At 38.8% G+C, this 72089-nt stretch overlaps 1 long non-coding RNA gene across 1 annotated transcript; it reads right to left on the bottom strand.

Annotated features, from left to right (window-relative positions):
- Positions 1-25601: 25601 nt before the first annotated feature.
- LOC121071536 lies at positions 25602-35222 on the bottom strand. Its single transcript, XR_005820677.1, has 4 exons — positions 34974-35222; positions 31921-32101; positions 27620-27791; positions 25602-27277 (listed from the first exon to the last, which is right to left on the bottom strand). It is a non-coding gene; the product is annotated as an uncharacterized LOC121071536 (long non-coding RNA).
- Positions 35223-72089: the final 36867 nt, after the last annotated feature.

Here is a 72089-nt window from a genome sequence, read left to right as displayed (position 1 = left end):
GGCCCATGGGAGGGATGCTGAAGGTGAATGAAAGGTCACAAAGCTTTAGGCAGCACGGTACCAGGAATGAGCTGGGGACCACGTCTGTCCCCTCAAAAAGTTTATTGGCACAGGGGTAGGGTCACTGCATGGAGCCAGGGCTCTTCTAGGAGCTGCTGTTAGTGGCACCTGTGCTTCTACGGGGGCAACTCGCCTTACTGTTTGCCACCAGCCAACTTCTAACTCTCCTTTTAAGCCCCAAATATCTGCCTTGCTTTCCTCATCTGCAGGTCAGCATTTTCTTAGTGAACATCGGAAGGTAAGACTTTGTGCTATTGGACACAGAACCAAAAGTGTGAAGGAGCTCTGATCCTCAGTGGCACTTAATTCAGTAACAGTACTTAATTCTTAAACTTACTTAATTCACTAACCAGTATTCCACAAATGAATGTTTAGTGACTGTACTTCTTGATGGAGGTGGTGCTTTAAAGTCTGGCAAGGGGCTTGGATGAGATATTTCTCAAACACTTGGCTTGAAATAGACTTGGTTGTGCTTATATTAAAGAAAAAGTGGGGAAAATAGATAATACAATGAAAAGAGATTTGGTTGCAGCTATAAATACTACCATATGTCTTATTTTTCTGTTCTGTCCTGGATCAGATCTATCCAATTTGTTGAGTAAATTATGGAGAGATTTGGAGCAATGCTAAGTCCATCACAACCATCCAGAGGTTTATAAACTCTGTAGGCTTCCTGGCAGACTTTGCAGAGCTGGGCAGAACTGTGTAAATGTTGCAGAAACTGGAAAATCACACAACTACAGTGATTCATACAGCTTGTGGCTTCCCTGGTTGGAGGCTAAGACCCAGTGTCTTCTCTACATCTGTGGTGTATACATGCTTCACCGGAGAGTAGAAACCGAGAGTGGAGAGAACTTATACATTCCTTAGCTATTTTGATAAGATAGTTCAAAATACTTTTTCTTGACAAAATTGTGTAAAAATGAAGCATTTCAATGATATTTTGCTTAAGTTTTCCAAACTTCTGTAGCTTCAGAGATTGGGAATTGTTATAAAATTGGACTTTAAAAACTCTTTGGCAACTTTCCATATGAAGTGTTTCAGTGTTTGATAACAAACTCAGGCCAATGATTCACAGACGTCTTCATACCACAGGGCATGTTTGAAAGCCCTCTGAAATCTGTAGAAAGGATCTCACTGATTTCATCAGATTTTGCATTGTGCTCTTGCTAAATAGTAAAATTAACTCAGAATATAACCTGCTTGCTGAAAAAAGAGATGCCTTTTTTATTTCCCTAGGCACAGAACGGTGATATGATTTTATTCTGTTATACTACTGAGAGAGTGATACACTCACTGAAAGATGAATTCTGATCTCCTAAAGTAGCATTAAGCCAGGATGTCTCTCACATTTTCAGACTGATGTGTGGGGAAGTACTTTCTGCTTCATAGGAAATGTTAGCATGATGGCATTGAAATTTGGAGTGAATATAATTCCTGCTGTACCAAGGCCCTTACGAAAATAAGATTGTTTATCTTTTGAGGGTGTCCTGGCAAACCAAGGCTTAAATATGAGAAATAAATGCTCTTCAGTTTTATGAGAGCACCGTGCCTCTGAGCTTTGCATTTTTTTGTATAACCCAGGATAGTGTGAAAAGAACTAGTAACAGGGAGGTAAGCTTTCATAGCATTATATCAGAGAACAAATGCACTCAGCTTTTAATAAAGGGCAAGGACGTTCTGTTGACTCTTTAGTTTGTTTTATTATAGGGATGCCATTCATGCTTCTATAATTAAACTTGTTTCAGCGCCTCCATTAGAAACTCTTTTTTTTTTTTTTCCTGCTGAAGCAAATGCTGGCATGCTCCATCTGTTTCTGTGTCCTGGAGTGCCTTGTTTTCATTTTTATTTTTTGTTTTGTTTTGTTTTCCAGGGGAGAATCTTGATTGGGGTTTCTTTCTTCATTTTGGAGGAATTTAGGCTTAACTCTAAGCATTAAAACTGTGAAAACTGCTTGTTGTCTCCTAAACTCTGCCTGGTTCTGAGGAATTTTAGCGGAATCTTTGGGGGTGTCACCATACAACATTCTTCTTCTAATTCATGTACTAAAAGGTGAGTGTTTTTGATAGGATCTTTGGTTTGCAATTAGAAAACTGAGCATCTGTTCTTAGTTCTGCCAGAGTCTGTCTTGGTGCTCTTTGGCCCTGTAGAGCTCTTCAGGTGTTTCTTCAGTGACTTCTTTCTGTGCCTTGATGTTGTGCCTCTGAGCTCTGGTGGTACCTGCTGGGGGGACTGAAGACGTCCCCAGAGCTGTATCAGAACAAGTGGAATAGGTGGTGTGCCTACTCCACAACCACCATAGCTCTTGGTCTGGCGTACTCATGTAAAGCAGTGTGTGAGGCTCCATAAAACAGTGGGAAAAGATGAAGAATAGACACTTTACCTGGTAAGGACAGTAGGCAGTTGGGAATCATAACTTCTTTGGCTCTTGGCATGGATCACCAGAGCTTGTCAGGCAGTGCCCTTAGTGTACTAGCCTGTAAAATGCTGTTTGCGACATTTCTTTTTGGCACATTTCTTTTTGTTCATCCTCTCTCCCTAGATGTCTTTTTGTTTAAGGCAGAAACTTGGAGTATGCACACGTGTGAATGAGTGGAGAAGGGATGTCTTTGGTTTCCTTGTGTCTCTTACCAAGGTAAAAGAAAACTGTCAAGCTTGGAGAGACTACATCCATTTTACGAGTTGTTTACCTGAGCCACAAACGTTTAGCATGGAAGTCTGGCCCTAAGGCTTTTCAGGTATGTAAACCTTGTTCTTAACTATATAAACACTTTTGAGCTCCTTTTCCCAAGCCTGAAAATTAGTCCGTGGACTACACCAATATATTTTCCTTGTGTCACTCCCCTGCGTCTTGAAGGCTTGTATGCCTGGTGTACAGATGCAGGCAGGCACTCCATGTGCGTTGGGGAGGATCAATACACAGACAGTGCCTATTCGGGCATGCACACCCACCTTGGGTCCATGTCCAGGAGTCAAATTGTACTGTTACATTACTGTGTTCAGAAGTGTGTGTTTAATATTTTTAAAATGAGAGAAGAGCAAGGAATAAGATGCAGAGACTGATGCTTCATTTGTATGGTTCCCAGAGCTTTTACCTACTCAAACATGTTTAGAAAAAGAAGTCTTCAGAGTCATCCTAATATGCCATTTTATCATAAAACTAGGATATTTTAAGAAATTTTTCTTGCATTTGATGGTTTGGAGGAATGACAATACACGGTGTTACTGTGCTGTTAAAACTTACATTGAATAAATGTCTTTACCAAAAAACATATTTCAACTTCTGCTGCAGAAACAAACCACAATGAACCTTTTGTATAGCAGCGCTTTGTGATACCATATTTTAGATATGATTAAAATTCCAGATTATTTTACTTGTACTGAGTAAGCAGACTGTGCCACTAACAGTCTAGGCTACTTTTCTCTCTAGCATGTTTTTCATCATTTCATCAGATGCTATTTTTATAGATTTCGCTCTTCAATAAAAGTCCTTGCTTTCACTAATATAACATTAATTTGTGATTGATCTTTTCTGAGGTGGAGGCATAAGGTCGAAGCATATATTGGCATCCTGATGGCTCGAGCTGGTCACTGCCAGCTCTTGATCAGCAGCCAACTTTTCAATTAGGAGGTGAGAGCGAGTGATCTGTGCTGTTTTTGCCATTTATCTCATCTCTAAGGAAAGACACATTTTGCCTTTCTGAAAACAGCTCGGAAGACTCTGCAGTTCGAGTGCATTTTGATCAGTGGCTGATCTCCGCCTCACATCTGAAAAGTTCACTGGGGTTCTCAGCACCATTCAAAATGCTTGGAGGTGAAGGTATGAAACACAGAAAATGATCAGAGTAGTAATGATGATAATACCAGAAAAAGATAGACTGGTGAAGCAGCTAAGATATTATAATCCAAAAAAATGTTATGGGTAATTTTCTTCTCATAACCTGAGGACAAAAACTTTATTACTCTTTAAACTCCAATATTGCACCAATTAAATTCCAGCTTAAGAACTAAGGTTTCCAGTCCACTTTTCATTTGAAAATGTATCTCTTATTCTTGTTCCCAGACGTCCCATAAGAACAACTTTTTATTCTTCTGTTTTTTCATCTTCATATTTCCTATAATTAAAAAGCATGAAGGAATATTAAATTACAGAAACTTTGGCAGTGTGCCTTCAGTTTTGCAAAAATGCATTCTCGAAATAATGCTATTTTCTCATACAAGAAATAATATATATTAAAAAAAAGAAAGAAAAGAAACTTCAAGCTCTTTTTCTTTTTTCCTGCTGCATTTAACTTTTCTACCTCACAGCTCAGATTGCTTTTTTTAATCAAAGCAGTAATGGAAGAACAGTCCTTACACTCAAATGCAATCACATTTAATCATATTTAATATCCTTATTTCTCAGCTGATCAGACTCTAAAAATTTGATTGCTTTAGTTTGATTTAAAACTTAAGGTAAGTCAAACCCAATGAAGAAGTGTATTTTTGTTGTTAGTGTGTTCCAATTATATGGTTTCTTAAGTTGTTTTTGAGCTTTTGTCTACTGCATTGTGGAATAGAAATTTCTGAAAAATATCTGCCCATACATCACCCTCTCAGTGGAGATGGACATATATCAAAATGGTATAATTTTAGCCAAATATAAATATATATATATATATTTGCATAATAAAAAATGAATTGATTTGATGATTCATTAGTCTTTCTCCTACAAGAGCCAGTATCTGATTTGATGAGAATGTATTGTATTGTTGAATTATGCTTTTCTGTTGCTTTCCCTGGAGTTGTTTCCCAGTGATGTTCAGTGGGACCATATTCTGAGTTCTTTTACTCCCTGATAAATCCAAAGTAATTCCAGTTAACACTGAAGTCTCCCATCTCTGTCTGTAGTCGTCATTTTCAGGCTGTAAACAAAGGGCTGTAGCTGTAGTGATGACACTTACTTATCAGGTCTTTTGACTACATTAAAGCCCATTATAATTGCTGTAATTACCTCCTAAATTCCAGAATATAATCTCTTTATAACATACAAAATGCGTGCTTCCTGCTTGTATTAATGTAAAGGAACTGTGTGTTCAACATGTCAGAATTTCTTCTGATGAACAGTGTGTGGGTTCCTTTATTCTCAAACTGGATTATGCACTTTATATGGGAACACAGTAGTTAAAAGTCCAAAGCATGACTAGCACGGATGATGATGGTGAAATGTGCCCAAAGACTAAATACTTTAAGAACAAAACTTCAGAGGCCCGTTTGCTCAGTGGTGAGCTGGCTGTAGGTAAACATTTCCCTGAAATCTCCCGTGTTCATATATTACTTGCAGCCTTACCTCCATGAGAGTGTATGGAACAATTATGCTTTCCATATAGACTGAGACTGCAGAATATGCTAGTACTTGATCTTCCCAGTCCAGCCACATACATAAAATTTGCTAAGCCACAGAACTGAATGAAACTAATGAAATGTTCCATTCTGTTTTAATTTGATGCATGTGTTCTGAGTGGATGAGAAGGAACAGAGAAGGAAAGGGCAGGCTTGTGCCAAAGTTCAGGGTCGAGTCACTAAGGAGTCTTAGTGAAATCTCAGAGACCGATCTTTGGGTTTCTGGAGCTGTTTGACCATGAGGGTTTGACAGGCATATGTAAACTGTAGGAAAGTTCCTTTAGAGATATAGCTTCACAGCAATGAGAGGTAGTCAAAATGCCTGCATGTTGTCTGTGTTGGCATCATGGATCAGGGTCTTGTATGGAAAGTTGATAATTTCATTAATTTACCATGAAGGAGAATTTATAAAATGATGGACACTGCTGGGTAATCTGGTATGCCTCAGACTTAACTTTGTTAATGTGGTCTTGAAACTATATAGCTTTATGGTTACTTTCTCAAATGCAGACCTGTCTTCTGGAGATCAGCTATTACCTTCTGTGAAATTCATTACACATGCACCATCAATAAACAACAAAAAAGAGGAAGTGTAGCTCCAGTTGGCAGGGTATATCATCTTTATAATGTATTCCTGGTTGCTGCTGGTATATGTCTACCCAGTCATATCACAGCAACTGTGAGACCAGGAAGAAAATGTACAGTGCAAGAGAGGAGAAATGTACTGTTAGCTTGTAACGTGGCTGTCCTGTACTGACTTTCCTTAAGTCCCCTCTGTTCATAGTTTGGCAATTTGGGGGGCATTACAGATAGTGTAATTTTAAAAAAATGTTTTAGGGGAAAAACAATACTAATACATAACCTCATGTCTTGGTTATGTTCCAGTTGGCTAGCGGTACTCTGCCTTCCATTGTTCAGCCTGTTGTTTCACTCTGATCTGGTGTTTGAATTCGTTTTAGTAGCCAAAATTATTGTGCTAGGCTGCTGCATAGTTACTGTATTTCTCTCAAGAGGTGGATGAGTTTTGAAGGTAATGTGAAATGATTCTCTCATAGCTTGCAATGTAGTTTGGGACAGAAGGCCCTGCATTGATATAAGATGATGATTTAAGGTTTGGCAGACATTGTGTAACAGTTACCATGCATTTTTCCTCCAAATTCTCCTAATTCAACTTAATAGGCAAATCATGTTTTCTCTCTGCTTTCCTGATCATCCTCCATTAACCTGCAGTCTTTGATAAATATGCATTGCCTCATAATATTGCATAAACATTTTTTAGATGGCAAATAGAGAGTAAACAAAACCCAAGTTAAAATGATATTAAAGACTTTGATGGCTTATTAATCATTTATACAAAGCTTATTAATCAAATGGATACTTTAAAACAAAATGCTTCCAAAATCAGAAAACAGAGGCGATGCTGGCCTTACCTCTCTTTGGATGTGAAAGCTGGTGGGAGTCAGTTCTCCATCATGCTTAATTCACTTTTAAAAGTTCAGATTCCAAGAACAGGACTATATCCCAGTACTGACTCACTGGCTCTGTCTAGACATGGATCTTTGACTCAAGGGTTTTGCCTGTTCTTGGCGTAAAAGGTTACTCTGCACAAAAGCCTGTCTGTCTCCTGCATCACAGTTTTCTTCCATTTTCTTTGCTCCATCATTTACTGCTAAGTGAACGGTTTTCCCATCCCTCTGTTCAAAGCCCAGTGAATAGATGTGTGCTGTTTACTTAGCTTTGTGTGACCAGGAACTAATAGATTTGGAAAACATAACCAACCTCCTCCCTCTCAGATTAGCTCTCCTCTGCTAGAGGCTTCAGCACTCCAAGTGAGAGCATAGAATACTCATGACAGCTGAGGAAATGCCAGGCTGGGATGCAAAAATGAGCTCTGGAGGCTGGGGAGAAGCAGGAACCACTGACAGTAGGACTACCAGTGGAGAAAACTACAAAACTGAATGGAAATCTTTGGAGAAAGGTGGAAATAAGCAGTCAGGAGTGTAAGGAGAATAAATTGGTAGACCTTCTGCAATTAATCTTAAAAGGTAATTTGGCTACCAGCTGTGAACCAGTGTTTGCTAGTCTGGTTATTGTTTTGCTTCTGATCTTCTGTAGCTAGAAGTTCTGATTCAAAAGTGCTGAGAAGTTGGGTCAACATGGTAAAGGAGTTGGGCCCCCTCAAGATATGTAGACACAGTGTAATTCTTCTGAGATCCTAAATCAGAGCTATAGTAAGAAGTCAGCTCTCTTACTCAACTTGTTCTGATTAATATATTCTTAAAGTTATGGGGGAAATTCTGGGTCACTTGAAGTCAATAGCAAATTTATGTTGAATTTTTACGGGCCAAGATTTTGCTTGTAATTTAAATGAGAAAGAACATCTTTTGGCACATTCTAAACTTGTCATGCTGGAGCATAATTTCTTCCTAAGTGTTCAACTTGCCTGGTTGAACGTGAGTTAAAGGATACACAGCCTGGTCCACATTTAACATGTTAGCTGGACCATATTAAAATTCACCCTTTAATTCCTAGTCTAGACAAAGTCACACTACATAAGAGAGGGGAGAAGCTGTCTACAGTCTGGGTGATTAATGGGCTGAAAGCAGATGTGAGATATAAAAGAGTTTGTAAGCCTTCTTTACTACCTGGAGGTAAAGTTTGGCTGTCACAGGCAAGAGAAAAGGGATAAATTTCAAAGGAGGCTGAAACTGCAGCCAAAATGCATTAAATGATTACACGGTCAGGACTTACTTTGATCACACCTCAAAAGTAAAACAAACACAAGCATAAAGCAGAAAGTTTTTTTTTTCTTTTCTTCCTTTTTCCCCCAAAATAGCTCACAAGGATGAATTCATTAAAGAAGAACAAGCACTCTAGGGCAGTGGTACCAAACATGACTTGGTGTTTTAAATCCCTCATCCCCACTGTAAAGGTGAATGGGACTCTGTTTAGGGCACTGGTGTAACCCTGCAGTTTCACGTCATCCCCATGGAGAGAAGGGGGTTGCTGTCAACCTTTGCATACATGTAACGTATCTGGAAGCAAGTGGGGTCTAGCTAGTGCACTTTGTGCAGTCCTATGCATGTAACCTAACACAGAAGTCATCAAATAGCTGGAGATCGGCACCAGTGGAAAAAAGAGCCAGTGTACCAAAAACAGAACATGAAATAATACCAACTTGTGTGGAGAATGTCTGTGGATTGCAGAACTGCAGAACTGGTGTTGTCACTTCCATTTTAGACAGAGAACTAGAGAAGGGAGGTATGAAATGGCTTATCCCAGCTATCCAGGCTGTGAAAGGTAAAAATCCCAGATCTCTGTTTCAATCTAGTGCTGTCTTATGAACACCTACTGGGAAAGAAAGAGGGCAAGTATATTCATATATGTTCTGGTTTGGACTCAGAGAAGCAGGCAGCTTGATGAACACAGTATGTTCACTCTGTGTGACTGGAGTTTAGTCAAGATGATTTTGTGATTCAGGAAGGCAAAACAGCGTGGCAGCTTGTCTAAGTAGTTTAATTCTTCAGACCAGAGAATGGCCTGTCCAGAAACCAGGTCAGATCTGAACTTCACTTCAGTTTTAAAATTGTGCCGTGCATACATTTCTATATGAAGTAGTCAAACTTCCTGGGTATATAGTTTAGAACTGATGTTTTTGTTCAAGCCCACATCTGATAATATTTGGCACTTTACAATTCCAAACCTTTGAAGGTGTTAAGTAACTCTATAACACAATTTTGAGACACACAAAAGACTGCAGTTCCACTTCTCTGCCACGTTTTCCTGAGTGTGTGGGAAAGAATCCAATTAAAGCTCAGAGGCAGCATCACTGTCTTTTCTGATAGCCTGCATATGAGAGATTGAGGGCTTGAATTTGTAGTGTTCTGTCTTGTGTAATTTTACACACCTACCTGTAAATTGAACAAATGTCTACCGAGAGAGAATGTGGGATATCCAGGTTGTTTTATGCTTTTCTCATGTACAGTTTTGGAGCCTCAATTTACTGAAGTTCAGAAAGGTGGGGTGATGTATTTGCTCTTTCTAAAATTCTTTGAGAGTTAAGTCTGCAAAGATTTTTTTTTTTTTTTTTTAAGATGCCCAATATTACGTATGTCTGGTTTATAATTTATAGTAGGTATCCTCAGGTGACAGCATGGGTACAGAGGTCCTCTGAAATCTTAGAAAAAGTATAAACAAGTCTATGCCAGTGATTTCCTGGAAAGCTGGAAAAGTGGTGGTTAAGATTATTATTTATTTATTTGGTTGTTTCTAATATTGCTTGCAAAAGCTCTAACAAAAAAATGCACCAGCAAAATAAATTTTATCTGGATATTTCACTGAACATACAACAGTTTTTCTGCTGCAGACTAGGTCTACAAACACATTTCAAGCAATTCCAAGCAATTCCAACAGCTGTAAGTATATCTAGTTTGAAAAAGATTGCTCTGATAATGTTAACAAATAAACATAAATCAAACAGAACCTGGAAAAAGAACAAACACTTTCTTTTTTTTGTTACTTAAAAATTCTGATAACAAAAGTAACAGTAGAGAATGGCTTCAGTAAACAATACAAACATTACTTTTTTTTTTTTTTTTTTTCATTTTTACATTTTAAGTCTTACTTTACACTATTTTTTAGAGGAAAAATACCATATAGTTAGTATCACACTTTTACAAGTGCCTTGTGCAACTTTGATGGTAATAACTAATACAACAGCCTCAGTTCCTCTGTCAAGGGAAAGGGTGAAGTCTTCATTTACTTCTACTGTAATAGATTAAACTGGAGAATCCATTTCAGTCAGGGAAGAGTGGATGTTGGTGAAGTTATGAGCTTACTGCACCTTTTAAAATGAAATATTTAAACAAGTGGAACCTTACATTGTTGATGCATTAAGCTGACATAGGATGTAAATCAAACAACACCTAAATGTCCTTTAACAAAGTCAATTACATTATATAAGCATAACAGAGATGGAACTCCTTTATCCCATGCATCTGCCATTTTTTTTCTATTGAGATAAAAACCTTTCCATAGATGAGGAATATCATTTATAACTGCTCAGCATTGTGCTATAAACTTAAAAGAAATTAAACAAAAATGTATTCTTTATTAATGTTATTGAAAAATGGTGTTCCACAGTATAAACATCTACTGGAAACATCTACTCAGTTCCTGAAATCATCTCTATTAGATTATGTAGATACCATCTATGAAAATACTTCTAAACTTAATCTGTCAAGACTTCAAAGAGTCTATAAGTAAATACTTAGATTTGCATTAGATTTTTGACTTTGAAATCCATTATTGTAAGTTTCTTGCTGACTTTGATGTGCTGCCTTTACACCTCCTCTCTGAGAAAGGAGGTGTAAAGGCAGCACATTAGCTTATAGATGTTCACAGACTGTTTTTCGGATAAGGCCATTTAAATCTCTTTTGAAGGTCAATCCCAGCTCTTATCATTCGAGAAGTAATAATAACAGAGAGAGTCTGCCTAGAGTAAGGACTGCTTTAAAACACAAAATAGCAGGGGTGGAATGAACTTACTTAACTCTTGACCTAGCACAATATCAACATTCTAGTGTTTTGCTGTGACAATGCCCTGCTAAGGCATACTGTGAAATTTCAATATAGATGTATGGAATTAAATGATTAGGGAGAACAAGAGGTTGTAGCTGTTTACAGCTGGCTTATTTTTTCTTTTCCTTTGATTTCTTTGTTTGGTACAATTAATAATGTATTGATGAACCATTAAAATACTGCTTGAAACACGCAGTAAGGCAGCCCATGTTCAAACACAGGACAAGAATTTCCTTTGTGCATGTGCCAACATTTTCAAACCTGGCTGGTTAAAGTTAGACTTTGAAAATAATCTGGAAGTAACTTTCTTGCTTTTTCTGGGCCTGATTTTTCTCTTCACCAGACTCCTCTACTTACTATGGAAGTAGGTGCTGGAGTTTTGGATGTTTTTGGCCTTCTGGTACGAGTGTTATATCGTTATAAATCATAAAATGAATTCTGAACCATTTTGGAATGTTATTATCTTACTTTTTATTGCTCTTCTCCCCTGATCAGGAAAAAAGAGAAATATCTATTTTTCTTCTTTTAAGAAGGGGTCTGTGTCCAAGGTCTGTTTCCTAGACACTTGGCCTTGGATAATTTTGATTTCAGTGATTATTTGTCATACATTGCAGTCTTGTATAGACAAAGGATTTTGGAAGCTATTGCAAGTGTTCTTATTTTCTGAGGATGGATCATTACTTTTGAATGCAAATTTGGCAAAGAAAGCAATAGAAAACCCAGAAAATAAAAAGATTATTAAATTTATTAGGGACCAGTGCTTGGCTTTATTTTTTTTATTTTTTTATTTTTTGGGGGGGGGGATTTGGATAAAGTTTGGTAGTGATTGTGGTGTCACATGTTCTGCTACTTGATTGCTGACACTTTTCAATAACTAGATTATTTGCATGTGTTTTATGAGTAGCATTAATTAGTTTTTGAAACTAATCTTGACCAGACGGAGTTCTGTGTGGTTTCAGCAGCATTTTCTGTCCCAGTAACAGGTAGAGATGAGCTACAAAATATCAATGCAGTGCAGTCATTTTATAAGAAACCTTGTCTCTGCTGTTTAAACAAGGCATAAAAGTCGTTCTCTGAAGAAAACAGTGCCATCCAAGAAACAACAGAAGCGACCAATATCAAAGACTTGTAATATGGAAATCTGCAGGGATCCAGAAAAGGACCTCTAAAAAGAACAGGCCCAGACTGATTTCAGAAATTTTATATTGGCATGTTTTCTACTGTATTTTGAGATGTTAGCATGCTTCTGAGTCAGTTTTCCAGTGATCAGGAAAGTATAACTACCATTTTGTGCTTTACAAGTTATTTGGGGAAAGTAACTTTAGAAGGAGTGGTCTTATTTGAAAAGGGATCTTCTTGCCCAAATTATTTGCAAAATATCATAAAGTTGTCTGAGAAAACTGGACATTTAAAAGGTTATGTTTAAACAAAGAATAACAAGGAAAAAGTCAGATATGTCTTTCATAAACCTACTTAAATGCAAGCAGCACCTAAAAGTGCTGTTTCAGCATTTGTGCTACAATCCCTTATGTGTTTTCTCACAAAAACAGTTTCAGACCCCAGCTTTGCTTCTGTTGATTTTAGGTGCTTACCAAGTCCACATTTTGAATGATTTTTGTGCTTCTCCCCAGATCAGCAGAGGCATGGAATATTTATCACCCACTTTTCTGCAGATGGGAAGTGATGGATAGAGATGAAATGATTTAGTGTTTCACACTCTGTCAGAGCAAGTACTTGTGCTCACCATTTCTAAGGTCTAGGTAAGTCTGGATCACTGCAGAAGCCTTAACTTCTGGGTCTAGAGCCTACTTCATGGCTTTTGGAGCAAGAGGAGGAAAATTCACATATATGAGCCACTCTTCAGCATGTAGATGTAAGGACTGTCGAATAATTTAATACCAGCTATGGACTGCGTTGAAAGAATGTTCTTTAGAGGTAGTGCTCTCGTGATTTTTTTGTCGGTACAATAAGTGTATTGCTCTGACTGCTCTAACTTCACAGGCAGGTTGGAGCATTTGTGCCACAATCTGTACTGTGGAAGGCTGGAGGAAAGCAACAGCTTGTGGGTAGAAAGGCTACTAAGCCCTCTGCACACCAGGAAACTGTTTTTTATCCTGAACTTTCCAATCTGGCCTAGAAATAAAAGCAATCCTAATGTAGGTCAGGAGGAAAAGAAGTTGTTTAGGCCTCTTACCGTAAGCTTACGTACCGTACCAGGGATCATTCACGTCACTGATGTCAAACACTACATTTAGATAGCTAAAACTTTAACTCCTGTAGCGATGATGAGGAATATCCAGGATCTACTTAGATAAATGTAAGCTTATATTTCTTAAATGCAAATGAAAAGGAAGTATGCCTCAAATTCTTAAGATACTAGCTGAATCTGACTCAGGAACATCAGTGTGTATATATAGGAGGATCAAAATGAAACTTCTTTTCTAAATACTTTTCTAAAGATTCATAATTTTATGACCTCGGGTTATTTCTTTAAAACCTTCATGTGTATCATATTCTTTCTCTTGTTAAAACAAACTAACAAACAAGACAAACACCACCAACAAAAAAAACAAATAAACAAAACCAAACCCTGCCCAGCAGTATCATTGCAGGGTATTTCAAATTTCAACTACACTATGTGTAGTTCTGCTTCGGGTCCAGCTTTCCCCTTTTCCTGCTGACCTGACAACAGCAATGTATTTCCTGTCTGACTGCAGATCACTGGAGAAGTGCCAGTCATAATCTTTCCCTTATTGATTCTGGTCAGCAGCTATTGACAGCTTTAAAAAGATTATGTTTTAATTGGGGATCAGATAGATGGCATTTTAAGGTATTTAATTTCACTTTGTAACTCACTATAGATTATCTGAGCGGTTGCACAACTCAAGGAGGATAAAGACAAATGTGTTGTCCTTTTCTTTAGGTGACCCTGAGTGCAAATGTAGCTCAGGCTAAAGTGACTGAAAATCTTTTTCTATCACTGGGCTGAAAAGGTTGAATGTGAATTCATTAATGTTATCTTTGTTTAAGGCACAATATCTACACCTCACCAAGCTTGCATCTTCAATGGTCACACTTGTTCTTCATGTGGTTTAAGAGAGAAATAGATTGGCAACATAAGTGAAAAATCAAGGCAAAGAATTAGAATTCTCATTGTCTGTAAACTTATATGTTCACTTACAGCTCTACAAAGTGGGTGTGCAGAAGCTCCATCCAATCTTTTTGATGGTAGTCCTTAATTTGATGGTGATTTCTTCTTGCAAAGAAGATTGAAGGTAGTGCTGGAAAAGCATGTTTCTTAAACTCTTTCCTGCATGTTCAAAGGAATAAGATCCTCCTACAATGAAAAGCAATTCAAGAGACAAGCAGTTCAAAAACAAACACACCCCCATGTAACTCAACCTGAAAACCAAAGTCCAATCATTCTACATTTAGGACTCAAAATTGTCTGGCAAACTATCTGACAATGCCTTCAAGAAAGCTAGATTCATCTCACTGTGAGATGCTTAGTAACACATACTGATGAAGTTAGGAACCTAGTGTCCTGTGTATTCCAGCTACATCAAGGATTATAATTTCAGATTTATTGTGCAGTAGGTTTTGAGGCCATTTTTCTGTCTATTTTTCTTTCTTTTATCTTAGTTAAGATAAAAGGTTGAAAGATCCTCTGTTCCTTAGTTTCATCATTGAATAACATTGCTACTGTTGTGCATAGCAAACTGGAGACCACTGAAGGACTGCAGGAGAAAGCCTGTTTGTTCTCCAAAATAGTTGTAAGACATGTTTTTATGCAGGTAGGCAGCTATCACTTAGAGTTAGTATTCCTGATAGATGAATAGATAAATGAGACACAGCTTATATGATAGAAGACGGATCTTAAATATCTCTCTTAAAGAGTGAGGTGAATGATTGGAAAATAGAGATGAATGAAATACTTGTTCCCTTGATATTCTTTATATATTTTCAAAATATGTTCAGTAGATGCTATTATATACTCTTTGTGCTTTCTCATCCCACTTACTTCAAGGAACCAAATACAAGTTATTAAGTCTAATCACCATTTCCCAACCTTTCAAGCCAACAGACTCCCTGAGATGTAAGTGGAGAGAAATAGGTGTGAAGTAGATGTCTTGAAGAGGCCAGGTGAATTGCGCATGGTTCACTAGTTCTTTCCTCTGGCTATGGGATTGCCTCAGTTCTAGACATCTAAAATTGTGAGATGAATCCCACCTTTTTTTCATCTGTTAAACAGATAGTTAAACTTTGAGTGCAGTAGTTCAAGGTACTGAAGGCAATTATTCTCTCTGCAGTACTTCCATGTGCCCTGTCACCTTTCTCCTTTCTGCCACTAGGACCTCATAGTAGTGAATGTGTTTCTCCTCATACAATACCTGTGAGGCTGGGGAGCACTGTTATTCCTATAATACTGCTGGAGACTTGAAGCATGGGCTGATTGACAATATGTCCAAGATTATAGTGGAAGTCAGCGGGACAGCAGGGAATTGAGAGCCAGGATAGCATCCAGACAGGGATATAATTTATTCTGCTCCCTGTAAGTCAACTAAACAGTAAACTTGAGAGGAATTGGGATAAGTAGGAGTTCTGTGGACTATACAGAAGTAATGAGCCCTTAGAGGAAGGAAAAAATAAGGTGTCCTTTACATTGGGTTCAAGATTTTCTGGTTTTGGCTGAGTATCAAGTCCTAATTTTCCTTGTCTCAAGGAGCTGCTTGAATCAGCATGACTTTAGAAATCCTTATAGAAATATAGAGAAAATATGTTTCAGTTCTATGCCCCCCCATTTGGCTCTATACTGCCTCTTTCTTCAATTTTCTACATACAAATTTTCCTTCTTCTTGTTGGAACAGTAGTCAGTTGTCCTTCAGAAAGTCTGTAGGCTCTCAGAACAGAAACAGAACACATTATTTGAGCAAAGATGGAAGAGAAGAGCCTAGAGGAGCAGGACAAAAATATGAGGTGAGGTGAGGTGATGGATTGATGGGAAATGATTGAGAGATCTGATCAGGCCATCTATTTGGCAGCAGTGTTTGGTGGGCCTGCAGGAGGGTGACATGGATATCAGGAGGGAGAGGGAAGCTGTGGTAATCAAAGGGAGAGATGAATGCACTGCAGAACTTAAACTACCCACTGAGGACAGCCTCTCAGAAATACCATGAAATACAGTGTACTTTCATACAGAGGATTTAATTGAAATAACCTCTAAGCCCATGTTGAGAAGGCAGTATTAATTGGCTCTGCCAAGCTTAAATGTTGAACAGCAATTTATATTTCATGCACTGACTCTCATATGGGCCAAGAACCAAAGAAAACAGGCTTTTCTGTGGCTAGGGATGAAGATGGTGCCTTTTCTCTTTACATCAGATATTACATATCCCAGAGCTATTTCCTTACATTTGAAAAGACTTTATTTGTGGCTGAGTTCAGACTGACAGACTCCAGGCAAACAGCATCAAACAGTCCCCATAAAGTTTATTCTGAGAAAGTGAGTGACTCCATTTCAGAATGGTTTGGCTGGTGCTTTTATTGTTGTCAGCCCAGAATAATAATTATAAATATCATAATAAACTGATTGAATTTTCATCATTGCCAATGGTTTCTGTTCACACAAAATGGCTCTGAGGATGAATGCCGTCATCCGGTACATCCTGAACCATTTCTTCAACCTAGGCTGAATTCAGCACAGTTCTTTTCATCTCCACGTGGAAGTCAACCCTTTGGTCTTTCCCAGCCTTAGGTTATACTCATTTGCTTTAAGTGGTCAGCAAACTCATCGAAAATCTATGCTCAGCTGCTCCCTGCTGTTTAATGGGCTGATTCAACATCAGAGAGAGAGAGAGGTCTCCTGCATTTTCCTCAATTTTATCCTTCATGCTCCTGATTCACTCATTCAACTATGCTAGTGATAGGAACTGTGGGACTCCACATATATAGATGCAATCCCAGCAGACACTGATATTTGAAGCACTGTGTTCTATAGACCTGCTTTGAGCAAGGTTAGTCAACTCAGCGCTTAAAAAGCTGGCAGCCATCTGGAGCCCAGCCTACGCCAGAGTTCAAAATTGTTTCCTTCCCTGTTGGTAGCAACAACTGGGGGGCTGGGGAGGTTAAAGCTTGCTTAGAAGCAAATTTGTAGAAGAGGAGAATTCACTGCAGGCTGAAATCACAAGGTAACCCCAGATCCTATAGGTTCATGGACATTGTGCCCTGTAGTACAACCTCTGCTTAGAGGCATCATTAAACTCCTGATAATTAGCAAGTCATTAGGTTTCAACTACACTTAAAGGTTAAAAGGAGCATCTCTGGTGTTGGATGTTTTGTAATTTTCTTTCTATTGTGTTCTTATGTATTCTCTTTGTGTGAAGCGGTTCTGGTGCTCACCTCTTATCCACAAGCTGAAATCAGTGCATACTGAAACTCTTCTTTGAAAACAAAGCAAAAAGTTGTCAGCTTTTCTTAAATTTAGGCCACAGTAAAGAAAATGGTGGTGTAGGAAAGGTTTAACACTGGTGACTCTTCAGTTTTTGATCAGACCCTTGGGGATGAGAGTTTGATAGCAAGCTCAAGCTGTACAATAGCAGTGCAACACAGCACAGCAAAATGACAAGATGATTATCTATGCCTTGATGAAATAATGTTGGACATGTCATTTCCTGTGGTCAATATGTCCTGTAATGACTCCTTCAGTATGATCTTGCTTGATGAAGTGTTGTTTAACCACTTCTTTTATGTCTGTCTTTCAAGCTACAGAATAATCAAAGCTGTCTTGTTGCATTTGGAACAAATCTTAAACAATCTATTTCAGGCTCAAGAAGAAGACAAAGTGTGTCATCCCTAGTATTTCCAAGGAATTGTGCTAGTATTCCTGGTAAACTTTTCCTAACAGGTAAAGCACTGTACCAATATAAACCCACAAATTATTTGCAACAGTTGCAGATTAGTTTTCATGGCCGTAGTTTTCTCACAGGGTGATGCAGAATCTTTTGCCTCCTCCTGACTTTTAAAGTCAGTGAAATTAAGTAATGATACTCCTCTTTTCACTGTAATGGAATGAACTGAAACTAAATAAAAAAAAGAAAAAGAAGAAAAAACCTGCTACCATACAATATAATAGAATGAGTGGAGTGGAGGAGTTTGAGAGCTGATCTGTATGATGGCTGTCTCTCTAGCCTTGCTGTGTGAACAGAGGGCCAAAATCACAACTTTTCCGTAACCCTTTTGCATTGTCTTTCCTGATAAAGTCTACAGTCTTCCTGAAAGTTTTGGCATTTGTGGAACCAGCTTGATGTCTCATTGATTTTGCAGTCTGTCACAGCTCAGGGGACATCTGAGGACTACTGAGCATTAAGAGGACACTCTTATGTCCCAGGAGTTCCTTGCTTCTGCAGTAGCTAGGAAGTGTCAGTCGCCCTGGATGGCTGTGTGAAAGCTTGACTCTGCCTCAGTTAACAGCAGATGTTGGCAGCAAACAATGCTAAGAGTGGCGTGACTGCAGTTTGTCATATTAGATGGAAGAAAACATTCCTCTCAGCCCCATGTGAGGGATCTGTACTTTCATTCATCTTGCCTAGACCTGTGGAATTCCATTTTATATGGAATTGTGTGAAGCTGCAATTAAAAGTCAGAAGCTAAATGCTTGGCTTGCTTTTCACAGTTTTACTCAGTAATAGAATATTTTACCTGCAGATAGCAGCAAACTCCTATGCATTGCAGAATGATATCTTAGCTTTGGGGAAGTACCTATTTATTTTCTTCTAATAAATGAAAAAAAAAAAAAGAAAAGTAATATTTCTCCACCTAATTGATGAATCACGGCACATCTAATTTGTTAGCAGGTTTTGTTAGATCACATGATATCCCACAACCTGACAGAGTGCCATGCACTCACTGCAATAGCTGCTTCTACTATATTACATACAGGTAAAAATGAGTAGGAGGAAAGGGCACAAGTATTTGTGACTTGCACTTCACTCAAACCAAGTCTGAGATAAGAGAATAACCTACAAAAAATGTAGTTTCCATTTTGTCAGGGAGTATAAATTGGTTTCTTAAATGGCGACAGAAAAAACATATTTGAAATGGGGACCATCTGCAGGTTGAGTCCCTTAGGTAACAATAGAGAATAGTATCTAGAATCCAAGATGCTGTTGTAGCAAGGGGCTATAAAGAGGGCTGAGTGGGATGAAAAAACCTCTTGTCTGTTAGAGTAACTTCCCCCCAAAGCCCAGACATCTTTTTCTTTGCTAGCTGCTTTGTTGCTTTTAATCACTTTATTTTTTATTTATTTTTTTTAACATTTTAATTTCATTTTTCTGACAGGAATTACATTGTTAATATTATACAAAGTGAACCTGCTCATGCATATTATGAATTTACTTTGATCTGACTTACTTGATACCGAAAGAGTTTTCTGCACCCTTGAAGAAATTGAATGGAAGATGAGGGTGAGGGAACTGAGCGCAGCTGTGTGGCCGTGCAGTGCTTTGGTCCATGAGGGCTGGGCTCTGAAATGTGGTACGTTTATGGTACAGATTTTTGCCTTTTAATTCTTGACATCCAGCTGCTTAATAACAACCACCTTGGGCAGTAGTTCATGGTGACTTGTGCTTTATGGCACAGTATAGTATTCTCATTCTTATTGGATGCCAATATTTAGATTGCAGTCACTCTAGAAAATATGTAAGCAGGTGCCACACAATGACATTCCTTCACTTCCTGACATGAGCTTGAATTAGAAAGAGCTGCATGATCATAGAAACCCCTTTATTTTCTCTGGTGACTGTTCTTTTAAGCATCAGCGGCATAGAATAGAGTGGTATGTTTTCAGAGGGCTGTTCAGAGGCAAACACTAGTTTGGGCATCCGATTTTAACTTTAATATAAGACAAGGGAATTTTCAGAGCTAAAGGTGGGCAGGGCTCTGACTCTAAAGTTGTGCTGTAAGTCTGGACTGCTGAAAGGCTCGGACAGACGGGGAGTTGATGAAAGCTTCAGTGCGATTGTGCCCTTGGATGAAGTTTGTTTTCCGTAAGTATTCTGCTCCCCAATTTATATTATAGATGCACTTTACACTTGTCAGAAATAAAAGTTCAGTTTGAAACAGAACTTTGCAAGTTTACACATTTCTACTCTTCCTGCTTTTTGAATTATCGTATATTAGAAAATCCTGTATGTGAGAAAAGTGACCAAATGAAAGATCTTTCATGTTTGCATTTCCTGATTTCCTTTTTTTTATTTTTTATTTATATATATAAATGTAAGAGCTCGCCACTGCATTAACAAATTATCTGGGGGCACAGATCTTCCGTTGCTAAATTGTCATAGCTCCAGTGAAGTCAGTGGGGCTGAGGACCTGCCTGACTTTGCAATCAAGTAAGCATTTCCTGTTGTGGATAATCTACTCAGTAAATATGGAGGGTTTCACCTTACCAGAAATAGTTTCATCTTTTCTCTTTGAATTTTTGTACTTAATACTATATGGCTAATCAATAAATTGCTTGATCAGCTGCCCACCCACACAGACATGTCCTTAATGCTTTCTATAAGTTTCTAACAACCTTTTGGCACCAGATGTGGAAGTTCTGGGAACCATCTTAGCTGAAAAGACTGAAAATGCTGTCCTAATGATAAATGCACTGCTTCTAAGTGAAACGAATTTGGACCAGTGCACATTGTCAGGTCATGCTTTAAAATCTAGCATTGGCAAAGGTGCCTCTTTAGCAAATTTTCTGATTTCATCAAATGTTACTATTTGACGTCTTTTTTTCCAGAGCTGCTGATATATGCCAAATGATCTTGATATCTAGGAATCCTTCTTTTAAAAGTACATAAAAAAAAAAAAGAGAGAGAGAGAGAGAGAGAGAGAGAGAGAAAGCAGATTGCTACATCTGTTTTGTTTCCTGGTCATCAGACACTTTGAACTTGTGGTCAGAGCATGGCTAGAGTAGATGCTCTCAAACCATATTAGTTTGCTATGTTGTTGAAAGATTGTGTCCCCTGATAGAATCATTCTTGCCTTTTATGTCTGCTTCCCTTATTTTTTACCTCAAATACCTTCTTACGTATCTTTTGTTAACATTATGTTCTGTGTCTAAAAATGAGAAGAAGCTTAATGTAAGCCGCTCTTATACTTCCCACCAGTCTTTTGCAGGTTTTTGGTATTCTTTCTGTCCTTCAACTATCATTTCCCAAAGACCAGACTCTACTGTGAGAAGCTGTTGCTCTCATTTATTCATTCATGAAAAACCCCAGGCTTCCCACAAAAAAAAAAAACAAAACAAACACAACAAGAAAAACAAAACAAACAAAAACAACCAACACAGAAGCAACAACAACAAAAAATTTGCAGTAGATAGTATCACAGGAGACTTTTACAAATGAATATAGTTCTATTGTGAAATATTTTTCTGAATACATTTTTTTGTCTTTCTGCATGTGTGGGAAATAAATTCCCTGGCTTATTTATTTTGCTGCTTCATTTGTGCTTCTGTGAGCTATTTGAGCCTGGTTTCTTTATGCATTTCTTCTTTCATTTTCAAGGCCCTGCACAGCTTCTTCCAATCCATACCTACCCCTTTCCCTGTTTGTTACAGCCCCGCTAAGCTGTCCTGGTAGTCACTGGCACTATGAGCAAGCAAATAGTTGACACAATGTCTCCTCTTGCTGTGAGAGTCCAACAACTTCATTGTTGGATCAAGCTTATTGCCTGGTCCACCACTGAGTCTGAACTGTAAACAGCTGTGGATCTTTGTAGTCATTAACAGACTCCTCTTGAGTGGTGCATAAGCCTGAATCCACTGGGGAAATAGAACTGGCAATGTGCCTAATGGTGATTCTTGCAAGTTTTAGAATGGGGGATCTGAAAAGGGGCCAGCAACCCTGTTAAGCTTAATTTCATTATTTATTTTCCTCTTAATGCTGTGTATTTCCTGGTTCAGTGACTACTGCTGGAAAACCAAAGAATTCTAGGTTGTGCCCATCAAAAGTTAAAATCCGCGGAGAGACTGCGTGAGTGCTGCTGGCCCTACCTGAGCTGGGTTTTCTGTCTGTTTCCTCCTTGCAGGCTATGGGATTCAAATGCCTGTAGGGTGCAGGGAGGTGAATCCCTTTGTCCAGTGATTCTTCCATTGCCAGGATTGAACTAATGAATGGCAAATGGTTTGATTTTACACCGTTAGCAGACATAAGGTGGAAATGGCTTCACTGGAGATGCTGAGCTCTCAGTAGCATGAGCTCAGGACCACTCAGAATTTTCACAGGAAAGGGGAGTGTGATGAGCAGACAGGCAGGGGAGTAAGAGTGGAGTGAGTCAGTAATCTGGAATTACCAATGTGGCCTCATTGAGAGTTTTGCAGAGGTACAGACATGGATACCTTTTGTTCACAGGACATCCTGACTGCTGACTTATTTGATAGTCTACATGTTCTTGCTCTCTTTTATACTTGAAATACCATCCCTGAACAGAGAAGGCTTTCCACAAAACATGACAAGTTGATGAGGGAACACCTTTTTTCAACCAAAACTTTTCATCAGAAAATTCCCAATAAACTTGAGAGTCAGTTGGTATGAATCTGACCCTGGATTCCTTAAAGGACATACCTGGGATTTAATTTGCTGGAACTTAGAGAGAGAATCTATCTATGAGATGACTCAGTCCATAACCTTACACTGCAGGATTAATGGTCACAATGGATTTGTTCTTTTTGTCTGCCTCTATTTTAAATACACTGCTTGCAGGGATTAATAAGTATGCCCACTTTCACTGCTGAACACAGGCTCTCTTATCAGAAAGAGATTTACATTATAGCCCATAATACATCATAGGCAATGTAATATAGTTATTTAAAAACAGACAAACAAACAAAAAACACCATTAACACAAACTCTGGTCTCTGTTTCCTTCCCTTTTTTTTACATTTCTCCTGCTTCTAACCTTTGTTATTCAATGAAAACAAAACAAAAAAACAAAACAACCCAGACCAACACATGAAAATATTATCAATACAGTATATTTAAAAATTTCTGGACCTATCTATAAACACCCTTTCATGAGGTCAAGTTACCAAAACCCAAGAGATAATCATGTGGTAGCTGCAACATGGTTTAATAACATGTTGGCTGATGTTATAGGGTAGCTGTTTTCTCCATTAATATATTACTGTCTCCTCCTGAGCTGTCTGCATGTTGAATTCCAACACTCCTTGCATCTGTCTTAAATGATCGTGTTTAAAGGACTAAAAAGTATTTCAGAAAGATGCACTGGAACTGGAGGACCTGCCCTAGAGCTCTTATCGGTGCGGTGCAATGCAATGCTGATATACATTTTAGGTAATATCATCACTCTTCTGAATTTTTATTCTTTTAAAGAATGTTGACAATTCAGTCAGGCTTTGTGCATTGTGTTTGTACAAGGACTACCAAATAATCAAGGACAGTGAAAAGTACATCCATTATTTGCATGCTTTTCTGTTCTTAGAGCTGCTCCAAGCAGACTTGCATTAAATATTTTATTTATTTTATTGTATTGTATTGTATTTTATTTGGAAGTGAGGTGATCTTCAAGGATGTTACTTATCAGGTGAAGAAAGGTTAGAGGCAGCTTTGGGTGATGCATTTCAGATTTGATTGAGGCTCAGTTATATAGTCTAAGGAACATAAGAGTTTTTCCCGGGTCTCTGATTTGCTAAAACTGACTATTTGCTTTCTAGGGTCAAGAGGATCTGCTCTAAGTCATCCTTTCCCAAGGAAAGCATCTAACTTTGCCTGCTCTTCCCTTCTGTTCTTTACAAAAGTCCTTTATTTTTCAGGCTTTTGAAACCTAGGTTTCCCACAGCAAGAAGTCTCAGAGGTCTTTGCTGGTGCATTTCCAAAGCAGATGCCTGTTGAACAAGGAATTGCAACAGGGGATGCCTGTTTGCTTCTCTCAGCTACTGAGGAAGAAGGAGGTGAGGGTTCTCGAGAGTATTCATTCTGAGTGCTGGACAATGAGCCATCCGGCAGGGTGTGGTGCGCAGACATAAGGCATGGGAGGAGATCGTGGAGAATGTTAGCAAGCCAATAGACCTTTTCTTCCCCAAACTGGGCAACTGCAGTTTGATTTGTTCCAGCTGTGGCAAAGGCACCTAGTGGTTTCAATACTGGGGCCATCAACCCTTTGAGACGGTTTTTTCAAACATTTTGTGACATTGTAAAGAACACAGAGGCGTTGTCTGAACTTCAGCAATCTGAGACACTGGCCTTTCCTTTTCTTGCTCAGGAAAACTTCTTTTGAGGGTGAATTTCTGGCGTGTTCTCTCTTCGGCATAAAGCACCTCTGTATTTCTCCAAAGTAAAATGGAGACAGAGCTGCTTGCACAGGGAAATAAAATAGTTTTCTCTGCACTTTTTTCTTGGGAGTATGCAAAAATCCCATGTGCATTTTTTTATGAATTGGACCCTTCTGTTTTATAGCTGGTAGTATTCATGCTTATTACAATGCCATATTATGGCCTTAGACACTTTTTATGTCCCTATAACATAGCACCCTAGAGAAAGATGCTTCACTAAGCAAGAACCAGTAAACTTGCTACAGAATCAGCGGAATACTTTTCACAAAAGTGCATAAACTTCTGTTCTTAAACATTGTCATCCTTCACCTTAACAAGCACAGAGAAAGGTTCCACTGGTTTCTATGCCTTGTTAGGTCTATCATCTTTTTAATTAATAGTGTTTTTACGAAGCCGTCTGAACTGTGTCATTTCCATTATCAGAAAACCATTGCCATTAATGAATAATTTTCATTTCTGATCCTTGATATCATGCTAGCTGATCTCCTGTTTCCATGCCGCCGAATGATAGCATCGTTTTCTGCCCACGATCAAATTTAATTTGGACTCTGATTATATTATGCTGTTGCGACTGAAGTGTCAATTTTTGTCAGGCAATTAGGAGCTATAACCTGTGAAGTTAAGTTTGATAGGCATTGTAATTGGATTGTTACAGTAATAGCTTGGAACATTCCCTTTTTTTCTTGCTTCTTTGATTCTTGATGCATACTTTAGTTGTGAGAACAAAGGCATTTTGTTATTATGCAACCATAGGATGTTCAAGACAACAAGATGGAGTTCAGGTTTTTCCACTTTCCCCAGATGGACCTAATTGGGGTTTAGTTTTGACCACAAATCATGCCAGGATTTTAAAAGAATTCTGGTGGAGGTGGGCTGGGGGGTCAAGCAAACCTTGAAAAAGAGAGCTATGGAGCCAGAGATACAAGGATTATAATATGGATGTATACTTTAAATTAGAAGGTTAAAAGGAAAAGAAAAATCAGACTGGAAGTGTGCCAGATTATCTTGGCCACTCTCATTCCTTTTACTGGTCTTTGTGGTTTATGTTCTTTGCAAGTATGGAGGACTATAATTTCAGGTCATGCTATGGCCCAAATTTTATGTTAGTGTAGATCAGTGCAGTGTATTCAGATGAATCAGCAGAGAAGTTGGCCCCATAGAAAATAATCACAACACAAGAGCTAATGTATAATGGAGAACACTTATTCGTATTGGATCTTTGCTGACAGACTGAAAGTTATTTTTTTTTTTTTTAATTATTATTAATATTTTTCCTCTGCAGACACAGTAGTTCATAGCCTGGCTGTTTGTCACGAGTTTTGTTCTGAATATCTTTAGGGTGTGCTCAGACCCTCCCCTAGCTTTGCCTCCTGATCCTTTCTAATCAAAGGTGCAATGAAGATAATTTTTAAAAAAGGACAATGGAGAGGATATTTTTTCCAGTGCTTACTTCATTGGACACTTTTCATAAGTGCTGCTATGTGACAAGCAAAAGGTGGAGGAAAACAAAGAAATTCCAGCTGCTATGGAATGCAAGGAAAAAGCTCACCTGCAACATGTTTTATTTATTTATTTATTCATTTATTTATTTTCTGGAGAACATTGCAAATCAGTACTGTTGCTGTTAGGGAAATGCGAAAAAGAAATTAAACCTTTAAAAGCAACTATAGGAGGATTTCAAAAGTTTTGTATATTGGGCATAGGGTAATTGTGTCCTCGGAGTTAGCAAATATTGACCAGGGTTCCACACCCCATCCAGTAGGTACAAAACCCAGCCATGTTGTACCACCCTGCCTCTGATAAATATGTGATACCCAGTCATTTCACGGTGTGGCTGGCTAGGTCTACTGCTTCCTACTTCAGGCATGTGTTTACGCTTCTATTTTGATATTCTCAGCTTGTGGTCAGTACTTCATCAATGAGTAATCTGGTGAGTTTGCACCATTCTTTAAGTCATTCGCACCTACTGGACCTGTGCCTCACCCACCTCCAAACAATGTTCCTCCTCTTTCTGTCCTCTTCCCAAACCTATGCCAGAGATTTTTTGTCAAGGGATATGGGTTGAATTGTCATATCCCCTTGCTTCAGTAATGTGCACCCTCAGTAGCTGTTCTGCTTTGTAATTCCACCTTCTTGAGGTGTACACTTCCTAGATTCATTTAATACTTATATTGCTATAACCCTCTGCAAAATTTCACAATGTCCAGTTCGGTCTTCTCAGTTTCTGCAGGTCTCAGGCAGACCATATGTTCTTGAGGCTGTCCTCTCCTCTGAGCTCACTTAGGATGCCAGGAAATGGAGACAGCAGGAAACTGCAAAGCAGCAGTTACCAGACTCTGTATCACCCAGTGGGACTCTACTAGAGGGACCATTTCATTTTGTTTGTACTTTGCACTGAAGCTTAGATGCTAAAATCTAGACTTATTTTATTTTTTTTTCAGCATAACTTTTTCCATTTTCTTTCTTTTTGTCTTGTTTCCACTTACACCATATTTTCTTGCCAGTCTTATCTATTTGAATATACAGAGCCTAAATACAGGGGCTAAGCTTCATGACGTTGACCCCTTTAGTCTCACAGTGTTGAAAACAAGAACCTGAGAGGATGCACCAGGACTGTTACTAAGGTAGTGGATTGCTGATGTGACAGAAACAGCTGCATATGAAAAGGTGATATATGGAATAGAAAGTAAGTTAGATGAATTTGAAGGTATTTGTAATCTATTCTTCTGCTGCATCAGAAGAGATGTCCTGAAATATGATAGAAGATAGTGGCAAGAGGTTGAAGGGTGAATGAAAGCTTTTGTTTCAAAAGGTAATAATAATAACTCATCACCCTGCTTTTCTATTGCCTTACTTTTCTTTTTCCTTTGTTTTTCTTCTTCCCTGGGAGATAAGGATGGGCTGCAATTATACCTGAAAAAGGAGTGAAAGTCATATAAATTTTTCTGTACATATGTTCTGTTTGCAAAAAGACAGACTTAGAACCTGATGAAAAAGAGCAATAGGAAGACAAATAGGCATGTGAAAATCCATCCCAGGCAGTAGATGTATGCAACTTTCTAGAATGTAATGGTAACGGGAGTGTGTATTAAATTTCTTCTTTTCAGTTGATCTGATACAGGTGTAGCAATTACCACAGACCGATGTCATTAATTGTAATGTTCTGTAGGAGTAATCAATGAACTCTGTTTCCTGAAAACAGTTTCACCTTTCTGCTATTAGTACTATAATGAAGAGGGTGCAGTATATACTTACATAAAGAACTTAGAATCTATTAGCACCTGTGCTGAACAGTAAAGCTGCTGATACTTTGCATGCAAATTGTAGTCATCATCTGAGAAGAAGCAGAGTTCATAGGTTCAATATTCTCTCCCTTTCAGTCTCCTATGTCAGCTATGTCTTAACCAGCTGGGGGCAGAATTACATTCTGGAAATTAGGGAGAAAAAAGCTTAAAATTGAAAAACTACTATTTCTGCATATAGCCTCACCATTTGTATAAAACAACATGAAAAATCCTAGCAAGTATAAATGATGTCTGATTTCACATTATATTTTTAAAGTGTCAGTGCTCGAGTAGGTTTACATTTGACAGGTGATTTAAATACTTCAATACATTTCCATAGCCATAAGAAAAAGTCTTTATCAGGATAAAAACTTGACAAAACTATTCATTTTTGTACTAATGCAAGAAATATTACTACTCTTTTTGACACACAGATATGAGGCATTATATTCATCTTCATAATTTATCTAAGTATTTCATTATTTGAGACTATTTCAATGAGTGCTCATTTATGTTGTTTTTACTATATTTATCTTTTATACTGATTCTTGAACATTATGCTCTGAGTTCATACCTGATTATTACTGGTACAATCTTACCATTATGCTAAGATAAACATATCTTTATTTCTCTTCTAATGAATTTACGTTTGGCAAAAAGTGTGGTGTTTTTTGTTTTCTCATATCAAGATAATTTTAGTGCCTTCTATTTGTGAAATAAATATGTCTTAAGCCATCTCCCAAGCTTCACCATCTTTCCCCTCACATCTGTCTCAAAGGAAGCAGTTGTGGAGGTCTCTGGGTTCAGTTTTTGAGCACCATGAAATGTTCACAAACTCTCTGTGCAGTCCTGTGTGAAATAATATTAAGATAGGCCTGTTGTGAACATTGTGACACAGAAAGAAGGCATAGAAAAATTACAGCTGTAGACCGGTAGAGTAAAACAATGTACTGAATTAATGAACCAGAACTGAGAAAAGCACAGAGAGGAAAAAATAATATTATAGCACTCATATGGACAACAAATATTTTGCTTCCCTGGCTCACTTTGGCAGTATGTCCATGATGGTTTAGGAATGAGTCCAGGAATGTTTCACACGTTAGATCAGTTTCATCCCTGGCTGTGCAGACCAACCAGGTAAAAAATATGGGAGAAAATTCACCCTCAAGTACAGTGAGCTATAATGATACTAAAATGAGACATTTAATAGAGTACTGAGACTATAGTAAAATGCTGACTAGATTTTTCTTGATACTTTGTGTGTGAGCATGGACTACCATATGAAAATCTTCACGTGGGATTTTCCAAAATATTTTTGCTTTTTGCTTTTATTTTTGCTTTTGCTTTAGATCTGTGAAGATAAGAGCAATTTGGGTTGTGTTCAAGCTTTCTTAAAATCCAGCAATTTTCAAATATTTATGAAAATTTAGGAATTCTGGTCTGAGTTTATATTTAAAGTATATCTCAAACACATACAATAAACATAAAATAGAGAAGAATTCATCACAGATAACTATGATTCGTTGTCTCAAGCAATTTTCTCTCCTTGAAATTTCCAAATCAAAGGTAGACAATGGCACTATGACTGAACCACAGAATTTCTTAGCATCAGAGTAAATTGGCTTTACAGCATGAGGAAGGTTTTCCTGTAATGACATTAGTCTAGGGAATAAACAAAGGATTAATATTCCGGGCTCTGATTTTCAAAATTGCTCTCAACATTGACCTGTTTCTGCTTCAGCCTATGCTGAAGTAGACGATCACGAGCACTTCTTGATAGTTCATTTTCCACCAGCTATTATCACTGCATTCAGCCAAAAGAAAAGTCAAAACAGTGTCGACTGTATTAGTAATCAGATAAACAGAAAACCACAGAAATCATTCATCTTCATTGTAGTTGTGGCCATGTGTTTCCTAATGGCTGTGTTTTTTGAGCCTGGCAGAGTTTATCTGGACTGACCCAGGAGATGGTGACGATCTGATGCTGGCCTCAGGCTGGCAAATTGTCTGTTGATTTGACCATGAAAGGAAATAGGGTCCATGAAATCTAAAGGAGTCAACCTGTTCTGCAGCTCAGGCTTTACAGCTAGTATAATCTCGCACCAAGTTTTCACTTCTGTAACTTTCTCTGTTTTCCTTTAGACGAAACTAGGGCACTGATTTAGGTCTTTCTCTCTTATCTCATCAGCTGTCTTCATGAAACCAGTAGGAATATCATTTCTGAGATTTTTAGCCCTCAAGTTCAAATTGGCTAATGGTTCAGTCTTTTGTTGGAGTGAAAGGAAAGGGGAGAGAAGAAAAAAAAAAAGATGGAGAGACAGACAAAACAGTTGCATAAAGCTTATTTCCATAGAAAGCCAAGTTAAACTGTCTTTATCTGTAGGAATTGCAAGGCCTAGTTATGTAACTCTTAAGCTTATTTGAAGAGGTGATAAACTGTTCCTAATTAAGCATTCAGCTACAGTCCCATTAAAAGACTTTTTTCCTTCCCTCCAGCAGCTCAATAATAAATAAAAATTAAAATGTTAAAACTGAAAAAAAAAAACCAAAAACACTGACAAACCTATAAAAATCTCTGTGCATTCACATTTCTAGGGTTAAGACTTACTGACAACCAGAGTATTTTGTGAAAATTGTGATTAAATTGAGTAAGTGCTTTTTAAGATTAGAAGACTTAAAATAGCTTAATTTAAGGAAAGAAATAAAAATTGCAAAATCTATTGTTCCTTTTTATCTATCTCTCTGTCCAACAAAATCGTACAATACCAGAGTCTGAAACATAAGTAGATTTCAATATTGTCTGTGCAAGAGTCACTTTTAGGGAGAAGGAGTAGTGAAATGTTTGAGAAATATCTCTACTTGGAAAAAAAAAAAAAAAAAAAAAAGACTGATTTCTCTACCTGTGAATGTGCCCCAGAAAACAAAATACTTTCATCACCAAGCACTGAATTGCACTGGGGTGTTTCTGAAATCTTTTTCTAAAGCTCTTGCCTATTATCAATCCTCCCTACCCCCAGAAAAAAAAAAAGCCATTTTCTAGGTAGAATCTAGAGGAATTAGAGGGCAGTCATTTCCTGACAAGGTGGCAGAGCAGGGTAGGGAACCCAGATCTCTGTGTCCTTCTCACTTGGCTGCTTCTGTTGGCACCAGCTAAGGAAGCTGAATTGCCCGTATGATTTTCTGCAGACTGTGTGCACTGCAATAGCCAAAACTTATGAATGTTTTTACTTTACAGTGTCTTGCTATGCTTTGTGAAAGACATGGTGAGTGGGTTCTTGTTAGTAATCGGGGATCCTGTGTTTCGTTTTGCAGCAGTCATCAGCTGTGACTTCCACCCAGGTGAGATGCTGATTTCCATGTGGTACAGTGCTGCTGTGATTTATTAGCTTTCACCTAGTCTTGCCTTAGTAATGGGAAAATTAAGCCCTTATGTGTTCTCACATGATATTTTCTTCTGTTCACATTATGCCTTTTCCACTATCTCAATTTAATTTGCCGTGACTTATATTAAGGTTTTCTTCCAAAAGCCCTTTCCTATAGACCACAGCAATGAATTCAGTGTGAGGAAGGCTAGACATCATCTTTTCACTCAGAGAAATAGATCACAGAAAAGGAAGCCTTTAAAATGCTACTATCCATCTCTTCACCTGATTAGTATATAAAGAACATAGTACAAGAGTAAGGACTGAAGAGTTAATCTCTTACATTAATCTCCCCCATTACATTATATTAAGTAATCTCTTCCTCAAATGACTATACAATGCAGCACTACTAGTAAAATTAAATTTCACATTGGGATTTTTTAAGTATTGTAACCCTTAAATAATTTTCTTCATTTAACTCCATCACAAAATTGCATCCCAAACACTATACAGACATCTGCTCTGAAACTTCCTCAAACTGGTGGGGTTGGCGGCTCTCGTTACAGCCAAAACATTCAACAAAAAGATTCCTCAGTTTTCTCTCATCACACACAATTATGAGTTTTGACTTCAAATACTTATACTCACATAATTACAGTATTCTGAAAAGATGTCCTAAATATATATGATTCCCAGCTTGACTGAGACTTCAAGCAAATTCTCTTGTCTGGGGTGCTTGGTAAAGGAAAACTAAATTAGTGAGAGTACAATACAGCAAGTTACAGTGTTTAGATACAATAACCAAAAATAAAGTCAATTTAATCTTCCAAAGTAGGACAGCTTTTCAGTGTATTCGTCACTATGGAGACTTAACAGTTGATTCCAACTCGCATTTTAATAGCAGACTTACATAACTGTGAGTCCTGGTGTGGGACTGCTGAGTGCATTCAGGCTGGAATTACTAGTTAGACAGATCCTGCTTAGCCTTCTAGTTAAAACATGCTAGTAGTTTACATGTGTGCATGACAGTTGTTAATAACTGTCTTTATAATCACCATTGGATTTCTCTTTTCTTTCTTGCTCAACACTATCTAAAACAGAAAAATGATGTTAGTGGTCAAGGCTGGGAATTAAAAATCAATATTCCTGATTTTTATTTTTATCTCTAGCTAGTTCTGCCAATGAGGATGCACAGATATTTTTGCACCATATTCAAAAATTGCTTAAATAAATACTCTTTGTTTATTTGTTTGTTTGCCTATTTATTTATTGGTAGAAAATGTATTTTGCTTGATGTCTCTAGAAATATTTGTGAAGGAAAAGATTCTTAGAAGTCTGTAAGAGATTGCTGAGTGCTTGAAACTGGAAAAGTATGGCAGACATTTTTTGTTTGAAAAAACATTTAGTTTTGGTAGTATTTTTTGCACATGCCCTCTTCATTCCTAGATGCTTGCTTTGTTACTGATTTTAGTTGTTGCATAACTTGAGGCAAATTGTTTGCTTTAAATTGCCTGTGCCTTAGTTTCCCCAATTGGTAAGTGATTCAGAAAAATCATCTACTCCCAGGGTGTTTGGAGGCTTAATTAAGTGTTTATAAAGTACTTTAGGACTTTTGCATGAAAAGCATTATGGATGTGTAATATGGCATTATTATTAATGTATATTGCAGATTATTTTTATCTCTGGCAATCTTCCATTACTTTAGAAAATTAGTCTAATCTAAAATATTGGCCAAATAGACAGAATTGCTGCAATTCCTTTAGTAAAAGTTCAGTGATGGAGTCATGTTGACTTTTATCTTCAACAATCTTCCCTTAGAGTCTCCCAGAGACACAGAACTTGAGCTGTGCTTCTAATTGTTGGCTTCAGGCTAAAACTTTTGATCACTTTATTTCTGCTACTTTCTGTTAAACTCACTGAATGAAAAGGCTTGATAACATTTTATAATGTCTTGTTCTTTATTTTGGGGAATACGAAAGATGAATTTGACCTTCTGAATTTTTAGTCTAAACTTTGGTAACAGGGAGCATCCTCATTCTTGTTTTCATTCATATTAATACTGCATCTATCTCTTTTGCCCTGTAAAAAGCTATTAATATTGTTCTATTAACCTCTTTCTAAGTAATAATGACCTTTCCCCTGAAAATGCAATTATTGGACTTTTTTCCCATAATAAATCTCATTTATTAGAAAGTTTGGCCTTGTGCACTTTGTTCTCTGCCATTTCCTTAAAAAAAAATCATGCTTTATTTTCAAATAAGTACATTATTTTTATTCAGAAAAATATTCTATAATGCATTCATTTGGTCATAATTTGAGAGGAGGTGATGGCTTCTTGGTTCAGCTGTGTCTCTGCCTTTAGAAAGAAAAAGGCTGAAATGACAGTGGTCTGTATTTCTTCATTACTGGACTGTGGTCTGGCTGTTTGCAACTGTGACATCCTGTAGTCTGGAAAGAATTGCCAGCCAAGTCAGCCTGCCTCTTGCCAAGGTCCAGACCAAATGTTCTCTGCTTGGCTAGACAGAGCTCCTATTCCCTTTCTGCGGTGAGTGGCGAGGGGCTGCCTGACCAGTGTTGTCTACTTTGCCATTTGCTGCTGCAAGGAGGAATGAGGAGAAATCACAGAATCATTAATGCTAGGTATCTCCTGTGATGTGTGGCGATGGGAACAGCAAACTTCTGGGGAGGCAGAATGGGAGGTAAGGGAAAAGCTCATCTTTCATTCCTGCTCTTCGAGCTGGTGGCTCTGTCAAGGGAGATGACAAACTTTCCTGTATTCTAAAGGGAAAGAAAGCATCTCTCCACATCCTCATTGAAGCAATAGCTGTAGCAGAGGGGTGTTTCTTTACTCCGGTAAAACAATACTTAAAAACTGTGTATAAGAGCAACATTATTGTTCTGGTTCTCCTCCTCTCCCTTCCCCTCCCTTTCCTTCTTGGAGGAGTTTCCAGTAGCCTGAGGTCAGAGGGAGAAGGAAGGTTGTGGCAGTCTCCTTTTCTTGGCCATTTTCTTTCCCAATTATAAAGAATACTTAAAGAAAAAAAGTGAAAATCCATACTGGTTTTCCTTCCTATGTAGGTAGGCAAAACATTTATAACTACTTGTAGGGAAGGATAGTTTTGTAGTTATAGATTAGACTATAGTCTAGACTGCAAATGGAAAGAACTCGATTCAGAGACTCAGTGTCTCTCTCTTTTTTACTTTTTTTTTTTTAAATTTTTTTTATTTTTTTGGTGAGCACAGGCAAAAAAACATTATTATTGTTACTTTTTTTTTTTTTTTTCTTTCACTGGACCCATCAAATTAGAAAATCAGTTTCTTAAACTGTGGACTGAAATAGAGGCAAGAGTTACAGACTGTACATTAGAAATTAGAAAGCAAGGCTCAATTTTTTGAGGATTCCTTAAGAGTGATGGAAACTGTGTCAAATTTGTAACATGGACAAAGACAATGTCCCTTCATGTATTCTCTCCACCCATTTCCCAGCTTAACCAGACATGCTACCAGGAATGTTAACACTAATAACTTCAAGCAATACAAATGGGACTTTGTACCATGTAGGTAGGAAGACAGGAGCTATACCATATGCACAATTTTAAGATGAAGAATTATTTTCTAAACTTTGTTTTTCTAACATTTGCTTGAATTGCACACTTCAGAAAACCACATCTTCTTTACACTTCCTGGCTCTGTGACTCATCAAAATGAGTTGTGTTAGTCACATCAAATGATGTGTTTCATAGAATAAGACAGGAAAAGCAGCACATTGAGTCATTGTCATAGGGAGAGTGGCTGCCAAGCCACTATCAGACAACATAAGGAAAAGCAAGCATATTAAATGACCAGGGTCACAGAAGCACAGCCCAGTGACAGGAAATCGTTTACAATCAGGTGAATGGGAGCCTTCTCATCTTTTCAGCCTGTTTTTCAAGGAAGTGAGACACGTGCTATCATGATGTTTACCTGTCAGCTTCTGTTCCCCACTAACTTTGTAAGCCGCTGGCCGCTCTCAATCAAATTTGTCAAAGTGCTAGGGGGTCTTAAAAATATGAAGTCCTTATGCATTTTGTAGGGGTTGTTTCTTTTATCAGGTAGGCCTCTGTCTTCTACTCCCTCACTGGCTGCCCCAGCAGTGGCTGTGTGGCTCAGCCCAGCACAGGGCACCCTGCTTGCTCTCCTGTTCCAGATGGAGCTGGGGCTGCCACAAGGCTGGGTGATCCTAAAGGATGTGGGAGAGGTTGTGAAAGAATGAGGTGGCAATAAAGACCTTCTGCAGTGTGACAGTAGAAGACCCTGTGATGACACATGCTGGCAGAAAAGGTTGTGGATATAGAGGATTACTATATATATATATATTACAATATAGGGAATTGTAATATATACATTTATATCACTATAAAACAGGATTCACTTTTGCTGCTGTGCACAGAGTAACTTGTACGTATGACAGGACTCTGTGCTAGTTATTTTTTTGCCAGCTTTATTTCTAGTAAAACTCTTTCAGTTCCCCCTGGTTTCAACAAATTACTGTAGTTTAACTTACAACCTAATTTCTGCATGCTCAGGTCATGCTTCCCTCCTCTTTATCTAATGAGGATGTACCAAGCTGTAGCCCAATATGTAGTACTGAATTTGTAGTACTAGAGATACTTCAATTTTTACTTCAGTTCCCTTAGGAATGAAGGTTGATGCAACCGTACTATCTGTCTGTCATCCCCAAAGTCAATTGAAAACAAGGCCCAATCTTGACAAAAAACTTGACTGAAGAGTCAAAGTCCCTATTTAAATTCCTGTAAATTTACTGAAAATGAGCATGTGTCTAGAAAAAACAGTGTATGCTAATTATCCCTCAGTAACCAATTAGCAGACATGTACCGGCTAGCCAAACAGCTTGCTTACAGTTCCAGACTCACTATAGCAAGAATTGTCTTTGCTTGTTGGGGGTTACGCAGGGCGCGGGGAGAATAGGACTGATAGGTGAACTGGGGTTATTGTGACAGGGGAAATAAAGGAAATAGGATAAACGCTTATAAGACGTTGGGGGTTCTTCTGATGAAACAACCTTTTTAAAAATCTTTAACAATATTTTTTCATGAATATTTTAAAATTTGTAAAGGATAAAAACTACAACAAAAGTTATCACAGCGCTGTTCTCTTATGCTCTATTTTTCTTTACAGGCTGACTCGTCTTACCTGAAATGTGAAGCCTACCCTGGGAGCCTCGATGAGAAAGGATAGCTCACACCTCCTCTGATGGCTATAAGGAATAATATTGAGTACAAACGGCTTAAAGATTCTGTAGAAGCATGTGAGGAGGGGAAAAAGTAATGAGCACTCATACGCTCCCTGAAGAAAGGTTGTACCCATGTTTGTTTTGTGAGTGAGCTCACAGGTTGGGAGGACCCTAGTAATCTGAGTGTGAAAGTGGTGAGAAGAGAGTGCTCGTATCCATGACATAGTCCAAAGGTGCTTTTCCAGTAGCCTAACTGGGGGTGTCAGGTACCCCGAATTCATGGGAGAGGAAACATCCTTTATCTTATGCTAGTATGCTTCTGCCATAATTCATCTTTTTTTTTTTTTTAAATTAACTTAAAAACACACAGAAGAAAATATACAAGATCTCTGTGACTCTCAGCCTCTCATTTTTTATTTATTTATCCATTTATGGGGAAGAAGAAGGGACTATTAACTCATGGTTTTTAAATATCTAGAGTTGTCAGTACTGTGATTGGGTTCTCTTGCCTTTTCTTTGGATACTGCTGTGTGTCAGTGGGATTAGCAATGCAGTCTTTGGAACAGTGGTGTTCTCTGAAACACTTTCAGTTGGTACAGCTGGCTGTTTTTTCTCCTGGGTCTAATTTCATTTGAGGTTTTGGTTGTCTCTGGTTTTGGAAAGTCAGCCTGTGATTCCAGGAAGACTCTGATTTTCAGTAATTTTCAAGAGAGCAGGCTTAATCAGGTTTGGTATTGCCCCATTCTGACACATACATATGTGAGTACACATCTGCAGCACTGACTTCAGAATGCTTCCCAAACTGCTTGCTGTGTCTGCAAACCCTAGAAATGGTGCTCCCTGTGAATTTTTGTATCCAATTTATATAAAAATAAATGATAGTTACTCCAAATACTTCCCTGTTACAACTCTTCCTCTGATGTGCTGCAGTAATGTCATTTAGTAAGTGCTTTGGAGGAAAACTCCTCCTCCCAACAAATTTTTGACTGTCTTCTAGTATTGAGCAATTCCACACAAAACTCTGTCCATCCACTTTAAATATAATTATTCTTTTCAGCAGAACAAGTCTGCACCACGTCTTTCTTACTGTACATCCTAGCACAGTTACTGCCCCTGGTTGGAAAAGATCACTTCAGTAACTGTGGATATGTGCAATGTGATAAACCTCCTTACACTTGCTCCTGCTTGGGCTGAAGACTGTGGTCTGAGTACTTCTCTGGGAACCTCAAACTCAGAGAGTTATAGCAGTGAACAGAGAATGTCTTCCTGTACTTAAAAGAAAAAAATGAGTTGACAGAGCCACTGTTACAGGCTGAGAATCAGTTCTTCACGGCTCAGAAGTGAAAGAGAGAGATGAAACCAAAGCCTCCTCCAGCATATCTCATCCTAACTCTCTTCTCCCTTCTCAGTACCAAACTGTATTGTCTTAATCTGGAAATGTGATTTATATGTGAAATATCTCGTGGGTGGCAGAGGTGGGGAGCAAAGCTGTACAAAGCTCCCCAGAGCTGCTGACCGAGGTAAATAGTGTGTCATAACACATTTATCAAATAATAGTGGAAACCGTATAAAACATATAGGAGAGGGAGGGGGGAAACCTGTTCCCCTCTGGGAAGTTACTGAATATTTCAGCCAGTTTATAAAAGTATGTGTGCATGTGTTTGGGAGGGGGGAGGTTTTCCTAGCTTCACCTCTGCAAATAAATCATTGTCCTAGGATGTCTGAACAGACAAGGGAAATGGATGAGCGCATTATGGATCAAGGAGGTGGTATTTCTGCCTTGGTTAGTTTGAGGGAGACCACCCAAGCACTGTGGGACTATGATGAGACTGTAAGTTGTGCCTGTAGAGTTCTGAAAGGCTCAGGCTGCAGCCTTTGACACGGTGGGAGGGTGGGGAATAAAATAAAAGAAAACTAATATTTCTCAAACAGCAGGCATGACTAGTCAATTATCTGAACTGGCTTTGTTGCTAATACTTTTTTTTTTTTTTTCGGCTTTGACAAGGTTGCCAGTGTAGATAAAAAGACAGAAAAGAAAAAAAAATACAAAGTTGCAATAGTGATGCCATTTTGGAGACACATTGATGTTTAGATGCAATTCCAAAAAAAAAAAAATATATATATATATATACACAATATATTATGTATTTTTTTCACTGTTTGCCACTAGTGACTTTGAGAAGTCAAAGTCTGATCGTCTCATTGACATTGAGCAGAATCTTGTATCATAAGTTGTCCACTGAAATCAGTGGGAACTACTTATTGAAAGAGGAAACCATTCCACGTGACAAGCTCAACTTTTAACACCAGTTGGGGAACCTGTGACCACAGAGGGGTGATGCTGGTGTTTTGTAGATGCTCTGCCTTCCATAACCCATGTCTCTGCAGGGTGTTGGCTGTGTTCCTGCCGATGGTCTTTGGGGTGACGTGGGAGGCTGGGATGCTGAGCACATGCCATCATTAAAGTGCCTGTATCACATTTCTCAGGAATGGAGATGTTAACTCCCCATATTCAGGCCAGGTTTCAGTTTCAGCATTTATCCTGTGCCTACATAAATCTCCCCTGAAGTTTTGATTTGATACAGTGCTGTTCATTTGGTGCCTTAAACTGTACTGTGCAATGCTGCTGCCTGCACTGCTGAACACCTGCTCCGCTTCACCTCAAAAGTCACTGAGTTTGGCTTGTGAGACAAGAGATATTTTATTTTTATTTCTATTTTTTTCCCAGTGGTAAGGACTCAAGTGGAGCTGTAAGTCTCCCTGGGCAGGTGCAGAACAATTGGTGCTTGTGCTGGAGAACAAGGCTGCAAGAGACTGGGAAGAATCCTTCTCTGCCCAAGGGCTTTGGGCACCCAAGAAAGGGAGGGATCCACAGCTTGTACTATAAACTGTGGGCTGTAGTTGCAGCTGTGATTTCTGCATGAGATTTGCAGCCAATGGATCTGCCCCTGCTGTGTTCCCAGCCTGCTTAAAGCAACCCACTACATTCCCAGCATGTCCCTGTAGAAAGCATTGCACATCAGCCAGGCTGGAGGCTATCTGGGGGTTGCTCCATGGCTTTATCCATTTGTGTAGACTGTCCACGGCCTGGCTGCTGGTGGAGAGAAACTTCCTTGTCTCAGGTCCATTCCTGGAGGTAAATGTTGTGATGTATGTGACTCTAGGTGCTCAGCTACTGCAGTGACTAGAGCTCAGTGAAAAAGTTGCCAATAAAGAGCTAAATAAATGCCAGATATTACCACTGAAGTATAAGGAAAATTTTGGGGTGTCAGAAATTTTATATAGGGACTTATTATTACTGGATACATATGAATGGTACCATAAGATTTCTACTGCTGGTATCTGTACTCTGGGGCCAATTACGCCTATTCCTTTATGGGCTGGGAGAAAGGACAGCAAGGAGAGCTGCCCTTAAAGGCAGCCTGCAAAGCAACCGGGTGGCGTATATATAGGGAGGAGCACAGAGCTGAGGAGGGTCTGCGACTCTGTGAATACTTTTAACCTCTCTGGTCCCTCGTGGACAGGTTTTTCCAGCAAAAGGCCCTTAGTGGAGCCTTCTTGCTATATTTTTCCTTGCACTTTGCTGTTCCTTAGCTCTCTGTGGTGTAAGGCAATGCATGCCTGACAATTCTGCACTTAAATTAATATGTAAGAAACGTAGTATTAAAAAAGGGCCGGAAAAGACTGATTTGTTGTTGAAAGTGTTGTTTAATGCATAATCATTGAAAAGACTCTTCTACACAGAGAAGAAGACAGGTTTCCTTGACATAAAGAATAGGCCTCGATCCCATAATTATTTTGGCAGGTGCTTAATTCCCAAAGTGTGAGTTATCCTATGAAATTCAATGCACACAGTGAGACAAAGGAGTGGGAAGGGAGGAGGAAGGGATTACAGATGTTGAGAGAAAGGCAAGAGGAGCTTTCTGAACAAATGGGACTGAAAGAGGGATTGAAGGAGGAGAGGAAGGGCGATTGGCGGATAAGAATAGGAAGGCAATTCAGATCTGATGTTGAATCAGCATTTGCTGACATGAATGTGACACTAATGGAAAGGATTTGGGAGAAGAACAGTTATAAGCTAATAGATTTGTTCTCTTCAAAACATTCTGCATGCAGGTAATAACATGTATAGACTTTGTTTGTAATAACTTAAAGTGACATCTTTTGGTTTCAAAGAGAATTCATGGTCAGAAACAAGGAATGCCACGCTCACCTGTTTTCCTTCGTCTTTTCTTCCTTCTTGAAATTTATTTCTGGAAGTCATTAAAATTCAGATCCCATCATTTGTAACAAATGATGTGAAGTGTTAGGTACAGTACTTGGAGTATATGTTTGTTGAAATGAAGGAAGAGATTCTTCCAACACTTTGGGATTTTATGAATGATTTACATCTGGTGCTAAAGTTCATAAATGAAACGTGGGAGAACCAGATGCTTCATTTCTTGACTGCATCGTGTCTGCACATACTGATGGTGAATTGAAAACAGGAATGTCTCATAAATCAAGAAAATCTATTTTTGTACTCTTGATTTCTATTCCGAACATCCATATAACACCCAAACAAATGTGGTAAAATTGGTTCCTTGAGAAACCCTTTATGTTTAGTAACAGTGTGGACATGTTAATAAAAAAAAAAAAGAGAGAGAGAGGAAAAAAAAAAAGCAAGGGAACCAATCTTGAGAATAAAAAAATGCTCAGAATGAGGAACTGTTCTTAGATATCTGCAAAGAAGGCAGCAAACAGAAAGACCGAATGGGACTGTTAGGCAAATTCTGGCATTTGTACAAAGAGCTGAGGTGTGTAATATGGAAAGAATAGGGTGACATTTCACAACTTTTGGGGGGAGGGAGGGGAAGAAATTAAAAGCTAAATTGTTCCTTTTGTTACTGGCATGATAGCTGGAGGCAGACTCTGGCCCATAGTTTGAACAGGGAGACTGATGCTCACTAGCAGAGATTTGCAGAGGACTGAGTGAGATTCAGATTTTAAAAAAAAAAATAAAAAAAAAATCAGCGTTTTGGAATGATGCTCTTTGTCTGCTTTCCTTTCTCACTGACATCTATTGGCCTAAGAACTGTACATAGGTTGTTATTGTACTTTGGCGTTGCCAGATTTTTTGCAAAAAGGCTTTTAAGTATCATTTATTGAATTATAATGAAAGAATGAGTGAAAGTCTGTGTGCCTATTTGCTTTTTAATAGAACTAATAGATTCAAGTTAGCCCTACCCTACCCCCTTCCAAAAAAATAAATAAAATAAAATAGTCCTTGATTTCATAATATGCATTTATTGACACATTTCAATTTATTATTCTACAGTTCCAAAAGTACCTGTGAGAAATGGCAGGGTATCAATAAGTTTGATTGAGCAATTTGTGCAGAAAAAGGTTACCACGTAGCAGCTGATGCGTGGTAGCTGCCCGTGTGTGTCCTCTTAGCATCCAACAAGCAGCCGGCAGTCGGAGTGGGCTCAGCCCCCAGCACAGGTGGATGAGGCGAGATTGCCTCACCTTGTGTTTGCTGTGGGGGGATATTGAGCATGCAGGCAGTTCCTGCAGCTCAGCAGAAACTTGATATCTTGTGGTATCTTGTTTGTGTGTCTAAGCCACGGATGTGCATGCCTTGCTAGTTCTGTTAACAATTGAAAACAAATGTTTATTTAAATTTATTTACACATCCCACACACAGATTGAGTGTAGGTGTGCTGGCAGAAGTGAGACTTTAGGAAGGATTTCATAAAGGTGAAGGAAATGGCTTAGCACCCAGGTTTCAAGGAGACTCCCCAAATGCAAGGAGCAACATGAGACCGCGGAGGCATTTGCGATGGTATCGAGGTAGGCGCTGCTGGCAGAGCAGGTGGAGTTTGTGAGGCAGGGGAGCTGACCTCAGTTTCAGAGGTAGGTAGACAGATTGTATAAACATGCACTAGCCTGTGTATCTGCTGCTCCAGTGTTTCTCTGGTGGAAGTTTTGCCTTTTATTTCGATAAGAACAAGAGCAAATCTTCGGTGGTGGTGGTGGTGGTGGTGGTGGGGAGGGAAATATTCCTCCACTATACGCTGTGCATTGCACCCCCTCGCAGACTGAGATGAAGTTACTAAAAGTGGAAGATCTGTTCTGTACTCCTCTTGGTTACCTTCCTGCTCAAAATATGTCCCTAACTAATGCAATTTGCTGTATGTCATAAAACACAAAGGAAAGCACTTTTCACGCCAAATATCAGAAAAGTGCTCTCTTTTCTCAACTGTAGAAGTAACAGAAATGATGTGTTCATTTTAAATTCCATTCATGTAGGCCCTAATAAAAGCTATTATAAAATACAATTGTGTGGAGACAAAAAGAGAGATAATATCACTATAGCTCAATATAAAATTTAAGTAATTAAGACATGAAAACTATTACACAATTTACTATGAATGCAACATGAATAATAAAATGTTTAACTATTTCACTTTTTTTTTTTTTTTTTGATGTTTGAGTTTGGAATATTGCTGGAGATCTAAATTCCACATTACTTCAGAAGATGAGCATGACTGAAAAGTAAGCTAGCTGTGTTTTCCAAGTAAGTCATGTATTTTTAGATGTTGATATAAATATGAAACTTTGCCACATAATGGATTCTACATGAAAAATGTCAGTTTCAGGTGATTTTGATGGTAGCTGTAAATAAAACAGGACTTACTGAGTGAGCTGTGGAAGTATTTCAGCAGTGCAAGCTAAGCAGGTGCATAATAGTTATGAAATTGTGTAGACAGACTGATGGATCTCAAGATTAAAATAAAAGCATCCATAAGGATACTGGAAATAGAATATTTTTAAAGCAGGAGATGTTTAAGCTCTATGTTTTGCTTTTACGTGATCCAGCACTGCATCCTCTTCTCTGGTGGGCTTCAGCAACCCTACTGGTAAATGCTTGAGAGAAAAGCTCAGTCTAGTCTTTCTCTAGTTGAGTGAATATCATAATTCAGTATCTCTAGTACATGCTTTATTTTCTTGCGCGCTGACATACGCATGACAGTCACAGGCGTGTACTGGCACTGCCTAGTAACACTTAGCAACATCTGCTCTATGATCCAGCACATTTTTTTCACTTCATTCCAATCTGATTGTGTATGTTTGTTTTCCTGCTCAAATTTGTGGCAAACAATTTGCTTCAGACTGTGTCCAGGCTCTCAATGGAATAGCGTTCTCCTGAATTGCAGGCACTGATAGCTCGTGTTGGTGGTTCAGTAGGTGGCACTCTTCCCCTTAGATCAGTCCAAGCCGGTGTCCCAGGTGTTAAACGGTACGTGAAGCAGTAGTCCTGCAGGCAGCTAGACTACAGACCCACAACTCACACTGCTGGGGTGTCAGGGATTAACATTTGCCATTGCCCACATTGGATTGTGTCCTCCACTGGATGCAGTTTGTGTGGTTTCTGTAGCATCCTTGGCTGCCATAGCAGGATACTGCATACCTGCGTCATGCAGTGGTCGGAAGTGTGGACTGTCCTCTTCATCTGGGTAACACTGACCTTCAGGCTACAGTTCCACCCAAAGACAGAAAATAAAGATATAGGGGTATGGAAACAAAGCTGAAAGGTCAGTAAGACACAACTCTGATGTCCAGCGTGTTTTTTAGGCTGATGCTTTCAAAAGAAAGCTTACTGATCTTGCTTGGTAAATTTGAGAGGAGCTTGTTTGCTAGGCCTTCAGAAGGTGACAATTTGCATTTCCATTTAAAGTAATTTTGTAGTTCACAGAGCTTCAGCAGACAGGTTCCAAATGTCTCAAGCTGGGCACCTTTGTTTATGAAGTGCTAGTCTTCATTTCTCTGTGCCTTAATGTTTTGTCTGTAAAATGGAATGGCGAAGGTTTTCACATCTTACTATATGCCTGTAAGCCACAATATGTAAATGGTTGTGATGTTCTTGATTAAAAAATAATAATAATAAAAAAAAAATTGAATTGAGCCTTGTGTTTATACTTGTTTTTATGATGAAGAAGCTCAGTATGAAGACTACCTCCTAGACACTTTGGGTGTGTGTATACATATGTACACACACACGTATATAGTACATTATGGTCATTAAAAATGCCATAAGTGGGCTGGAATGGAGAAACAAAGTCATCACAATCCGTAAGTGAAGCAGTGACAAATGACATGCTCCAATTTTGGCCTACAAGGTTTTTATTTTCTCTGTATTTATTCTGTACATCACCATTTCTTCTTAAAATTGATAAATAATTTAATAACTTTTTATAAATCACTTAGCTACTTACACACATTAAGATCAATCATTAAAACAACTAAGTAGATGATACACAGGTTAAAGCTCAGCATAGACTTTACAGAGAAGAGTTGCAGGTTTATGGTTCCTTACTCTCCCCAGTAACTCATCCCATACGTAGTTTAATATTTGAGATATAAATTATTCATGAATAGTTTTTAGCAATCAGTGAATTAGCCACTTGCAATTAAAAAAAAAAATTGACCTCCTCTTCTTGCATTTAATCTAAAGTCAGTGCCATTGCTGCGTGATTGGATCTCATCTATTTTTATCTGCTGCAGGAGCTGTTTGATCCAAAGTGGGCAAAACCACCTTAGAAACATGAGGAAAAAAAAAAGAAAAGGTAAGTCATGTATACAGATGATAAGACCAAGACTTGACCCGTTGTGTGAACTACATTAATTCCACACACTCCACGCTGGCTAAAAAAAAAAAAAAGAAAAAGAATGGCCCCTCATTCATGGCAAGCTTTAGAGAACTCTGCATAGGAAGAAAGTACAGGTCATACAAAATACAAGCAATACTTTTGAAAAGCTATGAGTACTATCTAGAAAGCCAGATCATACTGACCAAATGGTCCGATGCCTCTTTTCTGGAAAAAACAATGTCATTTTACAGTAGACAACTCTTTTGCCCCTTTACCAAATAAGGCCTGAAAGAAACAGTTTACTTCTAGCCTTTGACTTAAATTAAAAACACTCTTTGAAGATGTTTGTAAGGAATTAACATTAGATCCTGCCAAATATCATGCTCTCCATTTTGCCAAGACTGCTTTGCCTCACTGCCTCATGGTCTTTTTCATCAGGCCCAAACTGCTGACAGAATATCACTCTAATAGGAAAAGACATGAGTTGGAACAGTTATTAATATAGAAAAAGACCATGTTAGAAAAGGGTTAGCCATCTAAATGGCCAAGTTCAACAAGACTCTATTAGGGTTGCATTATCTTCTTCCCTGGAGCACATGTGAATTTATGAAGCTTAGAAGGAGGCTAATTTAGCCTTATGTATACCTTATTTTCACTTGGTCATTCTTTTTTATTTTATTTTTTTAAGGCAGTTGTAACATCTTTATCTACTATAGCTTTGATTTCTTCTTATCTTCATAGCTACTACACAATAAATACTTACTTATTCACACACATCACATTGTGGAAAAGACATGTTAGTAAGAAAAGGCAGCTTTAGATGGGGGTGGGAGGTCACCCCAGACAGTAGTGAATAGAGATTAGGAATGTCTCACTCAGTGAGACATCAAAAGGTGTTATTTAGAGAGCAAGAAGAACACAAGAAGTTAGACTAACACAAAGTGTTGAGGACAAGATTTCATAGAGAAAAGATGGCTGGTTATATGAAAAGTTGTTGAGATGTCCCAGGGAGATGTAAGAAGATTCAGACCCTGAAATTTGACTAGGAGAAAAATAGAAAACCCTTTAAGTGAAGTTTCAGTGCAGTAAAGACTAAAAATCTGACTGAATAGGTTCAAGGAGTAGGCTACAAGAAATTAATTCAGCAGGAAGTTGTAGATGATGTAGACAGATAGAAATTCAATAAGCTTGGCAAGAGAGGGAGAGGAAGACTGGATCATAATGGCAGAGGTATATAGGACGAAACATAGACATGCTAAAGGTAAAAGAGACTTCTTGCCATATACTTCATTGTAATTACCATAAATCAGTGCAGGAGACTAGAAAGAGCTGAGTGTGCTGTAGTAAAAAGTTCTCATCTCGGGTCTTATTTATGCTCTGGTCTCTTCCTTAAAATTTCTTTTCTGGAAATTCTGTAACAAAGTTTATCTTCATTTCCTCTTAACTTCACTAAATAAGACAATAGGTTTGATGATCTTATAGCTGGATAAAATAAAATTTTATTTTCCATCTATAATAATTAATTCGTGAAATGAAAGGAAAATATTTTGTCAAATTTTATTATTTTATACTAAGATGATAAAAGCAAAACCTTCCCCCCATTCATCATATTTAAATGGTAAGAAACACAGAACTTAATGTATTTAGAAGATAAAATGAAATTCAAATAAACAACAGCACACAACATTCATCTCGTATGTTATTCTCAAGCATGCACATCTCAGTTGTTTAAAAGAGAACATTTTTATTAATATTTTTGTAACCATCCTTTGCCTACCTTTGTCCTGTTGTGCTGGGATGGGAATATTGATGCTAACCACAGGAAGAGTTTGAAACAAAATGCCACATTGTGGTTTGGATGTCCAGCTTGCTTAAAACTTGAATACAGGATCTCATTGGTTGTGTTTATAGGATAATGGGCCAGTGTTCAAGACATGAATCCACATTACGCATTCCACAATGTGATGTGTCAGAGCAAAAAGTCCTGAGCTGGTGCATCCTCTAATTATTCTGGGTTCGTGCAAAAGTCAGTCCCAGAAGTGAAACTTGTGCAGACAACCCCTTCCTCACTTACTTTGCTCAATCTCATAAATGACACTAACTATCAGTTTTGCTTCCAGAGGTTTTCCAGACCTCTGCTGTTTCTTTTTCGTCTGCCTGTCTTTGTCTGCTATTTTTCTCTAAGTCGACAGACTCAAAGCAGAGTCTAAGAATGCGAAGATTATCCACTTCCAGTATCTTCTCTTCATGGACAGACTCGTATAGTATCTGCCGATGAATGACAGCTTATTGTTCTTTCTCATTATAGTAACATGTAAATCTACTGACTGTGACTAGGGAAACTGGGAGCTTGTTTGCCCTATAAACTTTCTCAAGTGCCTGCTGGAGGCACAGTGTGTTTCCCCAATCACTGTGCTTCACCAGCAATTTCTGAGAATGCAAAACAAACAAATAATCCTAATGTGCATAGCACGTTACAGGCAGGAAGGATATGTTTTAATGTAAATTGACTTAAAAGTTCTCAGGCTGAATTGCCTGAAGTGGTTAGGAGTTAGCTGATGGTGTATAATAGCTGCTCAGTCGTTTTTTCTTGCTTCTTGGTGCAGACAGCATTGATTGGCTGGTCTGATTATAGCCCTACACGTCAAAAAGGTGCAAGTTGTTCTTAACACTAGAAAATCAGCTCTTGTGTGAGCAGGCTTAATGCATGATAAGCTATATGGTGTAGACATAAATTTTGAGTGCTTGAAATTGAAGTGAACTTTGCTTGTATGACATATCCATGTAGATATGGCCAATAGCTGTTAGTTTCTGTTGCAGCTCATATTTATTGCTTGTAGTTAAAGTAAAAATCAGTGCCATGCGATTTTATTCAATTCAGGGAAAAAAAAAAAAAAAACTAATTGTCCTTCTGCCAAAGTTTAAGTGCTACATTTTTTCATTAGAATTTAACAAATGTTCATCTTAAAATAGACTGACAATGGGTCAAACTGTTCCACTTTATCTGTTATGAACTTAAAATTTATCAAAGCTAGTACTCACTCTTCCCAGAGCAATTTGTATTTTTGCTCCTGGATTTAACTATCAAATTTTCCTTGGAAACTACTGTTTAGCAGATATAATATCCTAAAATATTTGAAAAAGATGACTGCGAGTCTTCCATTTTCACCTCTTGCATACAACATGTTATGTAGATGTTTTGCGGTGTTGTTATTGTTTGTAAAACTTTATCTCTAATGTAGAAGTGGTGTAGTTTTTTCACTGGATATTCTTGAAAAAGGTAGCTGCTTTCTTGTCTGAGCTCTGACGTTCCTCTTTATCTTGGCCAGCCATGACCATTCCATGAATGCTGTGAATCAAAGTAAGTTTGGAGAATAAACTAATTCTTCCTTCTCCCTTAGATTTGTATTCCACTTCATTGTTTGCAGGCCCTCATCTTGAACAGGGACTCTTCTTGATGCCATAATATAACTAATAGTAATACTTGAGGAGTTAGGTGTGATCCAGTATGAGGAAGGGTATCTTCATCTTGCCCTCTTGTGGTAAAGTATACTAAATCCAGGATTAAAAAAGTAGACTAAGCATTGATGGGATTAAACATACTACATATCTTTAAGGAAGGCACATTCATTCTTTAAAGTTTAGTACTAAGTCCCATGTTGAACTAAATCCAAAAATGAAATGTAGATTCTGGCATATCTAAAAATGTTGAGCTGGATCTCTTGGTTTTTGCTTTGATGTGGCAATATTCTTCTAGTGCCTGAACAACATCTTGGGTAGAGGTGAAAATATAACACAGAGCCTTTTAATTTCATTGTGTTATTTATAACAATTATCTAAGTCAAATTAGAAGTAAATGGCTACTAATCTTTGTGTGTATGCGTATGCATGCCCAACGTTTCCTAAGTGCCACTAGGAAATTAGAGTAATTTTGATATTAAAATGATTACTACCACTTTTGCAATAAACTGATGCGACTTTAGAAGTCTGTCCCTGATATCTTTCATGATTTAGACATCACACAAGCTATAATTGTGCTATTAAAGGAAAGAGAGCTAATCTTTTTGTATTTGAAGCAAGCCCTCATCATCAGACCCGACAAAGCCAGACAGATCAAAAAAGAGTAAAAAAGAGCATTTAAGGAAATTAGTACAAGTGTCAGTTAAAAGGTAAAAATTAATGCACTTATTATTGAAATACAGTTGAAACCTACGTTCTTTTCATTTCTTTGATATTGCTAAAGCATAAAACATTCAATTAACTTTCCATTGTGTTTGGGGGGTAGTGGGGAAAGGCAAGCATTGTCAGTGAAGTGTTAGGTGTGTAGGTGGTGTGTGCAAGGCAAAAATGATTAGATATGAGCAGAGGGTATAGCAAAGGCTTTTACTTTGAAGTCGACAAAGCCAGTCAACTCCTTTAGTATGTTCCAGGACAGTGTTCTTGTATGTACACTGCTTTTCCTGAAGATATAGTATTGAGTCTCTGAGAAGGTAGCATGCATTCCTTTCATCCTCACTGGGGAGTATTTCTTTTCCTGATTATTATCATCTACATCATTGAAACCTGCATGGTTATGCACCTCTTTCCTAATAAAAAGTGAATACAAATAAATTGATAATATTTTGGACCATTGAATAATAGTACTTTGCAACATAAGTGAAATAGATACATTTAATTCCTACTTACCCTCAGCCATAAATACGAATTCCCATGGCTGCATTCTTTTATTCTTTGAAAGCTGTTACTACGAGAGCCAATTTGTAAAAGCTGATTTAGGATATTTCAAAATATATTCTTGATTTACAACTGTTCTATGTTGGCAACACCAAAGCTGCAAATAATTTCTAGTAATGCAGTAGTTTTCCTATCGCCTGCGCTGTTTAAAGGGAAAGCAGCTTTATATATATACATATATATATATACATATATATATATGAAAGCACTGTAATGGTATAAAATGTATAGATGGAAGATGTTAAAAATCATACAAAATGGGAATCTTTCTGAACCAATTCAGCTGGTTTGTTAACAAAACCTTTCTAATACATCAGTGAAGATTTTCCCCTCTAATTCCACCATCCTTACATTTTATTTGAATTTCAGTAATGTTAAGATGATGCTGTAATGTTTAACATGCTTTAATTAAAAGTATTTGCTAATTGGCATAAAATATCTGTGTGATTATTTTTCCATATATTTATGATTTTGCAATAAGAGAACAGCTGCTAAATATTTTCTTACATGCTGATTCCACTTAATCAACATTCTTCTTAATGGAAGTGACAAAAGTTAGAAATTGTGTTTTAAAAATGTGTTCCATGAAAACATCAGCATGATGACAAAATCATGCCCTCTGGGGTACAAATGATCAGGCTTACCACAAAACACTTCTATATAGATAGCAGATAAATCTTAGTTTTAAAATTCTTTGCACTATTGAGCACCTTCCAAGCCAAATGTGTACTAGCACTTAAAGAAAATATTACCAGTTTTAACACCCAAACTCACTTGATGTTTTGATTATTATTCCTATTAATATGCACATGATAGAAGTTAATGCCATACTGACAGATTTAATGCTTTGTAAATGTGCTGAATTAAACTAGAAAGGTAAAAGCAGCCATTACCCTAAGACCTAAAAGAGAGACACTAATCAGCTGGCTTTTTTCCTCCTATCCTTTTTACAGATGGTTGGGAAAACAGGTTTTATTTAAGATGCAAGGCTAGAAAAAGCTTAACCACAGGAAAAAGAAAAGGGCTTGACCCTTAAATATTGATTCCATTCTATTGATTACAAGAGATGGGGGTGGAGAGACTTTTTAAAATGTAAGTCTAAAAAAGGCACAAAGCAGAATTAGGTGAAAATCAGCCTGAGCTTTGTTATTTAAAGGACTAAAGAGTTGCTGGATAAAAGGCAAAGTAGAAGGAGATCTGGACATGCATGGAGTCCAGAGCTGATATCAGGCCTCAGAGACTAAGCAGACAAAAGCCCTCTCTGTTCCTGGCAGGACTGCTGTGTCCGTAGACTGCACTGTCAGTGGAAGCTGGGATATCCAGCAAGGGCAGGATCTACACTTGCTGGTAAGTTGCTTATTGTGAGCAAAGGGGCGTGTTGCTGAAGCTTCTTTTCTCTTCAGCCATACTGAATGGTAAAGCAAGAACAAAAAGAGCCCTCCTGCTCACTGACAAGTGAGGAGAAAAGGTACCAAGTTTGTAACCTTGCACATTGAACTAAATTTTGGGAGTGAAGTGGAAAACTGGGGATTTTAGGGACAAACAGAATGAAAGACTGTTTTACATGATATTAGCCAAGAGAGGCTCTACTAAAGGCCATCAAAATCCTATGGCAAGAAGTTGAGCCTATGTAGTCCAGCTTCTTTAAGAAGCACTACATCTACATGAATCCTGATGTGCCTGATTTACTTGAGTAAAAGGCTCTGTAATTCTCATTGTCAAAGAACTAAAGTAATTCTGTAGATTAGTGGGATGAAGAACTGCTCCCTTGGAATGTGCTAAAGCCACAAAGAATTCAGTGTAGATACGTTGACAAATGGAAACATAAACACAGAAAAGTGTGTAATCCAAGGCAGTAATATATATTTTAACCCAAACCACTGCTGTACTCTCAGCATGTCTACTGAGCTTTTCCACACTGCATAGCCCAGACTGCTGACAGGACTTTCCCCATTTATTTGCCAAGAAAGCACAAAATGTGCTAGATTGTTTCTTTGCATAACTTTCTTAAAAAACTGTGGAATTCTGCAGAGAGATACCCTCAAAGGCATTTAAACATTAAACTATATGGTATTGCTGAAAAATTTCTGATTAACAAATTCAGATTTCTAAAATGGGCAGATGTTCCAGGACCCTGTCAGGGGATCTGCTGATCTCCTTGTCTGCATGTAAAACTCCCATTATTGTTAGTGACGTTTCTACACAGGTATGTTTTCCTCCCTACTGTTGGGTTTACGTGGCAAGGTTTTGGTAGCAGGGGGACTGCAGGGGTGGCCTCTGTGAGAAAAGCCCAGAAGCTGCCCCATGTCAGATGACAGCCAGCTCCAGCAGGCTCCAAAAGGGACCTGCTGCTGGCCAGAGCTGAGCCAATAAGCAGCACTGGTTGGACCTCTGTTAGAGCAGATGTAAGAAAGGAAAAAAAACCCTGCTGCACAACAGCAGCTGCGAGAGTAAAGAGTGAGAAGCAGCTCTGCAGACCCCAAGGTCAGTGCAGAAGGAGGGCAGGAGGTGCTCCAGACACAGAGCACAAGTTCCCCTGCAGCCTGTGGAGAGGCCCCTGGTGGAGGAGGCTGTCCCCCTGCACCCCATGGGTCCCACATGGAGCAGACCTCCACGCTGCAGCCCGTGGAGGAGCCCCCAGTGGAGCAGGTGGATGTGGCCTGGAGGAGGCTGCGGCCCATGGAGAGCCCCCACCGGAGCTGCAGCCCGTGGAGAGGAGTCCACGCAGGAGCAGGGGTCTGGGGGGAGCTGCCGCCCGTGGGGGACCCGTGCTGGAGCAGTTTGCTCCTGATGGATGGACCCTGTGGTACGGAGCCATGTGGGAGCAGTTCTTGAAGAGCTGCTTCCTGTGGGCAGCCCCCGCAGGCTCAGTTCGGGAAGGACGGCATCCAGTGGGAGGGACCCCACGTGGAGCAGGGGCAGAGAGCGACCGTGAAGGAGCGGCAGAGATGAAGCGTTAGGGACTGACCGCAGCCCCTATTCCCTGTTCCCCTGTGCCACTTGGGGAGGACGTATAAGAGGGTGGATGGGGGAGGAGGGCAAGGTGCTTCTAGTTTGCTTCTAGTTTCTCACTATTCTAGTCCACTAGTGATAGGTAATAAATTATATTAATCTTCCTATGTTGAGTCTGTTTTGCCTGTGATGATAATTGTTGAGTGATCTCCTGCCCGTATGTCAACCCTCAAGCCCTTTCCATCCTATTTTCTCTCTTTTTCCCTTTCAGGAGGGGGAGTGAGAGGGAGCAGTTCTGGTGGAGCTCAGCTGCCCTGCCGGGTAAAACCACCACAACTACACAAGCAAACCGACTGTTCACTGACATCTATGTTATACGAAATCGCTCCAAAGAGGAGGCCACAAGGTGCATAGAATCAGGAAAGTAAGGGTCAAACACTCTATTCAGGTGAGAAAGGGATAAAAACTGTGCATGTAAAGTATATTTCTGTTTTATCAATATGTAGTGACCTTTAGAAGCAATCACAAATCTGATATTGAGGATACATCCACATTGGAGCTAAGCAGGAGCAAACTGGGACAGCATGGTGCTTTGCCTAGGCTGATTAAGTCCTGCTAAAACAAAAGGGGGTGTTGGTGGTGTAAATTAATCTCCATAGGTAGTCTCCATAGGGTTCTATGGTATAACATTATATACCATTGCCCAAACTGTCTTAGATATCACCACACTGCCATATAGAAAATGCTATAAATTATCTTTCTGGGCAATCTGTTTTCATTATGGTGAGCCTTCACAACTGTTCTTACTTTATTTTTGCTGTCTAAAGACAACTCTGGGTAGTATTTTACCAAATAAGTATTTGATTAAGAATGGTCACTAAACTTTAAAAGCTACATCTATTTTCAAGTTATTTTCTTGTAGAGTTTTTATTAGTTGCAGTATCATCAGCTAATTCTGCAATGTTCCAGTTCTGCAGTTACAGTTCAGCTTTAGTGCTAATAAACATGCTGAAAAATCTTGGTATAGAATCAACGGTGAAATCAAATTATTTAGAAATCATTTTTTACCAACATTTAACTTCTGCCTTCTTCCCCATCCAAAAAAATCTATGAAGTTTTAAAAGACTGATAATTTCCTTCATATAGCAATTTTGAAATAGGATTTTTTTCATGGCTGCTAAATCAGAACAACCGGAACAGTTGATTTCATCAGTAATATACTCCCTTTGCAGCAGTTAGTGACAAAAAAGTTTCTCAAGGGAAGGAAATAAAGTTTACTTACATATTTGTAAACTTTCTTAATGTTTTTTCTGAAACTCCTCAGGAGCTCATGCAAAATAAAGTGCTGGTTTAGAAGATGCACTGTACTATAATGGATCTTTCTCTGTTTCACCTTTTAAGGAATTTAGATCAGAAAAGCATAAAAGTCATAATGTGAATTTAGGAGCTTCAGAACTCTTTTGGACCTTGTTTGTTTGTTGAGTATTGGCTGCCATTGCCTTATTCACATGCAGCCTGGTCTCTGCAGTGTACTGGGAGTTACATTCACTTCAGCAAAGCACCCTAGCGTGAATCTGGGAAGAAACTCTTTTGCTGTGAGGGGCTGACGACCTGTGTTACCATCACAGAGCATGTACAGCTAGGATGAGGGGCTGCCCAGTATGAGTGTGTGCCTTGGGCCTGGGAGACCTGGGCTCTGCTGCCCCTTGGCCTCAGAGACCTTCTCCTCTTCCTCCCTCACTCTCTGTTCATGTCCAGAGAAATGAGACAACTTCCTTGCTTCAGAGGGCTGTTGTAAGGATGAAATGCATTAAAGACAGCAAGATGCTCACACATTACAGTTTTGGAGGGAGACCATGGGATCATTTAAGCACCTTAGGAAGAGAAGTCGATTAATACAGACGCAGTTTCACTTCCTTTGAAGTAAATGTAAAAGGGGAAAAAACGCCCTATCCTTCAAAAGAGAAAGGAGTGTAAGGTAAGAAAATGAAAGGCTATGACTGTGGTGAAGGCTAGCACAGTATTATTGTAACACCAGTGTGGGAATTAGAGGACACCCTACAGCCTAGTCGTATATTACAAACAAGAGAGGAGATTTCAAAGAAACCTTTTAATCTCCAGAGACAATTTACAGGCTTCTCACTGCCAGGTACAGAGCACGCAGCCACCCTCTCCCCATAATCTCCCCTGAGACCTCGCCATGGCCACGGCTGCCTCCTCAAAGCCGCAAGGCACCGGGTGTGGGCGGCAGTGCCAGGGCTGGGATGCGAAGGCAGCGGGCCCTCTGCCCCTATCAGCATTGCCATCAGCCCGCACCTTCCTGCTGCCTGCGAGCCTGGGGCTGGCTCCTGTGCAGGAGGGAAGTCAGAACGCGCACCCTGGCTTGGTGTCTGCTGCGTTACGGTGTGAGGTGGGTGGCATGGCCCCAACGCCCACAAACTGCTTGGAAACCCCACAGGGCTCGTCAAGGGTTTGAGGGGAAAAATTCCTCCCACTCTACAAAACAAACAAACAAACTAAACCAAACCAGCCTCCTTCCCCCACCCTCAAAAAAAAAAAAAAAAAAGTAAACTTTTTTTTTTGTAGTATCTTGTTGCTGTCCAGAGCAGTTGCCTTGGCAAGAGGCTGGGCCCCCTCCTCAGGGTGATGGCAATCTGGTGGGAATGGGCTGGCCTATGCCAGCCACATGTTGTGGAGTGGGCCTCTGCCACTGCCTGTGGTTTCTCCCTCATGGCCTGGGTGTTCCTGGCCACCATGTCATGGTGTGGGCAGCCTGTCAGGCCTCCATGACTTTTTCCTGCTGGGATCCTGCCTTCTGTCACCAATTCCCTCTTCACAGTGGTAGACATGAGGCCTGACACTATGTTTTTTGAGAGATCATTTTCTGGTGTTCTGTTTGCAGAAGGGATTTGTGGCATGGCTGCCTTGCTTTGCTTTATTGGTAGCTTTTTATTTTTTTATCACTTGAAGTTGAGGTAGTCCCCCATGTGCTGGGTATGTGCGAGCTTCACCTCAGCAAAGTCCCACCGCAGTCACCTATCTCTGAGTAAACCCTGGAAGACACAATCTGCATTTAAAAATGCCATAGAGTATATTGATCCTTGCAAAGTGCTGTAATAGTCTATACCCAAAAATGACAGGAGAAAGCTGTTAGTTTAGCCACCTAACCTCCCATATTTGGATATTTGTGCCTATAATGGTGGGCACCATTATGCTAGTAATGATGAGTTGGGGTGGCAAGAAAACTGGAGACGTTTTTCTTACTGAAATGCATTTTTATTTTATTTTATTTTATTTTATTTTATTTTATTTATTATTTTATTTTTAAGAGGGAAATGTAGGCAGAAAGGAGAAACTGAGGGGGAACTCATATTTGGAAACTTATTTGATAGGAAAGGCAAAACAAAGTAAATTCGTATAGTGGGCAGCTGAGTTCCACCACAACCACTCACTTACTCCCTCTCTCCAAAGGGAAAGGAGGAGAAAATATGATGGAAAGGGCTCAACGGTTGAGATAAGGACAGGAAGATCACTCAACAATTATAGTCACAGGCAAAACACACTCAGCATATGGAGATTAATGTAATTTATTACCTATTACTAACAAGCTAGAGCAGTGAGAAACTCAAAACAAACTAACCCCCCCCCCCCCCCCCCCCCCCCCCGCCCCATCTCCTCCCCGTGAGTGGCACAGGGGAACAAGGAATGAGGGTTGCAGTCAGTCCCTAATGCTTCATCTCCACCATTCCATCATGGTCACTCTCTGCCCCTGCTCCACGTGGGGTCCCTTCCACGGGATGCCGTCCTTCCCGAACTGATCCTGCGGGGGCTTCCCACAGGCAGCAACTCTTCAAGGACTGCTCCCACATGGCTCCGTACAACAGGGTCCATCCATCAGGAGCAAACTGCTCCAGCACGGGTCCCCCGCGGGCGGCAGCTCCCCCCAGACCCCTGCTCCTGCGTTGACTCCTCTCCACAGGCTGCGGCTCCGGCCTGGGGCCTACTCCTGTGGGAGCTCTCCACGGGCCGCAGCCTCCTCCAGGCCACATCCACCTGCTCCACTGGGGGCTCCTCCACGGGCTGCAGTGTGGAGATCTGCTCCATGTGGGACCCATGGGGTGCAGGGGGACAGCCTGCTCCACCAGGGGCCTCTCCACAGGCTGCAGGGGAACTTGTGCTCCGTGTCTGGAGCACCTCCTGCCCTCCTTCTGCACTGACCTTGGGGTCTGCAGAGCTGCTTCTCACTCTTCACTCTCGCAGCTGCTGTTGCGCAGCAGTTTTTTTTTTTTTTTTAACTTTCTTTTAACTTTCTGCTCTCCCAGAGACCCAACCAACGCCACTTAATTGGCTCGGCTCTGGCCAGCGGCAGGTCGCTTTTGGATCCAGCTGGAGCTAGCTGGCTGTCATCTGACATGGGGCAGCTTCTGGGCTTTTCTCACAGAGGCCACCCCTGCAGCCCCCCTGCTACCAAAACCTTGCCATGTAAACCCAATACAATTCTGCAAAAGGGCCAGGTGTTTCCCTGGTCTGAGTTGGGTTCCTTTCCAAGTGCATTCAGTGCTGTGCCCCAAAAGTACTGAAAACACAAAAGGAGGAGGAACATACTACACTATGAATTTATTAGATAGTTTTCTCCTAAAAAAGAATCAGTAGTTTCAGTCTTATATTGGCAAGGGGGTGTATGTACCTTTTGTTTATATTGTGTTTGGAGGGTACTGGCCTAAGATTTCATAAATCAGCCTTGGGCCTCTCATGCAGCTTACCTGTGAGGACTAGAAGTTCAGGTTCTAGGTACCCATGTATTTACAGGCATGCAGCTGGATCTGTAAGGCAGACACTTGCATGCATCATATTTATATATACGCATCATGTACCATATATAAGTGCTCTACCCATGTACCAAAATTGTTTTCTGTGAGTTGTTGCAATTTCAGGATTACAGAACGCATATTTTCAATATTTAAGATCATCCAGAGGCTGCTCAGTGTTTTCTGCTCACCCATCCTGCCCAGGTTTACAGATGCCCTAATTTATGTCTGATCCATGCTCTGGGAATTAGTGTCATGGCACTGAATAAGATTGTAAAGAAGTAAAAATTTTTTTTTTTTTTTTTAAATCTCTGTATGTTGAAGGTACTTATCTTGTTGCATGAATATGGATGATAATTTCTTATGAATATGGAAAAGACTGGGGAGGGATGGGTCAGTGTTTAACATTAACTGCTCTTAACCTTTCCACCAGGTTGACCTTACCACAATATGATGCATAGGAGGGGTCAGGCTTAGCTGATTTTCTGTAGAATGCCATTAGTCATTTTTTGCCACATATGTTTGCCCTAAAGCCTCGTTTGCCACCTATATAATTATTAGAAGACTCTTATAATTGTATTTGAAATTCTAAGTTGACACTTATGTCACAGTACCATGGCACAGTATTATGTTTAATTTCTCTTTTGTTCATCTCATTTAATGTACTGAAGAATTATACTCAAAAGAAGATCCCACACACTCCTTTTCCTTACCGTTACGAGCTACATGTTCCTCCACTACCTGCTAGAACCATCACTTTAATTAAGAAGAAAAAAAAAAAAAAAGAAATGAAGAAAAAAGCATGTATAGGTTTGCCTGCTTAATATATAAAGTGGGTAAACACCTCATTTCATATGTTGTTTTCTGAAGCTGAAATAATAAGACATTTACATTTCCCTGATAGGTAGAACTAATAATACAATAATATTACAGGGTCCTGGTACTAAATTGATAGTGACTTTGACATATTGCATAATCTAAGCTTTTTAGTCCGAATTACATTCACTTGATCTGAGCATGCTCTTTTTCAATTAGCTTCCTCCTCCACCCCAGCAGGCTTGCTTGGGTGTCTTCTTTGCAGTGCTCCCTTTCGTCCCAGAACCCATTGGGTGAGGCTCCTTAGTATTAGGACCTGTGAGAAGGTGTTACACAGTAGGCGACTGCTGGGCTGTGCGTTGGTTCTCACTGAGCCTACTTGGGAATGGAAACTCCGGGTACAGCCATGAACTGTTCACCTATGAATAGTTACGATAGGGTCACATTGTGTGGAAATGAATTAGAAAGATCATCTGAGCTCCTAAGGTGATGTTATTATGTCTTTGCATAGTTGCACCTGGTCTCTCCTAATATCTCAGAAATTCAAAAATTCATAGTAGTGGGTCAGTGCTGGTGGGGTGGGGATGATCTGGGTTGTTTTCAGATAAGACTGTAGTAGGGAGTAGAACTTTTTTTTTTCTTCTTTTTTGTGTGTCTGTTTTTAAGTTTCCTTGTGGATTTTGGAAGCAGGAGAATGTCTATAAAGTGAGCAATGTTTTATAAATATAAGTGTAATATAACATAAGCGTTTTTCTGTCACTATAAAAGGAGTGAAAACAAATCTTTTCTTTGGAGTCACTTTCTATTTAGCCACATCTTTTGGAATAGATGAAAACTTTCATTCACCTGCTGCAGATTACTATCTGGATTAACTGTTCCAGTTTGAAGCAGTTTATTGTGGCAGCAGTCCTGTTCTACCACTGTTCTTCATTTGCCTTTCTCTAAACATTTAAGTTTTGCAACAAATCTGTCGACTAGTAGATATTCTACACTTCTAAGTTATTGAAAACTGATGTACCAAGAACTTAAAACTAGTTTTCCACAGAGGATGAGTAAGCACAGAAAGGTTTGATTTGTTTATTGGGCTCATGTGGTTAAGGTGTGCCAATTTCTGTAGCCAAGAGCAATGCAAAGGAGAGGTTAGCAACAGATGTGTCTCTGCTTTCTAGCCTAAGAGGTGGGCTATCAAAGTAGCAGAATTTTACAGATGTCAGGACTGGATCCTAAACTTACAGATTTCAATTCACGGTAAGATTTTGTTTGTTTCCTGTGAGCAACTACAAATAGAGTCGACACAAGTGGATGCTTTTGGGTGGCAGTGTCTCTGAAGTCAAGCCCACGTGTTTGAACAGTTGGCTTTTTGCAGGTTAAGTGTAAGTCCGGTTATGTTGTGTTTTCAGTATTTGATATTGTCGTAGTAGCAAGATACTCAACTCAGTATTGTTATTTATGTTTATGCTACGCACTTCCAAGATAATTTAAGTAATATAATTTTGTCAGCGTGTTAATTACTGTGGGCATGTAGTGCATGATACAGGATACGTTCTGAATAAATTAGCTGCATGCTAGGAGCTCCATGCTGCTCTGACTATCCTCTCCTATTTCACTTAAAGGTTATCAGTTACTACATGGTATGAAGGGTAGACATATTCACAGATGCTATCCTGTGGAGTTCATAGTTTAAACATGCAAACCAAGTGAAGAGTAGGGGATGATGTGCACAGCCTGCAGCAGGATCTAGTCACTGCTCCATCCGTATTGCTGTCCTTTTGGAAGCACAGTCTAGTGTAGGCTAAGATACACAAAAGGTTTTTTTTTTTTTTTTTTTTGATTGTTGTGAAGTAAATGTCAGCTGTTCCATCTGCCCCTCAACATAACCGTCATTAATTAGCTGATTTCTTTTAGATGTTGCCACAGAGGTGGATTTTTACGGATAGATTTCAAAGTACAAGGACAATCACCTGACAGCTCAGTTCAGGGAGAGCACTCCATGTGTGAGGGGCAGGGTGGAGCTGCTGACAAACAGCAGAGAAGATTGTTATTGTTGGTGGATTAGAAGAAAGTGCGTATGCATGTGTATGTATGTGTGTGAAAAGGAGAAATGCAATTAGAGACAAGAACAGACAAATAAGGAAGGGTGGAGTTTTGAAGAGCCTTGAAGCTGAGGACAAGAAGCATGAACTTGCTGTTGTGAAACCATAAGGGATTGAAAGGGGGATGAGTGATGTGGTCAGAGCAGACAAGGAATGTAACCCACAAATGGAAAAAAAAAATAATGATGCGCTATCTCTTGATAAGCTCAGAAAGCACAAATTGGCAGAACCTCTGCTTCCAAAACCTTTTAGAAGCTGAACAATTTTTGAGGAAGAAAAGAGAGATGGCATCCAAAATAGCACATTAAAAAAAAAAAAAAAAATCTGAGCAAGGGCATTTGCAGTGCTAAAGCAGAATGTTAATTGAAATCCTACTGTGCCAACAGGAACATTGGAAAGAGACCAGTCAGGATTAGACTAATTAAGATGTCTTTAAAAGAAAGCGGAAAAAAAAAATCTGAAAAACTGAACAGGTTGGATTGTCTTAAAGAGGAATTTACCAAATACACAGAGAATTCTTTAAGAATTTGTAAAGTCAATGTATCTTGCAAACAGTGAATTGAAGCAGACTGGAATGTTGAAATAGTTAAATAAAAGTATCTTTGGGGGCTGATGCCCAGGAATGTGCTGAATAGTAGCTTTTTGTCCCCTGCATTTTTATTTTGAGGAGAGATGCTAATGACTGCTTTAAGGAAGTTGGTGGCTTCTGTATAACACATTGTAGTGCTTTTCTCTGACATAAAATACTTAAGTCTCAGCATCCACCTTCCTTGTTTTCATTTGCTCCCATTTGGCTTTGTGTGTCTGGCTGCGGAAAGGGCAAAGGGAGTTTCATTCTCTCTGTTCTGGTGAAAGGAATTTCTTGTTTTATCGAGGTGAGGATAATGTCTAAGGTGACCTTGTTACAACTCTGACAGAGAGGAGACATCCTTCTTTCTGAGCTTTTACTACACAGTACTCTCAGGCAGCACAAAAGTGCTTACATGGCACTCGAACAGGAGCAATAAAGATGGCAATAGCATTTCAACTTGCCTTCCCTAGGACTAGTGCGATGTGGGATACGCAGATACGAGTCTGCGATTGCTGGTAGAAGCAGGTTTGCCAGGTGGCTTCCTCAACTGGAGCTGATGACCCACATCCAAGTCTCCTACAGCCCTTCAGAAGGTAACCATTGCTCCTGATTTTACAGTGAGATAATGGCATTTGACAGAAGAAACCATGAATATTTTAATCCTTTAAAGGGAGTAAGGAGTATGTTGAGTGTTGAGTCAAGCTGCTTGAATTATTCAGTGTGAATAAGTGAGCCAATTTATTGGACCTTTTCCTTGTTCACAGATCGCTCACAACCTCATCCTTCTTTCCATGACCAGAGTTGCTGTTCTCAAGTGTTATACAAATACCAGCCTATGGAACTTGTGTTCTCTTTGCTTCAACCATTATTAGCTGTTAGTAACTTTACAAATTATTCGCTTTCTGTGATTTGATGGCAGGACTTTGAAAGCAGGGAAAGATGAAATAGAGAACCATGAATAAATAAATAGACTTCTGTGCAAATACATTTTTGTACAAAATTTCAAGTATGTCTGTGCAAAAAGCGGCCATTATCTATGTCATCATAAGAACAAATACGCTGTTAGTTGACAGGTTTGCAAGGTGGATTTTACTGGGCTTGAGTTGTGTAATAGCCTGAGAGGAGCCTTCTCAGGAATGAGGGTCTCATTTTGGCTGGATCCACTTGTGTTTAGCACTGAAAACATCTCAGCTCTTCAGAAAAGCTTGACATTTAATGTGCGTTTACTGTGCTCAGCAATAGCTTTAAAATCTGGCTACTTATTTTATTGGAATTGAACACTTGCAAATTTGATGAAGAGTGAATATGAGGGGTATTAATATGGTTAAATCAAAGAGAGCTCTATGGAATGTTTCAGAGCCTTGATTTTATACTATTCAACTTGCTCAAGTTTTGCACTGGTGTATTTATTTACAAAAGTCACGGTCTTTCTACAAATAGTACTCTCTGAAATGACATTCCTGGGAGGTCTGCAGCTTGTTTCACATTTTTACATTTATGAAGTCAACCCAAACAAGTAAGCCTGTCAGTGTAAAATCTACATGTTGATATAGTACCTTTTTAAACATCTCATAGGAAACTACACACAATAGGAAAGCTAGAATCTTTCTAGAAAATAGCACAGACAGTAAGTCCCATTCTAAGCCATTTATCTAAGCGAAATGGAGTGTACAAGGTACCAAACTAGCCTGACAACCTGTATTTAGTGTAATGATTTATTTGCTCTTTGGCAAGCTCTAACCATTTACTATTAACTATTGCAGAGGAAAGGTAAGGTTATTATTACCTCATAAAGTAAATAGTGATACTTAACAAAACAGAACATCTGCCCCCCTTATTAAAATATTTTGACAGATTTAAACTGGTTAACATTTAATCCCATTTGTTAATTATGGGAAGCAGTAGTATGTGTTCTGAAGACACAAAAATAAATATTTTTGTGATTAGGAAACTTGTTACACTCCAACAATAATTTTTTTCTCAGTGTTCTTTTCTTAATCTGAAAATAATGTAGACATTACTTTGGCATTCTTGGAAATACTAAGGCTACTTGGAACTAAGCCTACTAGTTTAGATGGCTTAAAAACCCAACCCTTATTTATCTTACTGGCATATAAAAAAGGGAAATACAAAAACAATTTTCTGTACTTAACAAAACAGGTTGATATATAGGAATCTGAGGGGATAGGCCACAGTGGTTTCTTCTCTTGAGCATACAATCCGAGTGTTTTCCAAGCGGTTATTTAAAGATGCCTTTTTAGAGGAGAACCTGAAAATCTCCTCCTTGTATGTTTTAAGAGCTGAGGGCCCAAACGGAAAAGTAGCCCAGGAAAAGAAAAGCCTTGCTTTTGACACAGATCTGTTAGCTGGTCCAGTCCGCTATGTGAGCAGGGGGCATTGCACCAAGAGGGGAGGCAGGAGGAGGCACACAGCTGCAGCCAGGCAGTCCTGGTCTCCGTGGGCTCGTGCCTGACAGAAGAAATGACTGTAACTGCAGCCGGAGGGGGGTATCTCAGAACCCCGAGCTGCGCCTCCTTGTCAGGTAACTTGCTGCTCTGCACTTCTTCTGGATGTGCTTTGTGTAAGAGGAATTAGGCTGGTTTGCACCACCTTCATCCTTATGTGTGGTGCAATGTCCGAAATGTCTGTGCTCATCAACTTTGTTTTATATAGCACTTCTTCTGCAATGTGTCAAAAGCATTGTAAAGAACAATAGTTACTGAGTTGAATAATCAATTATAGATAATAATACAGTACAGTACAGATAGCACAAAGTATTTAATTATAGTATTTGATTTGGTTCTGTTAGAAGTCAGTGGCAATTTTACTGTTCACATCATCAGTGGAAGCAGGAAGCCCACTGCAGATGTATGTTCAGCACAGAGTTAGTTGTGAACTCTGTATCAGCCATTCACAAATGTTCTGTAAAATTTCAGCTTAAGTTGAAACATTCTGTCTTGAATCCTACCTCAAAGATGATACAGAGCAGTTTAAGGTAATATTAGTTTATCCTTTTCAGTTTAAATATTGACTTTCTGACCTCTCTGTGGACTGTATTGATATTTAAAATGTAATTACAGAGCTTAGATGACAACCTGGAGAATAATCTATTCAGTAGATTTCACCGGTTTCTTTACACAAATATTCACAAGCAAACTGCAATTTTCTCAGCATTTATTCTGCTCTTAGAAATTCATGAAAGCAACTTTTTCTGAGCAGTCCACACCTCTTTTCTTTTAACCTTAAGCTTGCAACTAATCCCTAATACACAAAAAAATGTAAAATATATAGCTTAGTTTTGACTGGTGACGCAATTTTCGTGGCCTTGTTTGTACTTTAGCAGGATAAGTAGAAACCGTTCAATCAGCTTCCCAGTGCAAGGATTTTGGAAAGTGAAGCTTTTAAATTGTATCTAGGTGAATATATAAAAACTGAAGATTCACTGTCCCTGAACGTTCAAGCTAATAAATCTTGATTCTAGGAGTACTATGAGAAGAGTCTGCAGAGTGTTTACATCTAGTTTTAAATGAGTATTCATGTGATTTTTATTCATTATTTTCTCCACACAATTAATGAGTTTTCAAAATATAATCTGAGTCTTTCCTTTCAGTGGGTTGAGAAAGTCTCCTTGTGCTGTTCTGTTTAGTGTCTATTTTTGTATCCTATGTATATTTCATTGATCTGCTTGATTCTGCTCGCATGTCCAACCTCTTTCTGTGACCTTTCTGACAAGATCTTGTGACTAAAGCAGTAGGACCAATAGTCACGGGCAGAACTGAACCCATAAATTGTATATATTCCATCCAATTTGTCTCAATCTCCAGTTTAATCATGATCTCATCTTTGTCTAAATGAGGTTTTGAGTATTTCCTTCTTTTGTTTTAGCCTACAGCAGTTATGACACTCAGGACCCTGAGACAACATATTCTAAAACATAAGAATTGATATTTTTTTTGTTTTAAATTGTTTCAATTTACTCCATATACAGCATATATATATATATGTTTTTAAATCTAGGTCTAATGTAATAGAAGCATATATATACACCATGAACCTGACTGCTTGGTTGCTTTCATTTGTGTGATTTCTTCACTTCTGTGTCAGTTTGAGCTGCTTTCTCTGTGTGTGGATTTTTGAAACTGCTGTAAGCATGTCAGAGACATGTCTCCTCTGCATAAAGTGTATAGGTGAGCTCTTATAATTAAGTTTTAAGAGAGAGGTGTGTTAAGAACTTACTGTCAGCCATGTGGGAAGTCACGGAAGAACAGAATCTGGCCACATAGTAACTGCTGCACATTTCTATGCGCTGTACTATCTGCATTAGAAGCTTCAGATCTTGACTTACAGATAATAAAAATTTCAAAATGTTAACCCTTCTGGTGCTCCTAGGCTGTTAGTCAATCTTTTTATCTAGATTTTATTTTATTATTTTTTAATTTAATTTTTGCCTCCCACACTTTGTTTTTTACAAAAAAAAAAGACATTCCATCCTAAGTAATTACCACCCTTCTTTTACAGCCTTACAGCTCCATAAGATGAGCTATTGTGCTAAATAATTAGCACATGCCATTCAGAATATTATAAGAATTATATGCAACATCAAGCAGGAACTATACACTGACACATGACCATATTTTCCATGAAGCTGTGCTAAACAGAAATTAGGTATTAGCAACAGGTACATTTAAAACAAGTTATTAATTGTTACGGGGGGGAAAAGAGAAAGAGAACAGTGTCATATTCGGCCATTAACACAGTAAAGCATTTTAAAGTTAGCAATGATTTGAACCACGACCTCTTTGAACATATCCTTTGTTCATTTGCATACACAAACATTAATCCCGTGCTTGAACACAAAAATGCATTTACATAAAAACTACATCGTGTTTTATAATTTATTAAGTAATTGTGGCTGAGATGTTATTGGAAACAAAGAAAACTATATTTAAATGCCAAGCTCTAAGGGGATGTAATATATAGCAACTTTTTTAATGAAGAGGAAATCTTTTCATTCTAGCCTGTCACTAATTAATACAGATTTTCTTTTCAATATATTTATTTTTGTATGGAATTTTGTGCTCTGAGATGACACTATGTTGGGGAGCCTGGAGACCTGTATTATCTGCTTAGACAGTGGGGAAAAGATTATCACAAAATATATCCTTACATTGCCCAGGTAACATGCTAGTTCTAGCTTACTAGAAGATTTCTGCAGGGTGCATCTACTTGTGGATCTCAGTTTAAGATGGGCATTGAGCCATGCAGATTGGAGAAATTTTGGGATTTGAAAACTGAGAACTCTCTGCACTGAGGGAAGCTAAGGTGATTGGAAAGGTCTCTGGTGACTTTAGGCAGCAGATGAGCAGAGAGATTTTTCATTTCAGTTTAGGGCTGAGATGCCATAATGTCCTGTTAGCAGAAATCAACTCCCTGTTTCCCTTGGCATTCCAAGCACAAGTTATTATGGAGGTGAGGAGTGGCTTCAAAATATCTCAAGAAAAGACCCTACATCTTATTTGAACCTATTCCTTATTTTCTTCTCCCCCCTTTGCAGCCTCCAGTCTTAATTTTTATCTAATGCTGGGTTATTTCATAGATTCTTCTTCTTGCTGTTGCAATAGGTTCAGCTTTTGCTCAAACTGTGTTTGACTCAAATGTCTTTGAGTTGTTCTGCAGGCTGCAAGGCATACCATCGTCTATTGAGAACACGGCAGGGAGGGACAGACCTGGAGCCAGCTTTATGTTTGGAGCTGCTTCAAGGCTTCTTAATTTTGTAGGCAAAATTTAAAGTGATAAAGATAAAACCCAGCTGTTTTTTTTTCTTGTGTCAGGTGGAGTAAGAGGCAGAGCTGGGAGGAGAACTCAGGACAGTCACACTTGTTACTGCTAGAGGGGAGAGAATGGTGAGGAAGGGCTGCTCTCAGCAGCAGCCTTTTCTCTTCCCCTGCACTAGTGGTCGTGACCTTGGGCATGTTTTCACCCCATCCTCAGAGGTAATTAGCCTGGATTCCAAGGATCTTGGTTAAGGCAATATAGGCAGGCATAAATCCCCATTAGTACACTTTGGGCTCATGGCTGGTGCTTGCAATCACTTGTGAAGACTAGCTTGACCCCAGGGCTGAAATAGTCTGTAGAGGTTCTGTGGTCAAGGCATTCCGTTTGGGGAGCTGCAGAACTCTACATAGTTCCTTGCTGAGCACGTACAAAATGCAGAACTGTTAAAGGCTTAGCACTTGACCAAATGCAGGTGAATTTCCACAGTGGTACCATAAGATGCAGCAGTGACCAAAGAAAGTCCCTGCCCTGAATATTTTTCTATGTGAAGCAGATGACAAATAAGGAATAGTTCAAAAGAAATGATTAAAATTTTGAAAGATTTTACAATTAGCCTCGCATCTAATTGTGGCTATAGGTACTCTCTGAACTTGACATTTTGTTTCACAGGCATAAAGGCAGGACTGAGGCAGGATTTGCATGCTCAGCAACAAATTGCAGGTGCATAAACTCTGTGGTGGATCAAACACATTATTCTTTTAATTATCCCGATGAACTGTTAAGCTAGACATGGAGCTTAAATAGTTCTGAATGTTTGGTGAGGTGGGTATTACTTCATAATTTTCTTTTGATAACACCATTCTAGGCCTTCCAGGAAGCTGAAATTTGTTTGATTATTAAATGTTCATTTTGGACATATATTCTGTTTACATTTATTTGGGGGCTGGGAGGAAACTCTTTGTATGTAGAAGGCAAATACAACTAAATTATAATTTGTGGTTTGCTGTTCTTATAACATCTCAAGCCCATGAAGTTTCAGATGGATTTATTGATACTTCAAAAAATATGTAAAAATAAATAATCAGCTGTCACTCTCCATATATGTGCTCTGTTTTCTTTAACATTCTTGTGTCAGATTCTATAAACTCCATTGAGAGTCTCTGTATGCTATGTGCAGCTTGGCAGCTTTAATGACACACATTAACACTTCTGGCAAAAAAATGTTTTGAAAGCCCCGATATAACAAATCTTTTGGATTTTTAGGAATAAAGTGGTTCAAGGTGGCAAACTCCATGGAAAACATGTTTTCCAGACTGCTGGATGAGCAGCTGTGGGCCAGCCTGCTTCTACTCTATATAAAGCTCCACAGTGAAAACATCTTTCAGTAGTAAAGAAGTTAATACAGTCAATCAGTTTACTCTACTTACACAGTTATACTTTTTCAAAGCAATATTTTTAATGCATTTTTAACTTGCAGTTACTGTTTACTGTTTTTCTTTTTCCACCCCCTCTCCTTCCTAGTCTTCAAGTTCCAAAGTGATGATGTTTATTTTTGTGGTCCAAAACTGAGATTCTGACCATAATAATGCTAGTGCGAAATTCCATAAATGACAGAAAAGCTGTTCTGGGCCATTGGTCAAGTGCTTGAAATCTGAGCTGGACATGTTAGTCACACAATAATAAGAATGTTGAAGGAGCCAGGTACACTGAAAAATTCAGATTTATAAGTGACTCTTAGGTATGCTCATTCTTGCTGCGTGGATCTGTGCTGAAGGACAATAATTTGAAACTTTGGATGAAATTGTTTTCTTTATATTTACATTTATAAGATCAGGTTAGCTCACATCCATCCATTCAAATTTCTTTTTAAAGTCACAACATAGAATCCCATGGTGGAATCTATCTTTAATGTTGAAGTAATATTAACTGTAATAAGTGCCTGGAAAAAAAATTGAGTGAGCGATCTTTAGATCTTCTAGAATGATCTTTGCATTGTTTATGGTAGCTGAAAGCATAAAAATACTTTTCAAGATGTTGGTTTGTAATTGAAACAGCAGTTCCTGATGCTATAATATAACATTAATAATTAAAAATAAAAATAACTACTAAAATTAAGAACTTTGTCTCAAGTTATGACAAAATTTGTCATGTAAAAGGTTTTCTACGTCAAAGCTACCTGGTTTGATTATTGAGATCACTTTTTCTTCTCCTAGTGGGTCTTGTCTTAAAAGAAGTTAGTGGTCTTTAGCATCTTGTTCTGAACAGAACTGAGCTGGCTGAATAGAGCAGCACCTCTGCCTCACCTCCATCTGTTTGCTGTAGCTCCAAGAACAGAACTTAATACTTCTTTAGTCCACTGACTAACCTATGTTAGTCAAAATCAGCTGCACCTGAAAGGCCCTATTCCCCATCATTTTGACATCAGGTGAATTAGAGGGCAGCTACAGCTACACGTGTGGTTATGCTGGCAAATTTGAGGGAGTGGTCATCTCTGTTTATTCCAGCTGTGTTGTGGTGTAGCCACACCTGTAGAGCTGGCTAGATAGAGTTGCCAAGTCCAGGCATTGGCAAAAATCAAGAGTCTGACTCAAAATTCAGAGTCTTAGACTAAACTATGCTCTTGAAGCTCTTTTCATTTGTCTTCTGCTTTTTGGAAAAGGTGAAATTCCCATTTCTAAACTTCTTGTATGGATTCTGAAGGCTAGGAATTAGTGCTGTTTTAACATAAGATGAGATGCAATAGTTAGTGATTTGATTCCAGCAGCCATGAGTCAAACAAAGGCAGCTCCAGAGTTAGAGAGCTGATATTAAATCACACAGGTGTGCAACACAGAGGACAAGGCATTCAGGGCGAAATTCTGAGGTTATGCTGTCCTGTTACAGCATCTGGAATGACTCTATAAACTCCTAAAATCTCCATTTCTTTGGGAGGAAGGTGTCTCCACAGCATTCTTTATAGAATGAGGACTTCTGAGGATGTCTTCGCAAGCCAGATGGTACCAAAGACAGAAAGAGCCCAGTGAGGGAAATGTTGGAGTGTGCGGTGCGATGACAGTTTAGCAGATTATAGTACAGCCTCAAGTTGCTAAAGTGGTGCCTCTAAGGTGATCTAGGTTAGACTATGGTACAGAAGTGATTTACTTCTAGGCTCTTATTTCATCAGTCTCTGTGCTGGCTCAGCAGGGTTTTTTTGTGTGTACTACTTTAGCAGAATGGAAAAAAAATAGAGGAGGTGAGACTGAAAGGCAGCTGTGTTGAAATACTCTTTAAGTTTTGAGGTTGCTCAGCTGTAGTTTTTAAAGGCCAACATCTCTTTCCATGTGCATATGTAGCTATGCTCACATTCTGAGAGATGTATGACACAGGCCTCCCTGAGTGAGGTACTTTTTTTCTTCTTGAGAAATTTCCTAAGAAGAAACTATGGACAGAGGCAGGGAATGGGTAGTAAAAGGTGATAGAGAAACATTTTATGGTAGAATTGTGATTCTTCTCAGAGGTCCACTGAAACCCATTCTCAGGTCACGTCCTGCAGCCGAACTGCATCTCACACAAATACATTTTGCTTTGTTTTTAAACTGCCCTGCTCTGATGCACTAAGGCCACTTTTAGTTGGGGCTGCCAGTGAAATCCAGAGTCTTCCTAGCCTTCCTAACAGGTAATTGTTTAACATCTGAAAGCTCAGACAAGTTTTTCTGGGACCATGCTGTTTGAGGAATAGGAGTCAATATAAGTTTCCAATATTTGGAAAGAATATGTGCCTGTACAGGTCAGTATAAATTCTGGCTTTTGCATAGTTTTTGTCTGCAATGTAAAAATCTATTGCAAGGTGCAGGTCCCTCAGTATAGCTGTGTTCTTTTATTCTTATACAGTGCAGTTTATAACAACTAGGTTTAAATTCTTTCCTTGGACTATTGTCTGCTTGAACAACAAGAAAAAAGTAAGACTCAGGAGTTAGATCTACATTTGTGCCTGGATAATTTGGATAACTGGCACTACAAACACACCAGAGATATTCCCAGCTATGGATGCTCATGAAACCAATGACCAGCATGACAATTCAGACTTTATTTTCACTTATTACACAAGCAGCTTACTTCTCTTGCTATTTCAGCTGGAGGATTTGGTGTAGCAAGAGACCAAACTGAGGTGGAGCAATAATGACTACATACGTTTGCAGTGCAGACAGGTGAAAACAAACAGCTCAGCCAAGAGAGTACCTGCTGCTCTGTGAAGAGTTACCTAGTCATCATTGAGCTTGTAGTGACTATATAAGTTGCAATTTTAAAACATAAAACCTTTGCTTAGCAGCCTCTTTAAAGAGGTGTTTAGGAAGAGAAACAAGCTTGTATAGCTTGAACGGTGTTATTTTGTTTTTTGACTACATAATTTTTGCTCGTGTCATGCAGCTCCCATGAAATCCATGTACAAGCTGGTGTTCAGAAGTGCTGAGTTCAGAGGTTTGAAGATTCAAGCTGCATAAGTATCTGGCCATCTCACTTTAAAAAAGTAAAGGAAAGAAAGTGTGATACATTCTGAATTGCATTGTCCACTAATGAAAATTGTTTAACGACCGTGTACTGGACAGCCAAACCCAGTTCTTGCTGAAAGTAGATCTTTATACCTATCTCCTCAAGTTGAAACTTTATTGTGGAAGAGGCCAATTTTACATCGTAATTATAAACCTCTGAAAGCAGGATTTGTAAGGGAAATGCTGACAGACTCTTTACTACCATGTCATGAACAGAAACTATATAATACATGCATTTAATTGGATAGTTAATAAATATTGCCCTTTTTTTCAAGAGATTCTCAGAGTCATACACATGCTGAAGTGACTTTGAACAACAACAACAACAACAAAAAGATGTATGGGATGAATAGTGTGTTTTTTATTATCCACTGAAAATACAGAGAATGAAAAGAGAAGGCTATTAATAATTCTGTTTGTGTATGTGATATACACACATAAGCAGAATGAATGCAATAATAAATATATATTTACTGATACACATTTTTCCTCTAAAGTATTAGTCAATAAGTAACAAGAGGGTTGGTGCATTTTGTAATAAATTCACTGTTGAAGTTAATTGGTTTGTATTTATAGCCCATCGAGGTGGTTCTCATTTTAGATCCGGACTTTCCTTGGTAATGTACTAATAACCACAGGTTCCAAGAGGCTAAACTGAGACAAATACAGAAGAATTCAAAACAAAACATGCAGGGGTTCTACATAAAAGTCACTGAATGGAACAGACAAACTCCTTAAGAGAGAAGAGAGGCACATGCATGCAGAAGGGAGGGATTATACTTACTTTCAGCTATTTTTACTTTGCATTATCCCTTCTGCTTCTGAATAGTGCATTCTGGGCATTCTGAATTTGCATTCATTTATGTATAATTTATACTGTAACCTGATCCATAACCCCAGTCCATTTGAACTCCAGATGAGGCAGAAAAAAATGT

This window comes from Cygnus olor, chromosome 5 (genome assembly GCF_009769625.2).
Source record: "Cygnus olor isolate bCygOlo1 chromosome 5, bCygOlo1.pri.v2, whole genome shotgun sequence".
Classification (NCBI taxonomy): Eukaryota; Metazoa; Chordata; class Aves; order Anseriformes; family Anatidae; genus Cygnus; species Cygnus olor.
Note: the sequence above shows the minus strand (reverse complement) of the source record. Positions and strands in the feature narration are given on the sequence as shown.